The 72089-nt window shown below is 42.0% G+C and overlaps 3 protein-coding genes across 4 annotated transcripts in view; 1 reads left to right on the plus strand and 2 right to left on the minus strand.

Moving 5' to 3' along the window:
* LOC147865130 (zinc finger CCCH domain-containing protein 14-like) overlaps positions 1–2559 on the minus strand; it is a 3806-nt gene extending 1247 nt beyond the window's left edge. The window contains exons 1-2 of the mRNA XM_087317883.1: positions 2190–2559; positions 337–397 (exon numbers count right to left, since the gene is read on the minus strand). Of these exons, the coding sequence (XP_087174009.1) occupies positions 337–397; positions 2190–2502 (374 nt within the window). The 5' untranslated portion in view covers positions 2503–2559. The remainder of the gene's footprint in view (positions 1–336; positions 398–2189) is intronic.
* Positions 2560–19978: 17419 nt separating this feature from the next.
* LOC147865131 (choline-phosphate cytidylyltransferase 2-like) lies at positions 19979–33652 on the plus strand. The gene is made up of 8 exons (XM_087317884.1): positions 19979–20328; positions 21240–21353; positions 23064–23159; positions 23645–23687; positions 23766–23921; positions 24092–24172; positions 32813–32923; positions 33298–33652. Exons 1-8 carry the CDS (start codon positions 19994–19996, stop codon positions 33385–33387), a joined length of 1026 nt encoding a protein of 341 aa, XP_087174010.1. The 5' UTR covers positions 19979–19993; the 3' UTR covers positions 33388–33652.
* A 1798-nt stretch (positions 33653–35450) lies between these two features.
* LOC147865132 (chromatin remodeling protein EBS-like) lies at positions 35451–47376 on the minus strand. 2 transcript variants are annotated; one of them, XM_087317885.1, is made up of 5 exons: positions 47151–47376; positions 46411–46753; positions 44561–44629; positions 36646–36784; positions 35451–35626 (listed from the first exon to the last, which is right to left on the minus strand). In XM_087317885.1, the coding sequence occupies exons 1-5, from the start codon at positions 47221–47223 to the stop codon at positions 35600–35602; spliced, it is 651 nt and encodes a 216-aa protein (XP_087174011.1). In that variant the 5' UTR covers positions 47224–47376; the 3' UTR covers positions 35451–35599. The 2 variants fall into 2 exon arrangements, with proteins under 2 accessions (XP_087174011.1, XP_087174012.1); XM_087317886.1 differs by lacking the exon at positions 35451–35626 and adding an exon at positions 35637–35709 and having other exon boundaries at positions 47151–47375.
* Between the last annotated feature and the right edge of the window lie 24713 nt (positions 47377–72089).

Below are 72089 nucleotides of genomic sequence, written 5' to 3' on the forward strand. Positions count from 1 at the left end.
TAATACTCATACAAGCTTTTCTCATAAATGGAAATACAAGATCACGTTCCATGAAACCAGCACCATGATGACATAAATTTAACATGAACCTCCATTCATAATACTCATTCAAGCTTTTCTCATAAATGGAAATACGAGATCACATTTCATGAAACCAGCATTATAGTGACAACAAATTTAACATGAACCTGGATTCCCAAACTACACCTACTTGTATGCTCAGGTCGTCCGGTTACTTTAGTACAGAATGTCTATGTGAACATAACTACAGAATGTTCAATACTCTGCAGATTAAAATATATTTGATTCCTTTTGAATAGGTGAGAGAATTGAAACCTGAAAAACTTGAGGCAAGCCTTTGAATTGCTTCCTATATTTGTTGCAAACGACTCCCTCTCTGCTTCAACACATATTTTTAGGTCTTAGTACTTTCGAGTTGAAATGTTATGTTTGATTTTTAGACGAACTCATGATAATAAATGCCTCACCAAGTTACAGCCTGGAACACCTCAAAAACAAGGACTAATACATTTAGAAGCTGAGAAATAACGCATCCAAGTCCAAGTTGATAGAACTGTGAGATATCTTCTACATGCTAATGTTGCATTAAATAAGATTAATACTTTACTCCATGTTTTATTCTCATAAAGCTTATCTACTTTGTTGTATGTAAGAGCTCCTAAACATGTTAGTTGTTTGCTTTAAAAAACTAGAACAACTTACATGTTACTTCATTCTTATCAACTTTATCTCATTTGTAGAATCCATTAATAGATTAAATGTGAAGTTCTCCATATGCTCAATGTTTGTTTTACATATTTTGCATGACCTACATGTTATTTAACTCTCATTAATCTCATCTAGTATACGTCGAGTGAGAAACAATTATGTGAAACTCCCAACAACAGTTCCATTCACATCATTCCACTTCCTCTCTTAACATTTCAGAATTTTGAAGAACATACATCCAAATATAACGAATTCTTGGGAAGCAAATGAATAGAACCATCTGCGAAAACAGCCGTAGGCAATACAAAATGGTAAAACATTTTTCTGGAATTCAAATAGCTACTAAATTCTTTGCACAGGTATACCATTAAGTTTCTTGTGTTTCGTATTATATCTAGAGTCTCCGGAGACCTCATATTCCCTAATCTATGATCGAGTCAGATATCAATTGAGTGGATGAGACAGGTTACATCCATCATATTGAATATTTCCCAAGAACTTGAAAAGCTTGTCTACCAAGAACAGCTATGGGTAGTGTCATATTTAGATAGTTTGCTGGTAAAGCTCCCTAACAGAGAATGTATGTTTTAATACATCTTAAGGCAACATCTGGCTTGAGTTATAGATAAATAACTTGTTCCCAAGGCAATATAGTGTGTGTGTGCAGTGCATATTGATAGGACAAGTAACAAATGGAGAGTGTGATGTATATTCTCTCTTAATAGGGTAAGAAAGTAACAAAGACGGTATATTTTCCCACGTTTTCTTTCAGGTTAAGCAATAAATCTGCAATATTCAATTGTATTCCATTGAATATTCAACTTTGAACAAACTTCAAAAATTTGCGTGATATATATTGTTGCCTGCTGTTTACAAACGGCATTTTTTCCAGCGGATTGGTTGTCAAGGTATACACTAAACTACCGAATCTTCTCCCATAAAAAATTGAAAGAACTGAGACAAGTTGGCTTACCAAGACAACATCTGGATAGTCATATATATATAATACTTAAAGGTATGCTTTTAAATTATTGGTTACCAAGATTAACACGGGCAATCAGTAATGCAAGGCATGTTTTCCAAAGGTCTGACGCCAAGGTAAACCAGGTAAATAGCCAAAGGCAAGGTTTGGAAATACTGGTTTTCACAACAAAGCGCTGTTTTTTAGCGAAGAAAACAAGACAAGCATCTGCTTTAATCCAAACGTGACAAAGAAAAAATAAGAAATTGCACGAAGGTATACAGAAATAAAGCAATGGAGGATCCACGTTTCTGAAGCAAGAAAGTGAGATTTCCCTCCCGTACAGAATTCAGCGTCCTCATGCATGATTACGACAACAAAAGCAGATATAATATGAAAAAATGTGTACGAAGAAGGAGAAAAAGGAAGAAGAAAAAGAATATGGTGCTGGTGATGAATCAAATCAGAAAAGAAGAATCGCATTCGAAAGTGCGCATACCCGAGGCATCATGCTGAGCTGAAGGTTCGAGAGAACGTTCGCAGGACGAAGCAGAAACATTAATAGGTACAGAAACGATGGAGGAAGAAGATACAAGAGGATCAGAAGCAGAAACAGAAGAAGCGTCATGAATAACAACAGTTGTGGTAGTAGGAGGAGGAGGAGAGGGAGGAGTTGCTCCATTGGAGTAGCAGGCCTGATGATTCAAATGATGATGATCAGAATCAGTTCTCGATTTCTTGCAGAGCGGAGGCGGAGGATCTGTTGTAGAAGTGGTAGCGGTAGTAGTAGAAGAAGTAATCTGCGACTCCATAGCTAAAGTCTTGACGTATGAGAAGAGAAGAAGAAGAAAGCTGATGATCGGTGATGAAAAGAAAGAAGTATGTAGAGGAAAGAAAAGAACGAAGAAGGGAAGGGGGGGGGGGGGGGGGGTTAAGCCTCCTTAACATACTTAACTTACTACTCTATCTATCTATCTATCTATCTATCTATCTATCTAGTGGAGTCTCAAGGAGGGCCGAAAAGAATAACGTTTAAGCCCTACTACTACTACTACTACTACTTACTCTCAAGCACACACATACACATTGAGAGAAAGAGAGATAGAGACACAACGCACACAGAGAATGAAATGAATGAATGAAATTAATAATATATAGCCTTAGCCTTCTTTTGTCGTCATTGATGTTGTTGGGTGTGTTGTTGTCCATGTTTACTATATGTATGTATGCATTTACTAGTTAGAAGCAGTAGTAGTAGGTAGTATGTGAGCATTTGTATCTTCCCGACCGTGAAAGTGGCTCTTTGCATGTACATATAGTGTGTACATAATAGGGAGAAGGGAAGGGGGGGGGGGGGGGGGGGGGGGGGTCGGGTAACAAAGGAAAATGTGGGCCATGCTTCTTCTTTACTTACTTTGACTCTCCTAATTCATTGTTTTTGCTAGTACCCAGTTGTCTCCCATGTTTTCTAGCTAGAGAGAGAAAATTCTCATTTTTTAATTATGTTTAAGTTCTTGAGGTATTGGAGGCTATGGTTCAATTTGAATATGCGGAATGCCTTCACTTTCAATTCACACAAGTTGGGGTGAGGAAATATGTAATAAAGTTAAAAGGGACTTCTTTTGTGGCAATTGACAAGTGTTATGGAATCTCAACTATAAAGAGAGCCAATTGTACAAGGTGACATGTCATCATATTCATAATTTGAATGGATGTGTAGGGTGAGATTGGCTTTGTTGTACATGGTTTCCCAAAGCTCAACAATTTGTTTTAAGTTAGTCATGGTGATGTTGTTTCTTTTGTAATAAAAGGCATTATTTACACATGCACACAAATGTGGATTTTATCATTGTCTTTGGATGTGTGATATGTCCTATGAGACCCAAAAACATTATAGTTCACATATTACATGTGAAAGTGAGCAGTGGGTTTCGATTTTCAAGGACTTTACCAATGAAGGTTGCAATCAAGAGTGCACATTGTCATTGTGAGAAATTCGTGCAATGATTAGGTTTGGTCAAAGATGTGTGGAACACATAGTTGAATGTAATCAAAGATAGAACATTGTATCAAAGTGTGCATAGTCAACTATAATCACCACTTTTGTCCCAATGCCCCGTCTCACATCCTAGTGCACGTGAGCTAAGTCACACCGAAGCAATGGTCCGTATGATATATAATAATATGGGTTGTAACATATATTGATGTGTGCATTTTCTCTATTCGGCGAAGAATATGGTTTTGTAGTTAGATGCCACATATGTACAGTAATGTATGAAGCGTGAGCCTTCACATTTTTCCCATGTTTTGATACATTGGCATTGCAAAAAGGTCTCACTTAGGAATCTAGTGATGCGTCTTGAAACAAGTGTGTTGCATCCCATATTCCAAACCATTTATCCATATCTTGCGTTCAACTAGAAAACAATTTTTTGCTTATATGTGTCTTTTGGATCTTTTTGCTTGCTTCCCATGCAATTCTAAGAAGTCAATGTGAGGGACTTTTTTAAACCTTGTGTATGTATTCGACAACCCTTTCCATGGCCATGATCTCAATGGGAGGTGATCCCGTCTCAAGAAAGAAGTAGAATGGTGTATGGCCATGTTTCTTGATTTGGAAAAACTTTTGTAAGAAAATGCTTTTGGAAAGTTTCACACTCTTTCCAACTAGACTTACGGATGCTACCTCCTGTTGAGCGAGCAAGCTCAACATGATCCGGATCGGCTAAATAAGCCAAGAGCCGGATCAGTGTTCGGATCTGAGTGTAATCGGTAGATCGTTCGAGTCCTACGATCCTGGCCTAGTATGTTGGCATATTTTTAGGAGTTAGTGTCAGTCGCTTGGTACGAGCATTGAAGTACATGTCAGTACTTCTGTCAGTCCTTTAAGGACTTGTATAAAAGTGCTCACTGAGCACATTGTATGTAGAGAGTGTTCATTATTTTTTAATTGAGGTTTACTGTTCAGCTCTCTCTGTGTATTCTTGTCGCTTCCATTAAACCTGCACATATTTTCTGTTGATATCTGGTGAAGTCGGTTTTTTCTATGAGCTTCCGCACGTAACTCTTTTCATGGTATTAGAGGGCAAGGGTTGAAAATCCTCTGCTACCGACAGAAAGTGCTAAGTAGACAAGCATACCTAACATCCGGAAAAGAACATGCCGAAGAAAGAATGGACAGAGGCATGGCTAGCTCGTTACCAACGGAGAAGCTCGACTGAAATAACTATGCATCTTGGTCATACAAGATGTACCAGTACCTGCTCAGACACGGATACTGGAGCTATGCCGAGGGAGAGAATGAAGTAGTGTCGGAGCCGACACATAATGACTTCCCGGCATGGGAGCAAGGAGCGGGTAGAGTATTATATTGCCTCATGTCTTGTGTGCACGATTAGATGCTCGACTACATCAAGGATGCAAAAGCGCTGAAAGAAGCTTGGGAAAATCTGAAGAAGATTTTCGTGGCAAGCACCACAACCCAGAAGTTGCATCTCTGACAAGAGCTCAACAACATCAGACAACGGGATATGTCAGTTACCGACTATATCACCAAAATAAAGGAGATTTGCAACGCGCTGGGTCCATCAACGTGACGGTGGACGAAGATGAGATGGTCAAGGATGCAAAAGCGCCGAAAGAAGCCTGGGAAAAATTGAAGAAGATTTTCGTGGCAAGCACCACGGCCCGAAAGTTGCATCTCTAACAAGACCTCAACAACATCAGACAACAGGATATGTTAGTTACCGACTATATCACCAAAATAAAGGAGATTGTCAACGCGCTAGGTCCATCAACGTGATGGTGGACGAAGATGAGATGGTCCAGATCTGCCTAGGTGGTTTAGCGTAAAGGTATGGGCCTATCAAGATGGCAATTTGCACTTGAGAGAAGCCACCGTCCTTCTTTGACTTGCAATTGATGCTGATGGTCGAAGAAAACCATGCGAGTGGGTCAAGGACCACTCAATTGGATAGTCGGATGATGTACATAGAGGCGGATCGGCCCCATGGGTGTGGAGGACACGGTGGATCGGCACGCAACAGTGGCGGCTAACAAGAGCAAAATCGGAGGCACATATATAGTGCCGACAACAGTTCGAGCAGTTCCGGACCCTCCACGAGCAGGGGGAGTCAAGGTGGTGCTGAAAATCGGCAATCGAAAGCCGATATGAAATGCTGGTATTGTGGCAAGAAAGGCCACCGAGAAAACGAGTACCTGAAGAAACGCGCTGATTCAAATAAATCCAGATCTAGCAATGCCAAACAAGGGATTCAGAAGAGTTCACACTATGCAGAAGGATCAGAAGGATTCGGAACCGGAAAGACTGGAAAAGGGCTAGCTTTCGTGATGAAACACAAGGCGAACTTGATGAAGAAGATCACTTCCGAATCGGAGGAAGTGTGGTATGTTGACTCTGGGGCGTCAAACCATATGACGAGCCATGAGGAGTGGTTCTCGTACTTAGAGAAACCAGAGCAATCAGGAGTTGTCAAAATCGGAGACGACACCCCTCACCCGATCAAACATGTTGGAGAATTCCCCTTAAGTCATGTCGGACAAAACGGGAAGTTGATGAACGTATTACATGTTTTGACAATTACGAAGAACTTGGTGTCAGTCGGATAGATCGTCGACCAAGGGATGCAAGTACGATTCACACATCTTGGGTGCTTCACCAAGGAAGAAGGTGAGATCATCACACAAGGGCGTCGGGATGGGAGGATGTTTATCCTCAACACCAACGATGTCGATAGAATACGTGTGCGGAAGCATATGTGAAAGACACAGAGTACACGGTTCAGAAGTATGACAGGTCGGTAAAACGCATAAATCACAGAGAAGGAGAGGGAGAGAGAGAGAGAGAGAGAGAGAGAGAGCAGAACGAAAACTATATTAAAAAATAATTCTCTGTATGTTCTCTGTATATACTTTGTGCTCAGTGAGCACCTTTTATACTAGCCTTGATTATTGGGCTGACACAAGTACTTACAATACTTGATCGCTCATAAATGAGCATCCTACACTTACTCCCAAAATTATTCCCTACGAGGAATAATGTTCTAACGGCCTCTCGGTTTATACACCGCTACGGCCATATTGTGCGTACAGTTTTACGCACCCAGTCTATGCACATTGGGTTACCCACCCACGCATCCAATGTTGAACTTGTCTCTCAACAATCCTCAACACCAACAATGTCGACACCACTTTATTCACAAAAAGACAGAAGGTCGAGTCAGATATCGACTTATGGCATAAGCGGATCAGCCATGTCAATTATCAAAGGCTTCAAGACTTGCAGTCGAAACAGGTTGTATTCGGACTGCCGAAGTTTAGTGGCCAGAAGGCCCAAATTTGTGAAGCATGCTAGCTAGGGAACCAACACCGACTTCCATTCCCCAACGAGCGAAACCGGATCCGGAACAAGCTCATCATGATACATTCATATGTATGGGGACCGACACAGAATGTTAGTCTTGGTGGGAGTCGATATTTCTTCTCCTTCATCGATGACTACAACCGGCACACGTGGATCTATCTCATTGAGAAGAAAAGCGAGGTCTTCGACTATTTCTAGAACCTGCAATGTCTTGTCGAATGGGAAAGAGTATTTTTCCAGCCAATTCAACATCTATCTACAACAGAAGGGAATTCAACGAGAATTCAGTTGTAGGTATACGCCGGAACAAAATGGTGTAGCTGAGAGGAAGAACTTATCAAATGTAGAAGCGGCAAGGGCAATGCTGGAGGAGAAGAGCATGCCCAAGTTCTACTGGGCTGAAGCGGTCCGAACGGCCGTCTACATCTAAAATCGAATCGGTGAGAAGGTGTCAACACACGAGCTGTATTTCGGGCAGAAGCCGAATTTACGACACCCGAGGATATTCAATAGCATTGCCTATGTGCATGTGCCCGATGAGAAGAGGAGGAAGTTGGATCCAAAGTTGGAGAAATGCATACTGGTCGGCCACTCACATGAACAGAAGGGGTATAAGTGTTATAACCCCCAGACCAAACAAGTTCGAGTGAGCTGAGATGTCGAATTCAATGAGTCGGCATTATGGTACTCTTTACCAAATCCGACCCCCAACAACTCCGACCATTCGACTCCTGAGGATGAGGCCAGTGAGCCCGACATGATCCGTGCAGAAGAAGAAGAAGAAGAGTTCGGTACTCTAGACGAGAGTCTGATCTCATTTCGGCTGAGTGGGCCGAATGAGCGACTGAGTCGGAACGACCACCCGACGAGTAGTGGAGACTTGGTTGTGATGTCCTCATGCAAGAACCGAGGAGACGATGCCAAAATATGACACCGATAGAGACGAGTCAAATCAGAGCGAATCCGACTCCGGATAGAACGAAGACAGACCTCCAGAGACGAAGTCCAAGTCGGGCAAGAGGGCCCATAAATCAGCTAAGGAAAAGTTACGTCTATTGACCCGCCAAAAGAATTCCGTAAAATGGTAGGGGTATAATGAATACAAAGCGCATCACTATGCATACATGACGAAAGTGGTGGAAGTGCGTGCGCTGGAGAGCTACGCAAAAGTGGCAAAAGACGTGAATTGGCGTGCTACGATGGAGGAAGAAATGCGGGCACTCAATGCCAACGACACATGGGACCTGGTTGACCCTCCACAACACTGTAAACTGATCGGCTGCAATTGGGTATCCAAGGTAAAATATAATGCCGACGGCTTGATCAACCGGTACAAGGCCCAGTTAGTGGTGAAGGATATGCACAGACCCATGGAATCGACTATGAAGAGACCTTTGCTCCGGTAGTGAAGATGACGATGGTTTGTGTGGTGCTGGCAATTGTTGTGGCAAGGGGGTGGCATCTTCACCAAATGGACATGAGGAATGCGTTTCTTCAAGGCGACCTTGAAGAACAAGTCTATATGATCCAGCCCCCCTAATTGCAGTTGGAGATGAACAAGTCAGAAGGGTGCCGACTGAAGAAGTCACTTTATGGCCTAAAGCAAGCCCCACATGCTTGGAACTCAAAGATCACGCACCGGTTGCGTAAGAAGGGGTTTGCGGCCTCAAAGTTTGACCCTTCACTATTCATCTAGAAGGGTTCGAACGGTCCGATGTGCATTATGCTATATGTCGACGACTTGGTCGCCCGACCTCCCTGAAATTGGTCGAGTGAAGTCCCAACTGTCGGAAGCATTCGAAATGAAGGACCCGGGGGACCTTCTTTACTTCCTCGGGATCGAAGTGATCAACACCCCCGACGGCATATTGTTGTCACAATGACACTATGTATTGAATATGTTGTACAAATTTGGCCTTACCGAATGACGACCAGTCTCCACAACCTTGGACCGGAATCTCAAATTACGTCCCGACTCCGGACTGGCCTACAACGAGAAACGGTTCCGACAAATTGTCGGAAGCCTTATATATCTCACTATCACCCAACTGGACATCAACTATCCGTTCGAGAAGATTAGTCAGTTTATACAACGACCGACCATCAATCACCTTCACTGCACGCATCGACTATTGCGATATGTGAGTGGCACTAAGGGTCGGGGACTGTTATATCGCCACGGTATAACCGAAAAGTTCGTTGGTTATATAGATGCCGATTGGGCCGGTGACACTTCGAATTGTCGGTCAACATCCGGTTTCATGTTCTCTCTTGGTAGCGCGGTTGTTGCATGGAGCGGCAAGAAGCAACCAACAATGGCTTTGTCGAGCACTGAGGCCGAGTACCGTGGACCTACCGTCGTGACCTATGAGGCCATATGGCTTCGGCGGCTGCTGCAAGACCCCCGGATCGAAGTACCGACTCCGATCTAGATCTACTGCGACAACATTAGTAGTATGCAACTCGCCAAGAACCCTGTGTTCCATGCTCAGACGAAGCACATAGAAGTGCATTATCACTTTGTGTGCGAGCGGGTTATGAGAGGTGAAGTCAAACTCTAGCATGTTCGCATGGATCGGCAGGTGTCCAACATCTTCACCAAGCCACTCGGATCAGACAAGTTGCAACACTTTTCGAAGATGCTTGGGATACAACATCTCGACATGACGCACTTGAGGGGGAGAACCGGAACAAGAACCAGAGAAACAGGTAAAGGCAACGAAGAAGCATCCGGTAAAGAGGAGGAAAAGACCAAAACAAGGGAAGACAAGAAGAAAAAGGGAGCTGAGTCGACTGAAGAAGTTGGCACAAGAAAAAGTCGGAATGTGGGGCGATGGCGATAGAGTCAAGAAGGACAGAGCGGACTGGAAGAAGAAGGCCAAGACCCAGACATGGTCTGATGTGGTAAAGGGCCTAAAGACTGAGGATTAATTGGAGACAACCAATTCAGACAATAGCAAGAACGAATCAGAGGCAACTGATTCAGAGGAGCCGAAACAACTGAAGGCCAAACGGACGAGAAGGCAGCGGAAGTCGACGCGACACGGAGGAACCAATGGGTCGAGAAGCGCCAGAGTCATAGGAGGGAAGGAACTAAGATGGGCCTTATTGTTGGCAGGTGGCTGGAGTATGAAAGACAAGTGGGGGGGACGAGTAGGAAGCGAAAATTAAGTGATGAATATTAGTTATTAATGAGTTAGATTTATAATAGGAACGGACGGATCGGGACCGATTCGTAGCCTGCTGTTGGTATGGCACCGTTTTGTAATAAGAGCCGGATACCTATAAAAGGATCTGAAGAACACTTTATTAAAGGACAAAATTAATATAAGTAGAATTGTCTTTGAGATTATTGTGTATCTATGTACCTTCTGTTCTGTGCTTATTGTCTTATCTTACGCGTGTAATCAATCTGGGTGTGTTCATAATCCGGAACCGATCCAGAACCAGTAAAATAATGTGATATTTGTGTCGGAAGCATTCACCCCGTAACCACCCCTTTGGTGAAGTGATCCGGATGGACACCCTGTGTTAGTGGCTAGTCTAGCCTAGGATTAACATAGTTTTGGCGACCATGATTCCTGCAGAGCGCAGTGAACATCGGGGAATGGATGATTAGACCAACAAACGATCTAGTTGCCGAACGAGCCGAGAGACTGTAGAGGTGGGCGAGCGGTTGAGGAGATCCGGCAGGACTGGTCTTTTCCTAGAACGATTCGGTGGGTCGTGGAGGAGTCACTCCGGTTGCAGAACCAACAATATACTGACGAAGGCAGTAGCCTGAGCAGTTTACGACAGGCAGAATCGATACTGCAAACCCTCGCCACAGGTGCCGGAGAATCGGAAGCTTTTCCAACTTGGAGTCGGAATCGGACAATGAGCACATCGTGTAGTCAAATTATCGAAGCAATCACGACACCCCAATCACAACACCCCGGACAATCCGGAGGAAGATGGTTCGGAGCACACACCAACACCGGAAGCAGACACAACCTTACCCACACCAGCGGGCCACGAAACAAACCAAGACCACCAGTTGGAGAAAACAGCCGAGTGTGTATCAACATCACCACCGGATCTACAATTCGAGAAAACGAACGATCGCATACCGACGCCACTACCGAACCCGAAGGTGGAGAAAGAAAAGGTTCGGACACCGGCATCACCCCCAGTACTACCCTTCGACGATGACACCATGCCATACCCATACCTAAAGTACCGGGACGAACCGGACGCAGAGACGCACGTATATGCTTTTCTACAGACATGGGAAGCAAACCATATCTTGCAACGGTTGACAAAAGTAGAGGTCGAATGATCAAAGATAGCGGAATTCAAGATGACATTGGAGGGACTAGCAGCAAAGTGGCACAAAAAGCACCTCCCCAGGAGCTTCGCCACATTCGAAGCCTTGTAGGATAAATTCCTGCAGTTGTTTCACCGAAAGGTGGAGCAAAGAGAGCTAGTCTGCCAATTCTATACGGTTTACCAGGGACCCAATGAGACAATCTCACAATTCATGATCCGTTTCCAGACATTGCACAACGAGTTGACAAGGGCATCTCCGGAGGACGAGGCAAAAGCGATCTTCCTGGCCACACTCTGGGAACCGCTACGAACGATGTTGACGGTATTCGACTTCCGGACAAGCACCATTGATGAAGTGGTCAACCGGGTGCTAGATATGGATAGGGCCAAGAATAGCAATCACATGGCGATGCGAGCTCTACAACGAGCTCTATCCAGAGAAGAGGACTTGCAGTTTCGACAGGCAGTCCAATGTACAACGTGTCTCAACCCTGGTCACTCGACATTAGAATGCACGATGCAGACATACTGCATGTTGTGCCACTCCCGGTCCCACACCATGGACCGGTGTGAGTACAACCTGCTCAATCGGCAAGCGTCACTGGTCCGCCACATGGAGCACTAGAGCGAGTAACAACTGGAAGAGGAACGTTTCCAGAGGGAAGAACGATATCGACCAAAACAAAGGGACCGGTACGACGACAAAAGACTAGAGGACTACGACGGAAACCGCAACTACTGGCGAGGGAGAGACTACAATCAAGAGCGTTGTTATCGCGATTACTCCCCAGATTATGATCGAAAAAGAGAAGATAGAAGGTACTACCCAGAACGATGGGGGTACTCGGATCAGGATAGACAATGCCCAGTATGCCAAGGGCACCGGAACCACCACCGCCACACCCATAAAGGAAAGCATCGCCGAGAAGAATGTTGGGAACCAGCCAGAGAATACCAACGGGAGATGAATACAGGAACAACAGTCCCAACCCCGAAACTGGAGCAACGGAGGCCGGAAGAAACCAACCGAATGAATTCTAGTATTAAGCCGGGAATGATGGAAAAAGGAGAATCAAGTAATAACCGGAGGGTGTACTGCTACTACTATCGAAAGGAAGGACATTGCAGTAGCCAGTGCCTAGTCAAATCTATGGAGAAGTAGCTGGGGGTAAACATAGTGACCTCAGAAGTGATGAAGGTTCAACAAGTCACAACAAGATCCAAAGGAAAAGAGGACGAGTGGGAGACCCATGAGGCCATGAGGAAGCAAGCCACCGAATGGATACAAAAAGCAAATGAACGAAACATGGCCGAAGTGAAAGAACAGATCCAGCCTCTCGTGTTGTGAATATCCGTCACTATGTGCGGACCGTGAGGCGGAACCACCAGGGTTATGGACGGGAAGGAAATAGGGCTTACATGCACAACACAAGGAAGTCTTACACAAACAAGGCACGAGTATTTGAACGTGTTTGTGAAAAGGAGAGGTGCATGGGCATGCCCGAATCAACCCCTAGTCACAAGGCAAACGAATGCACATGAGGAAGGCTTACACACGGACACACAAGGAAAAGACTTACTTACACACACGAGAGACAGAGTTTCAAATGCCTTTGTGAAAAGGGAGGTGCATGGGCAAGCCCGAACACTCCCTTGTTACAAAACACGCGAACACACAAGCAAGGTTTATACACGGGAGACACAATTTTGAACGCCTTTGTGAAAGGAGAGGTGCATGGGCAAGCACGAACGCTCCCTTGCCAGAAGTCGCACGAACACACAAGCAAGGTTTACACACAGGAGACACAATTTCGAACGCCTTTGTGAAAGGAGAGGTGCATGGGCAAGCCCGAACACTCCCTTGCCACAAGTCATACGAACACACAAGCAAGATTTACACTAACACACAAGACATGTAAGTTTGAATGCCTTTGTGAAAGGAGAGGTGCATGGGCAAGCCCGAAACACTCCCTTGCCACAAGACACACAAACAAATAAGCACAAAGATGATAACATGTAAGACATGTAGGTTTGACTACCTTTGTGAAAGGAGAGGTGCATGGGCAAAGCCCGAAATGCTCCCTTGTCACAAGACACACAAACAAATAAACACAAATGACGATAACAAATAAGCACAATCAAGATTTACACATAAGTCAAGTAGATGAAAGAAAACATTAGTTTATATCAATATAATATATTCTTTTATAATATAAGAATTGTTAACGATTGCTTGCGGAAGCTTTAGAAAGAACAATACACAAAGAGAGACAGAGAGAGCGGACACACTATTCTTCAAAATTATATGAATACTCTGTGATTTGTGTCTACAACACGCTCATCAACGCTATTTATACAAGTCCACACAAGACTGTTAGAAGTACGGTGTACTTCAATGCTCACACGAGCATCTGACAATAACTACGAGACTATACTAGGCTTCCGGTTACGGATTGGATCCGGCATACCGGCTCCCCAGCTCACTGGTCCTTACTGCTTACCGGCTCGGTTGCTTACCGGCATACCAATTCATTTCGCTTATCAGCCGATCCGGCTCCGGTTGAGCTTGCCGCTCAACACTCCCCCTCAAGCTCAACCTAAGGTAGGGTCGTAGTGTCAACCTCTATGGCAGCTGGTTCTTCCAACCGACTTCTCCTAGCGTCGCTTCGCCTTGCTTGCACTCCTTGTCCGGTCCGGTCCCGTTTGCCACGACCCCCTTGGTTCTACGCGCCTCGACCTTCGGCATGTCTGCTCAATAGGCCCATCTCAGCTCCTTCGCTGCTATGACTCCGGCGCTTGCCAATCCGTCGGTTCCTCCGCGATGGCATCGACTTCCGCTGCGTCCGTGTCTCCTTGGCCTCTCGTTGATCCGACTCATCCGGATCCGTCTGTTGATCCGAATCGGCTGTCTCCGACTCGTTCCAGCTCTTGTTCGAATCAGTATCCTCCGATTCGATTTTCGGCTTCAGGCCTCTCACCACATCGGACCACATCCGGGTCTTGGCCTTCTCCGTGCTTCCCTTGGCTTCTTCAGCCGGTTCACCGAAGTCAAATTCTTCATTCGACTCCGCATCATGGCCATTACGATCGTGATGACCTCCGCATAGCATGCACTTCTCTTCCTGAGTGTACACTTCTTCTTCACAGCCGCTCACTCCGACCTGTTCGGATGTGCCGACTTCCTTCGTCGACTTGGCTTCATTTTTCTTCTTGTCTCCACCTCTACCGGTTCTTCTCTTACCTACGGGTTCAACAGTTTTTTTGCCTTTGCCCGTTTCGAGTAGTGTCTTTGCCCTTGCGTCTCCCCCTCAAGTGCGGCACGTCGAGATGCTGAACACCAAGCATTTCGGTAAAATGTTGCAACTTGTCCGACCCGAGCGGCTTGGTGAAGATGTCGGCAACTTGCCGATCCGTGTGAACATACCGTAGTTCAACTTCACCGCCCAGGACCTGCTCACGCACGAAGTGATAATGCACTTTTATGTGCTTTGTGTGAGCATGGAACACAGGGTTCTTGGCGAGCTGCATGCTCCTGAGGTTATCGCAGTAGATCAGGATTGGGGTCGGTACCTCGATCCGCAGGTCTTGCAGTAGTCGCCGAAGCCAAATGGCTTCGCAGGTGGCAACGGTCGCGCCCCGATATTCAGCCTCAGTGTTGGATAGAGCCACTGTTGGCTGCTTTTTGCTGCTCCACGCAACAACCGCGCTCCCAAGAGAAAACATAAAGCCGAATGTTGAGCGACGATCCGTTGCATCGCCAGCCCAGTCGGCATCCGTGTAGCCGACAAGCTCTTTGGTTATACCTTGCCGGTATAAGAGCCCCCGGTCCTTAATGCCGCTTACATACCTCAGTATTCGTTGCGCGCACCGAAGGTGCTCCACGGTCGGCTTTTGCATGAATTGGCTTACCACTCCGACCGGATAACTAATGTCGGGTCGGGTGATGGTCAAGTAGATCAGGCTTCCGACTATTTGTCGGAACCGTTTCTCATCGCAGGCTGGTCCGGAGTTGGGACGGATCTTCTGATTCCGGTCCAGGGGTGTGGAGACAAGTTGGCATTCCGTCATGCCAAATTTGTACAATATATTCCACACATAATGGCGTTGAGAAAGTAATATGCCGTCGGGGGTGCGGATCACCTCGATCCCCAAAAAATAATGAAGGTCCCCCAAGTCCTTCATATCAAATGCGTCCGACAACTGGGACTTAACGCGGTTGATTTTCGGAAGACCTGGGCCGGTGATGACTAAATCATCAACATAGAGTAAGATACATACCAGACCGTTTGAGCCTTGACGGATGAACAGGGAAGAGTCTGACTTAGAGGCAACAAACCCCATCTTTCGCAACCGGTGCGTGATCTTAGCATTCCACGCATGGGGGGCTTGCTTCAAGCCGTACAACAACTTCCTCAGCCGGTATACTGCCGACTTGTTCACCTCCGACTGAAATGTGGGGGGCTGAGTCATAAAAACTTCTTCTTCAAGATCTCCTTGAAGGAAGGCATTCTTCACATCCATCTGATGAAGATGCCACCCCCTTGCCGCAGCAACCGCTAGTACCACACAAACCGTCGTCATCTTCGCTACAGGAGTTCGTCGAGTTGTTTCTTCCTACCAGAGGTGGGCGTCTGCGTCATTGCTTGGCTTGGGGTGGGAGTGTTGCGATAGGGAAACAATATTGTCAAGTATTGCGCGATGATGGAGATCGTTTTCTTCCCCGCCTGGAGAGCGATTAGCCCAGCCCATAATGTCGCACCACGATCATCGTATATTGGCCGATCATCATCCCGAAACCAATGCATTTGCCGATTTCTATCATCTTGGTAGTCGTCATGTGGCTCTATCTACCTTACTCGAGCTTCAACTTTGTTCAGCTGATTATATTTGCATTGATCGATGGTATGTGCCTTTGAATGGAAAATTAGACGGTGTGTGCGTAATGTGCATTCAATTGTAGAATGCCCTAGATTCAAACATGTCGTGCATTGAATTGCCTATCGGAACCTTAATTCTTTGGGAGTTGGTAAGGACTTTTGTAATGATACCATAGACATAGTATTATTTGTTTGTGTTTTATCCATTATGAGTGCTTTGTCAATCACTTGCTCTAGTGATTGATCTTTAAAATCGAACATGGCTAACATTTTCCAAAGTGGCTCTCATAGTGCCAACAAGAAAGTACCTTTCACATCTTCTTCTGGAAGGGGTTGTGCTAACTGCCACCAAAGGTTTTGAAACCGAATAATGAATTGTGGAAGAGTCTCATGGGCTTCTTGATAAGCCTCATAGAAGGATTACGATAAGCCAAAGAATTAACAATGTTGTCTTCCCTATTGATACTGCATGATGTTCGAAGGTGGCCAAGAAAGCTCCCGCATCTTGGACCTCGTCATCTGCAAAAGCAAATTGAAAAGTCGTATTGGCTATAAAAAAACTTCCAACAATACGAACAGGATCTGTGTTCCCTCTAATACATAAAAAATCAACCCTCACTAGAGCGCCAAAATGATGAGGAGAGATAGAAAAAGGATAGAGAATAGAAGAGGAAGAGCAAAGAATACTTCAATATACCATTAGGAAAACAATACCATCTTCTTAGACTCTAAAAATAAATAACTATTTTAATCTCAATGACACTAGTTTTTCCTTCTTCTCTCTTTCTTCTACTAAGCGTCTTCTCACTTCTTCTAATCTTCTTATTCTTCCTTCTCCCCCAATTCCTAAGAATACCCTCCTATTTATAGGTTTTTAGTTGCATTATTCTTGCTTTTTTCTTTTCTTTTCTTTTTAAATATATATGAGGCGTTTTTTTATATCGTTATTTCTCCTTTGTCATCCCAAATTTGTCCTAAAAGACTTTTTTGGAGAGCTCTTTTTATCAACTTTTTTATGCATATTTTCTTTTGAAATTTGGATACCTAATGAAGAAGTTATGAGTTTTTTTTCTTTGCCTAAATCTTCATATCCACGGCTTGCTTTTTCTACCTTTTTCCCTGCTTCTTTCTTTCTCTTTCTTTTCTACTTTTTTCTACTTTTGAAAAACGCCTCTAACTTTATATGCAGTTAAGTTCCTTCTTCCATTAACACTTGATCCTTTCATATTGCTCTTTATTATTAGTCATCTTAGCATCCAACATATTTGTAACAGTCTTTTCTTACTAACAAATATTGACTTCACATATATTAACCTAGATTTTATTGAATGCAATCCTTTTAGTTCATTTTATTTCAATAAGCAACCTATCTCCATAAGATGCATATTTACACAAATATTTTTATTTTACACCTCTCACTAAATGTGAATGAACATCAATGTGTGCAAGCATTACAACAAAAACGAAGTGCACTAATAGTGCACTTTATGTTTTGTAGTGCTTGCACACATTGATTTTTTAATTTTTTTAATTTATTGTGAATGTGAATGAGTGAGTTTGAAAATGTGAACATGGAACATGAAGTGAGTTTGAAAATATGAATGTGTTATTGTGTCATTTCTTCTTGTGTTGGCTGATGATCCATAGAGAGTTAACTTTACTTGGAACATGAGTGACTTGCATATTAAATTGACAATCAAACATAGCCCAAATGCTAAGAGCTACTTTACTTCAACAAAAGTGGTAAGGGCTCGATGCTAATTAAAAGGATCATAGAGTAAAAGATCTACAATTGCAAAAGACGGGATTTCATCATGTTGTAACTTGTAAATGCGAAAACAATGATATAATAATTGTGGAAGCTAAGTGATCATATTAAGAGTTCTAGAAAAACAAATGTTCAATCTGGCAACTAAAGCAAGAAGTTCACTTGCATCAATCAAAGTTTGCAAATGTTTAGTTATATACTAGTTCACAAAGGTACGATCAACAACTGTTGGTTAAGTGTTTGATGATGACAAATTTACACCTTGCAAGTATAAAGCAAGTAAAGGATGAGAAGTACAAGTGGGTGCTAAGAGCTACAATTGCAAAAGACGAGAATTCATCATGTTGTAATTTGTACATGTGAAAACAATGATACAGTAATTGTGGAAGCTAAGTGACCATCATTTAGAAAAAGAAGTGAGCAAATCACAAGGATGCATGGGGCCCTATGATGACAACATTGTTAATTTTTTGGCTATAGGAACATGTCATCAAGAGACCATTCTTTGACTTGTATTTCCACAAATTAGCTAGTATTTGCTTCCAATATTGTTTTGAGCTACAAAATCACTTTCCAAGCAAAGTCATGGATATGTGTATTCAAGCTATTTTGAACTAGACAAGCATTAAATAAATAACTCTTTTGACTTTCTATAAAGACCTATTTGGTTGTATCATGTTGCCAAAATAGTTCAAGGGCATTTCACCTAAAATTCTCACATGCATTCTTGGCAAAGAAATCAATGATAGAAATTTTGATTGCACCATGCATAGGCCACATTGCAAATTTCCAATGCATCAACTTTTCATCTTTTCAAGTTCTCAACTTGCTTGATCTTTGGAAGGAATATTGCACATTAGAGGATATCCAAGATGGACAACAATCTTATTTGGAATGTCATCAATGAATTATGTAAAGAAGAATCTTAAGAGTTATAGAAAAACAAATGTTTAATCTAGCATCAATCAAAGTTTGCAAATGTTTAGTTATATACTAGGGCACGAAGGTACAATCCATAACATATGGTTAAAAGTGTTTGATGATGTCAAATTTACACCTTTTAGACTATTATGGCACCATGGACACATTTAATAATTAAGGTGTTGAATTCAATACCACTATTAGGGCCCCTAAAATGTAAATGAAGTGTAAAGTGACTACATACCCTAAACCAAATGTCGAAACCCAAAAAAAGAAAGAAGTTGAAGAAGAAGAAAACCAAAAAGAAAGAAGAAGATTGGAACTCGACACCTATAGGCTATCATATCCTAAGAATAACGAATAGACCCTTCACTTTAACTTATTAATATGCTATTTTATTACTTCAAGATTTGTGAACTTTTTGATATCAAGCTTTGAGCGAGCTCTTGGTGGTAGAGGTTGTGAGAGAGCCGGGCTCGTGGTGGCAAAGTCAGGCGACATATGTTGTCAACGTTTTATCCACATCGGACGGTGCAAATCGCACGCGCCCCTCGCCTGCCTACATGCTTTGCACCACCGTCCATGCCCGCGAATCGTGATTCCCTCGTTTGCCCTCTTTAGTGTTTGGTAGTATGTATGTATGTATGTATGTATGTATGTATGTATGTATGTAGTTAGACAGGAGCACATAAGCCCCAAGCTAAGCTAAGTAAGTGTCGACATACATACATACATATGTACATATATATACATACATTATTTTACATGTATGTATATGTATATGTATATGTATATGTATGTATACTGTTATACATATATTTCTAATAGGCTTTGGAGGACGACAATCGATCGGTGTTTTCCGTGGACGATTGATTCATAGTCAGTCTAATGATTAATCACTAACTCTACTCTCTGTCCTTCCTTCCCTTCCTTCCTTCCTTCCTGCAGAGTGAGTGAGTGAGTGAGTGTCTCGGGTTCCGATTCAGAGAGAGAGCTCCTCGCCATCCAGAGAAGCATATCCATTCCATTCCATTCCATTCAATTCCATGGCTCGCAAGCCTCGCAAGCGCTCCCTTTCTGCTCGTCTCCAAAGACAAGAAAACCATCTTCATCATCATCATCATCATCATCAGCATGTCTTCTCCATCGTCTGCACAGGAGAAGGCAATGGCAAGGATCAAGCCAAAGACGAATACGAATACGAAGCAATCGAAGAAGAGATAAGAAATGGAAAGCAGGAGGAGTTAGAGAAGGAAGACGGGGAAGAGGAGGATAACGAAAAGAAGAATTCTCTTGAAAGACCTGTTCGTGTGTATGCTGATGGAATCTACGATCTCTTTCACTTCGGCCACGCTAGTTCTCTTGAACAGGCCAAGAAACTGTGAGTTTTACCCTGATTTTCTCCTCCTCCTCCTCCTCCTTCGCTTCTCTTTTTCTGTTTTCCCTCTTCTCTTATTTATTTTTCAGACTTGAATCTTAGGCTGGTTGCTGATACATACTTCTTTTTAGAATTTTCTTTTTTGGGTTTTTTTTAAAACTTCCTACAGAGGGTTCCCTTAGGTGTATTCTCTTTCTTTTTGTGAATTTGATATCACATGTATTTTTTTCGAGTTCCTTCCAATCATATGCTCGAATTTTAATTTTTGGCTGTGACGTGTATTTTTCTTCCTTGAATATGTTAGCTTTCCATCAATTTTTCTGAACTTTCTTTCTTTTGCAGTTCAATTCTGGTTTGTTTGTTTTCCCTCAAACTGCTAAATTCTCTTCGATTTTTATTTTTATTTTTACCTTCTTTTATTTAAAAATTAATTTAGTTGTGGTTTGGTTAGAAATTGTTTTTCTTTGCCTTTTGTGCACAGCTTGAATTTTGGTCTGGTTATGAGGTGTTTTGATTCCCCAAAACATCTTAGTTTTGTCTCCTTCAAATTGTTTGTTTCTGTTGCTCATTTAAGACTATTCTTCCATAGTTTGAATTCAATTTTGTTACTTAGATGTGTTTCTTCCAGTGCCTTTTTGGGCTTCTTTCCCTCACAACTGAATGGTTTTGGTTATTTACAGATAGGTCTATTTTGTTTCTGAAAGTGTTGATCTCTCTTAGCCTCTTCCATTTTATTTGGGAATGTGGTCATTATGAGGCGCTTCCTTTCCTGAAATTGGTAGATTTTGTGGCGTTTTTGAGATCAGTTTTGCAGAGTTAAGCTTGGTTTGGTTATGAGGATCCATCTGTGGTGCATTAATGTATCCATTAGCTGTTTTATTATGGTCTGAATACATTCATATTAACTTTTACAGGTTCCCCAACACATTCCTTTTAGTTGGTTGCTGTAGTGATGCCATAACCCACAAGTACAAGGGCAAGACTGTGATGAATGAGACAGAGCGATATGAATCTTTACGACATTGCAAGTGAGTCAGAGTTATCTTTATTTTCATGCAAAACTTTTGTTCGATCATATTCTTTGATAAAATATGCGTAGATTTGATAAAATTTCATATAAGAAAAGATATTCATGCGTAGATTTGAAGAAATTTCATATAAGAAAGATATGTGTAGATTTGATGATATTGCATATAGAAAAGATGAACTTTTAATCCTTCTATTTACTCTCACAAGAACCTTGCGAATTGGAGAAAGATTGGCAGGAGCTCTTCTTGAATGAGATCAGATATAAATGAGAAACATGATATTTATGCGCTCAGCTGTATAGTCGCATTTTATCAATCTTAGGATTCATAAGAGCTTCTTCGAACTTTATGAGCTACATAATGAATGAGCTTTGGTGCAACCTGCTGGGTGCTGACCTTTGTTTGCATATTTCAATCTTATATAACTCAGAAGGTGGTATTTCAGTGTGAGAGTACTTTAATCCTATATAACTTCGGAGGGCGATGATCATTGTGAGAGTACTTTAATCCTATATAACTTCGGAGGAATTTTTTCAGGATTTGCTAATCATAATAGGCCAAGTTTGCACTATCTGCCATGTGATGAGTCACAGATGCTGATTCCTGGGTGGATACAAAATTAGGAAACATTTAAGTGATCCAAAGGTTTAAGGGTGGAAAAAATATGGAGGTAGAGGAAGCACTTTTTAATCATGCTACATGGGGTTTGAACCCCACACCTAACAACAATCAGATAACCACATAAGCATCTATGATTTTTGATGATTGATCTATTTGTTGGCTTAGAAGTCTTCTAATTGCATTCTTGTTTGTTGACTCAGAACTGACACTAAATTTGTTTTTTGATTCAAAACGCTGATTTTGAATATTCCCCTAAAAACTTTTCTTATTTGTGAGCTTCTTGCATGATTGGAGGTAGAAATAGATATGTAGTTTTGCAAGTAGAAAAGTTCGCCTTAGGCTACCATCAAATCAAATTCAATGCCCTTGCATGAGCAAAGTTAGCTGGATCCAAATAAAGAGGTTTAGATTTTGTAAACACATATTTCTATAACATTCCAAATATTCCAATGAGCAGGATTATGTACAAAGCAGACCAACTTTAAGCACCTTAAGTAGTTCCATGGGGCCAACTAAGTTCCATATTTAACTTTTATCTTTCAAAATATGATGTTTGATAGTCATAAAGCACTAGTTCCATTCATTTCTTGTTTTTTATTTGTTTAATGGCAGTTAATAAGACACTTTTAACTTTTGATATCAGATATCCACTTCCTTTTGTGTAGTAATAAATTGTTGAATAGACCGAACTGTTGTCATTGATCAGGTCCAGCTGTTAAAGTCTGCCAGCTTGTTAGCTTATGTTAATATCTTCAGAATATAAACTGCCAGATATGAGTTTCTAATCCATATATGTAGTTTAAAATGATCAATCTTAACATTCCTATATTGTGTCTATTTGAACTCAAATAAAGCTTGTAAGGTTGGTATATATCATTTTGGCATATTACTGAGGTTTCACAGCCTTCCATCTGTGCCTTTTACCAATGTTTTCAACAAATGCATACTTGGTGAAAGTATATTAACTGAAATGTTCTAGTTGTATCATTAAAACATAAAGTCGTAGCAATGTAATTTTCAGTGTATTTTGCATTGATTATTTTTCAAATTAATAAACTTATAGATCCTTTGTTTACTGTGTCTCAACAGATGGGTGGATGAAGTGATTCCAGATGCTCCGTGGGCGATAACACAAGAATTTTTGGACAAATATCAGATTGATTTCGTAGCACACGATTCCTTGCCGTGAGTGTCAGTTCTGTATAAGCTAATTTGGCTGTTTTTTAGATCTCTTATGTTAACTTAGCCCTGCCCAGTTTTGAATCTATAATATTGCCTTTATTCTTGGATTAATACACAAGAATTATTACCAAACTTGAAACTGATTTCCAATGGATGGTGTCACAAGTCTGTCTCTGTAAACCAAACAAGCTGGGTTGTGCATTGTTTATATTATTATTTTTATTCCAAGGGTGCACATGGAAAATCAGGTATTTGAATGTTTTCTAGAAAGGGTCAAGGTTGATGTAGATCTGAAGTAATCATTTCTTGTTTGGTCTAGATCCACCATCTTGTTCAATGATGCTATGGAGAATAATGTTTCATGTGTATCAACCTTGAACTTCTAGGAGTTGATGGCTGCTCATTTCCTGTTCTTTTGATACTGTCGTGTTGATTAAACAGTTCTAGGGTGATCTTTTTAAAACTGTAATTCTTCTTGCAACGTTCAGATATGCCGATGCTAGTGGTGCTGGAAAAGATGTTTACGAATTTGTAAGTTCAGGATTAGAATTTAATTAATTTTGCAGTTGGGTTTTATTTCAAAGAAAATTTCTAATGAATAGATGACAGGTTAAGTCTGTTGGTAAATTTAAAGAGACAAAGAGAACTGATGGGATCTCAACTTCTGATATAATTATGCGCATCGTGAAAGACTACAATGAATACGTAACTCGAAATCTAGCTCGGGGCTACTCTAGAAAAGATCTGGGTGTGAGTTATGTTAAGGTAAGTTGTATTTGCTTGATATAATGCTTTATGGTAAAAAGCTCACAAAAAATTGAGGAACACACATTACCTATCATTATTTACTTCGCCTCCCTATATGTAGAATCTAGATGGTTATTTTAGCATCCTCATTAGTCGTTCCTTGATTAGCTGAACTTGTGTTTCTTCAGGAGAAACAGCTACGAGTGAACATGGGCATCACAAAACTACGGCAGAAAGTTAAAGAACACCAAGCGATAGTAGGACAAAAGGTATGCCACACTTTTTCTTTTCTTTTCAAAGTTGAATATTGTACTTTTACCTTGGTTGATTAGTGAGCAAGTTCACGTGACATATCTGCATTAAGAAATGTATATATTAATAAAATTTTTCCCATATGCATCACTCAAATCAAATATGAATGGAAGGAAGAAACCAAAATGCTTGAGTTTTGATTATTTTCCTAACACCCATGGTCAATAGAAAAAGAGCATGATTCCTTAAATGGAACATATAATTGAGGAAAAAGGAAGAAATGCTATAGTTCATTAGATGGCACATATAATTGCTCTTTTGAGGGCTGATCAGGGTCATAGGTGTAGAAAAATCAGTAGATTAGGAAAAACGAGTTCGTGATTACAAAGATGTAGAATGGTTTATATAACCAATATGTACAGGTAGATGGAAACCAACAATCACCTAATTAGGTTCACATTATTCTAACTATGTTCACAGCAAAGCTTTCATAGGATACACATTAAGTGTAACAAACCCCTCTAAAGTTAAAAGGTATGAACTTGAATATCATCACTGTTCAGGTGTTGGAAGAATGCCTGATTCCGTGTGAAAATATTCAATCTTTTCTCTGGATAGAGCCTTTGTAAAATGTCTGCACCATTTTCAAGATTTGGTACATAGACCAACTTTATCTCTTTAACATGGAATTGCTCCTGTAATGATAATGCACCTCAATGTGTTTTGTACGTGCATGGAAGACAGAATTCCTTGCAATAGCCAAGGCACTTTGACTATCTGTAAATATACTAGTAGGAGATGGTTGCTAAAGTGACAAATCAGACAATAATCTCCTGAGCCAGACACACTCTACTGTAACACTGAATGCTGCTCTATATTTGGTTTCATAACTTGATGATGCCACTTTTGGTTGCTTCTTGCTGAGCTAGGAGACAGAATAATTGTGGATCATGAAACAATTGCCACTGTTTGAGGCATGAGTGTTGTTGTTTTGCCGACAGCCGACAGACAGAATAGGGCAAACGTTTTACTATTCAGATCGTTCTCTCAAGATGATTGTGGTTGGGGAGATGGGATGTGTCGACACTCACTCAGAACCTAATCACTTAGAACTCGAACATACGATCCTGATCGATTGCTAGTATAACATAATTGATGTAGCAGAGAATAAGTTTGAACATTCAACACAGTAAATAGATAGATAGAGAATAACATAATAGTCAACACAAGAATACTCCAACTACCAAAAATTATATTAAAACCAAAACAGAACGATAATGTTACAATGCTCTCGGTCCCTTTTTATAGGCGATCTAAGAGTTTTTTCCAAGATCATACACTTGCATGTTCGACAAGAACCTACAGTTATACAAAACTGTCCCATTTCTTAAATTACTATATTTTTGTACTCGGCAAAAATTACATTTAAAATCTGTCTTTTCATACTGTTGACTCCGACTCCGACTCCGCTATATTGACATAGGGAAAAGTTGTGGACAATAGTACAGCCACACAAGCTCATCCACAAAGAACAATCACAACTTTCTTTATCCCCATCACTCCTACTAATGCTACAAGTCAATCAAGGGATACACAAATGGCCTCTTGACAAGGACATAACAAAGGGGTTACAATAGTACAACCACACATGCTCATCCACAAAGAACAATTACAACTTTATTTTGCCCCATCACTCCGACTAATGCTACAAGTCAATCAAAGGATACACAAATGGCCTCCTAACCAGGACATAGCAAAGGGGTTACAATAGATTAGGCAATAACAATTTGTCGTGTATGTAGGCCCTGACCCCATGGATCATGACCGCAACATACTTGTCATCGACAAAGAAAGGCCATTATGTCCTGCCATCATAGGTGCTTCCGTCGCTTTGGAGACCTTTTCATTCTAGATCGACCTATGCTAGAGATCTTTCAAAGACAAAAGTTATCATATATCTAACTTGAAAATCTCACATGTGCCAAAAACCAAATTCTTTCATTTATTTTTATCTTGTTTACTTTTATATTTAGTGAGTAATATTTATTTTATTTTGATTTGTTCTCAAAGATGAGAAAACACTTAAGATATAATCTCCTATTTGGTCTTATAGGCCATTTTGGTCTCCTAAATGATGTTAATATATCGTTCTTTCTTTCTTTCATCATGGGAAGTTGCGGCATCATTGGTTTTAGAAGGAATGCTATTAGTATCTCGTCCTTGTTGGCCTTTGAACTTAGAAGAGGTAACAAAATCTTGATCACCGCTATTAAGAGCATCCCTTTTTGGTCGAGATTGAGATTCCTATAAGAGAAGGGGGATTAGCTCATTAAAGTTGAAGCTCTCTTCAACTCTTGTAAGAAGCCTTATGTAGTGCCAAAGCCTTTATATGAATCCGGAAAAGTTGTAAGAACTTTAGAAACTAATTGGTTATTTGAAATCACTTCATCAATGTTGAGTAATTGTTCCTTACAGACTTTGATCATTATCAAGAATGCATCCATGGAATCACCTTCTTGTATCTTGTCTCTTGAAGTTGCCGCTTGAGCATAGCAACTCTTGCTCTGTTCCTTTTAGCGTATAGATTCTTTAACACATCCCAAGCACTGTTATCCGTGGGACAGTAGGAACAAAGTATGAAAAGAACCGCGAAGGACAAAGTGTGAAAGGGATGCGTAGGACGAATGTGAAAAGACCAAAAGGAGCCAAACACTAGCAGCCGAAGGTAGAAGCCGATTGTCAGGAGGGAGTAGTTGGAACACACTGAGCTAGGAGGTAGCTATATAATCGAGAAGGAGCGAACACAGAAGGGGATTAAAATAGGAGGAAGCAGAGAAGATATTGAATAAGAATCCCCAAGAGCAGACTAAGCCTAGATCTGGATTAGAATAGAGTGAGTGAGTGTTACCGATTTTACTTGGTACTGTACTGTGTTGTAGTGTATGCAAGTATAATCGCATACATATATATTTTGTGGCCATAACGGTGCCCACCCGAGGCACATGCACTCGGCTACCGTCCCAACGTGCCGCCCAAGCAGAAGGCACTTCTGACTCAACCCTCACAGAGCAATCACCTTCAAATTGGTACCAACCCGTCTACTATGCCAACCAACGTCTCTCAGTTGCCGAAAGAAATTATTCGACCATGGAGAGAGAAGCGCTCGACATGATCTACAACATTACCAAGTTTCAGCTCTACTTTCTCGACCGAAAATTCACATTCCATGTCGATTACTCGGCCCTGTTATACTTGGTAACAAAACAATCGCTGACTGGAAGGTTGGCTAGATGGATGTGTAGGGATTTAGTCCCTTCTATTGATGAGAAAGATTGACTATGTAATTGACAATATCGTGGAAAGACATAAACACAACAAATGCATAGAATACACAATTTTACGTGGAAACCCTAAACGAGAAAAAAAATCACGGGAGAACAGATCTTCACTATACAGTGGATATAAAAGACGATGAGATTACAACACTCTCGCGTCGTAGAGTGTAATAGCCTCACAGGGCTCTTGATGTCTAAGCTCACACAGTTATGGCATCGCTCACTCACACTCACACACTCTCTCTCTACCCCCTGTATACAGAAATGGGATACATACCAAGATATAACAAAGGGGTTACGATTGATCGGGCAATGGCAATTTGCCGTGCATGTAGGCCCCGGCCCCATGGACCACGACCTCGACACCCTTGTCATCGACAAATAAAAGCCATTATCTCCCGCCATCGTAGGTGCTTCCCTCGCTTCGGAGACATTTCCATTCTGGATCGACCTATAATAGAGATCTTTCGGAGACAAAAGCTACAATATACCTAACTTGAGAATCTCGCATGTGCCAAAACCTAGATTCTCTCGTCTCTTTTCTTTTCATCTTATTTACTTTTATATTTACTGTGTAATATTTACTTTATTTTGATTTGTTCTCAAAGACGAGAAAACATTTAAGATGTAATCTCTTATTCGGTCTTATAGGCCATTTTGGCCTCTTAAAAGACGTTAATATATCTTTCTTACTTTCTTTCTACACTATCGCGCTCTACACTATTCTGTTCTACACATCACTCTCTTTGCCCTAAGTGTATTTATACTTATACACTGTATGGGCTATTTACAAATGTAGCCACTACTACTGTCATTACTATTATAGCGATAATAGTTAATCAGCTGACGGGGTTCGACTAGTCGACACCAGTGTCAACTGTCCAGTCGGCCTTATCTTCGACCATCTGGTCAGCCTGACTAGTCAGTCGTGTCTTTGACTTGGACTCTCCCACTGTCGACTCTCTATGTCTTCGACTGTCGGCTCTCGGCACGACCAGTCAGCTGCACCATAGGAGGGACATATTCCTAACAAACTCCCCCTTCATTCCTATGGGTGGAGTCGGTTAGTCCTGTCCTTTGTTGATAAACTTTGAGTTTGTCCATCGGTAGGTTCTTTGTCAGCATGTTGGAGATTCGTCTTTCTCCTCTTTCGGGAGAGTCGTCAGTATGGATCTTTACAAGGGTAAACTCTTCTTCTTCAACCTTCTCCTGCAACCAGTGATACCTCCTATGTGTATGTTTGGTCCGGGAGTGATACGCAACATTCTGTGAGAAAAGATGTTAATAGCAGCAGCGGAAGAGTTAGAACAAAATAGACACAACTAAGCTGTGAGAAGGCTGCTAGACAGCATTAGAAAAAATGGTTGCAAAGAGTAGAGACACAGTCAAAGAGTTGTACGTGTTTGTAAGTAGTAACAGAAAATAATCTGATTACAAAAGAGACTGGTATAAGCCTATTTATACAAAATTGGCAATGGTTGTTTGGTAGTTAAGAGACTCTTGTACTACCAAACGGGTACAATAAACTAGGAATAAAAAGGGAATATCTTGGAAAAAGCGGAAGAGGGAAAAAGGCTTTTAAAGTGTTGCAGATTCTAGAAAGAGAAGGCATTTAAAGAGTAGCAGATTCTAGAGAGACAAGAATCTAGGAAGAGAGAGAATGTAGTACAGAAAGAAAGAAAGAAGGATATATTAACGTCTTCTAAGGCCAAAATTGGCTCGGTTATGGTTAACACTTTGTAGCTTATTCTCTCTATGTTGTTTTAGCTGTAAGATATACCTACCTAGTCTCTTTACATCCGGGGTATCTAATAGTTTGGAGAGGGTGGGAGAGGGTCCTAATATGTCTTGGTATTCTACCCTTATCTCGGCATAGGTTGGACACTTGCATGTTAAGTGATACTCATCCTCTATCTCTATGTGACATAATCTACATAGCCTTTCCTCTCTAGGGACTCTATTAGCCCGACCATTCTCAATCTCAACTTGGTGAGATGATATCCTAAGTTGTCCAATGGCCACCCTTAGTGTATTTGATAAGAAGGTATCTAGATATCTTGGTCGTGTTATAAAACCTAACTTAGAGAAGTGTAAGAAGTGTTCCTTATGGTACAACATTGTAGATGGGAGTGGCTCTCGTGGAGTGATCCATTTATATCGAGTGTAAATTTGCCATATTTCTTGGTGTATCACTTTATTACGGTCTTCATGAGAGATTAGAGTTTGATTAGTCCCATGGTTGTACTTAAGGGTAGGTAGGTTATTAATGTCTATGTCGTTTGCAAGTAACCAACTCACCACAGTGCCATACCAAGAGCTAGTGTCTCCAGACGCATGTAGGGATCGGGATGCCTCAAAGGCTTGACAGGATTCCTATCTTGTGGTTGGCTATGTATCCGATGAATAAAAACTACAACTTGAAAAAGTGTTTCTACTAACATCGGGGGCAAACTGAACTCTCCTCTAATAATGTCATGTGGTACTATCGATTTGCTTTGGTTTTTAAAGATTGCTTAAAGTGTGCAGCACTTCATTAGAGCTTGTTTGGGGTGGACTCAAGTTTAGATCTTATTTGTATGTCTAAACCTAAGTAGTGATATAGTTTTAGGGGAATAGAAAAGCGAGGGCGAGGGCGTGGGTGGGGGGGGCTAGGGGAGTGTAGCTTGTTTAAGATATCAAAAGTATTTAAACCTAATCAAAGTTTTTAGAACATATTAAAGATCATTGGGATAACTTAAGTTATTAAACACCAATAGAGTATTATTAAAACACCAATATAGAGTATTATTAAAACGGGACCATACGTTTAGATGAAAGGGAGTTGTTTAAACACACGCTTAAACAAACACTTAAAAGAAAGATTATTATTAAAAAAAGAGAGATTGAAATTAAAAAATGATTATGGTTAAGAAGGGATTATGATGAAGGGGGAAGGGGTTGCTTAAACAAAGTACTTAAACGAATGTTTAAACAAATACTTAGATAAGAAAACACTTGAGCAAACACTTAAAGCAAGGTTATGATTAAAAGAGAAGGGAGGGATTATGATTAAAGAAAAGGGGTCATGGCGAAGAAGAGGATGATTATGATTAAGAGAGGAGAATACTTAAACAAATGTTGAAACAAAAAGTTAGACCAAAAAATGATTGAACAAGTACTTAAAAAAAGGGGTTAAACAAGTACTTAATAAAAAATGATTATTAAACAAGGTTGGTTGGGAGATAGGGACTCATACCACTCCTGGGCCCTTGAGTAGAAAGTTGCCACCAACAAGGGAAGTTTCACTATGTCCTTCACCTTCCTGATTGAAACCGCGTGATGCTTGAAGGATGCCAAAAAAGCTCTTGCATCCTGAACGCCATCACCTGCGAAGGCAAATTGAAAAGCCATATCCACATAATACTACGACACAATCAATCTTCCCAAGATGCGAAAAAGATCGGCCCTCCCTGGAGCGCCAAAAATGATAGAGAGATGATAGAAAGACGAGAGAAGGAAGATATATAGATCCAAAACCACAAAGATCTATTGATAATGAATAATCAGGATGGAAGGAAGAGAGAAAGAAGATACATAAATCCAAGTCTACAAAGATATATGGATAACAACACAACCACACTACATGAATAGGCAAGAAAAACACCACAAGAAGTAGACTCCGCCCTCACTACCTTACTCTTCTTCCTTTATATAAAAGTCTTCTCAACTAGATAACTTTCCCTTGCTTTCTTTTTTACGCTTTTTTACGCTTTTTTACGCTTTTTTACAAATAGCTCTCTTCATAAGCTTTCTAACCCATATTTGAACAGGATGTTTGACTTCCAAATGAATGAGTTATTAGCGTTCGTTGTAGACAGTGTTTTGGTGGCCCGCTTTTTTTTTTCTTTTACTTTTCTCCAACTTTCTTGCTTTTAGTTTGACTTATCCTCCAAACCTTAGCTCGTGTTCTTGGCCTCCGGATGTGAATGCTCCATACCTTATATTTTTGTAGTGTCCAATACCTTGAATTCTAAAATCACTTTCACACCTCTTTTCCATGCTGTTTTACTCTCTTGTCCTAGAAACAAGCGATACAAATGATTTTCAAATTTAGCCAAATACAATCTCTTCTTCTTCCTCACGAGGCGTTGGAAGGTTGCTCTCGCTTGGTTGTGTGTATAAATGCCCCGAGTTACATCACGCTGCAAGCATCTCCTTGTATCACGGCATTCCTCATCATACCAACTATTTTGTATTACTGTACCGAGTTTGGGGGGATTGGCCGTTGTGTGAGGGAAGGCATTTGTGGCTGCTTTATGCAATGATTTGGATAAACCTTGGGTAAGTTCTTCAAGGGGCGCGAAAGGATCCAAATCTAGCATGCCATTGTATACACCGCAACTATACACATCAATTGTCTCGTGAGTGAATAGATACGTAGCCAGCCCACTCTCCTTAGCATATACATCCTTTGTGCATCCATCCTTTACCTCAAATCGTAGATATGCATGATCAGCTGCCAAGCGAATAGGTCTTCCTGATATAGTGAACACTTTTATTTCAGGTATAAGAGATGGAGATCCCATTAGATAATCGACTGTGCTTGCACCCCCTTTTGGGTTCCAACATGTCAAAGCATCTGATCCAGGCCATTGTGACAAGCCATTATATAGAAGGAAAAAGATAAATAGAAATATCTTTTTTGTATGCCTATTAGGAAGAATACGGCATCTTCTTAGAAGTAAATGTTTTATTCTATTAGGAAGAATGGGATAGAAGAAGTAATCTACCATTTGTGGAAAATACAGGGATCATCTTAGATTAACTCTTAGGCACAACAAGATCACATAGAAGACTAAGGAAAAAACAGTAGATAAAGAAAACGAGCTTGTGATTGCGAAGATGTAGAACAGTTTATATAACAAATATCTACGTGTAGCTGGAAACTGAATAGTCATCTAACTAGGTTCACACTATTCTAAATGTTCAGACCAAATCTTTCATAGGATACATATTAAGTGTAACAATATGGTAAAGAATGATAATAACTAAGGTCCTGAGGGTGATTTGGAATTTTTCCTGTCTACCTAAAAATTATTGGCTGGTTTAAGCAGTTGGGATTCTTTTGGGCAAGCATATAGCTAGAACTTACATAATTATGTAATCCACCTAATATAGCCGAACTTGGATACAAGAAATTAACAGGAATCATGTCTGCAGACATTTTTGATTGTAACATACAATTATTGTTCTTTGTTTATGCTGTCACTCTCACTCAAAATAGCAGTAGTACTCAGATTTCTTTCCTTGAAGCATATTAATGTGAGCTTGTATGTATGGCAGCTCAATACTGTTGCAAAGACTGCAGGCATGCATCATAGTGAATGGGTGGAGAATGCAGATCGTTGGGTTAGTGGTTCCCTTGAGAAATTTGAAGAAAAGTGCCATGTGATGGTAATGCTTTATCACTCTTCGTATATAGTTATTTTAAACGAAGACTGCTTCATAAATAACTGGATAACACTATAAATGAAAGAGCATAAAAATAAGTGGATGAAAAACAGTGGTTTTTCGTACTGGGGGATAGAGCATCCCCAGAATGGATACTTAATGTTTTAGTATGACCTATGTATCACGCAGTGAGATTTGAAAGCGCCTATTTCGTGAGTGTTGAGTGAAAGTTGTAGAGTAACAAAATTAAAATGTAACGTATCTACCTCGTATACATATTATATTGATCAGGTTACTATTTGAGAAATTTCATGTGTATTGATTTGTTGCTTTTATTTATCAAGATTAGGAATGCGTCTTTTGGTTTCATAATGCAGGAAAGTGCAATTAGGTTGAGGATCCAAAACGGGTTCATTAGGAAGCAGCAACAAAAGAGGCGTCCTTCTACAAAGTTACTTGGGAAATAGTGAAACAGCTATCTAAGGTTCTAAGCATTTGTAAGCATTGTTCTTTTTCTGAATGAACCTTCCTGTATTTTAATCATTTCATTGAGGTGTATTGAGCCACTTGATACCAGTCTTCCTTCAAGATAGGTCATCAGTTCTCACTGAAATTAACGTCCCTTTCTTGCAGTTCCAGATATTTGAATTGTAAGTACATATACCTTCCTAAAATAGGAAAAAGGAGTTGCAACACATTATTATTTTATTTTTTCATATTTCCACTGTATATTCATCTTCAATGTCTGTTGCATTATTAAATATTACGTTAACAAATCTCATAGGAAATTTGCCTAAAAGGAATTCACTAATTGCTTTTAATTTCAGTGTTTAGAATTTAACATAGTTTTGTGAGCCATTTTTTACTGTAACAAGAATCACTTGATTGACTGGTACCCTGGCCATATTATAATTTGTATACTTTCTATCCTAAACTAAGATGAATGGGTCCTAAGTATAGAGCACTTTTAGAGCTCTCCATGGAATGATGACTAAAATATACTTGAAAAGCATATTATCATGTATGAGACTAGAACTTTGAAGATAGCAGATTATTTCAACTGTTGGTAGTACAAGTTGCAAATGTCACTTGATCAAACATAAGTTTGAAGCTTGTAAATTGTTCTCTAATTGGATTATACTATTTCAAATTGTGACATGGATCTTTAACCACTCATCATCAAACCTAAGACATTTTGTTACTCTATATCGAACTAGATACTAACAAGTCACATAATCCCTCAGTGGTTGTCAGACCTTTAGTTTAGGGATCTTTAACTAATCATCAAACTGAAGACATTTTGCTACTCTATATTGGACCAGATACTAACCAGCAACATAATCCCTGAGTAGTTGTGAGACCTTTAGTTTAGGAGTGTTATCCCACAAGAGGGGTGAAAAACACATGGCCACATGCCCAGTGACGTGGTTTAGACTGCCAAATGATTTGGCCTATAAGTAAAAACATGGACAACACTACATCCAACAAGTTAAACAAATAAATGAAGACATCTTTGCTCAGTCAATTAAAAAAGAAAATGTGCTTTGATGAGACTCCACCTTTGGCCCAAATTCATAAAAGCAAGCAGTTATATGACAGCAGTTGTTGCTATACTAAAATCCCCTTATATTTCTCCAAATAAAATGAGTCAGAATGATAAGATGGTGCCTTCCCTTAGTGCTCTCCTAGATGTTAAAACCAATAAAAAAGCAAGGTACATACAAGTTAATGCTAAATACTTTAATTGAATTTGAAAACCAATAAAAAAGTGAGGTACAACTTAATGCTAAAGTAATAATGCTCCTTTTTTGGCAAAAAAAGAGTATTATACATGATTGGGAGAATGTTTCTGTGTACACAAAAAAGTGAAACACAAGTAGCCAAATGCATAGAAAGCGAATGAATACCTGATAAAAAAACTTGATTAAGAACCCAGTTAAGTTGAACAATAAATAAATATATAAAGAGGATGCCAATTAAAAATGACAAAGCACCTAGCAATTCATAGTCATAAATATTAAACTTGAAAATTAAGAATGCTAAGATACAGTTCTCCAAAGATACTAATTTTCCGTTCTTGATTGCAAGCTGATAGGAGACTGCTGTAAATATGCCCTCCCTAGGTTTTAATACTGTCTGAATGTAGATGATTTTCTTTTTCCAAGGAGAAAATTCATGCAGTCACCTAAATCTCTGTGGGTTAGAAAGTTGTCGTCAAGAACTCCTTGGCCAGTTGCATCTGTGCTACTTCCTCTAACAAAAGAAACAAGCAGGAAGAGAAATCTATATAATACCAACCACAACTGCCAGCCAAGTAGAGATTTTTCATTCTTTTGAAATTCACATTCAAAAGGCTGGTCTCTTTTACATGAAAATGTTACAACCTACTTGAAGAGCATTTACCATTCTTCCACATCAGCTTTGAATTTTCATCAAACTTGAACGTTATCCCTTTTGTAGTTTTGCATCTGTGCTACTTCATCTAACAAAAGAAACAAGCAGGACAGGAAATCTATATAATACCAACACAGCCAGCCAAGTAGAGATTTTTCATTCTTTTGAAATTCACATTCAAAAGGGCGGTCTACACGTTCTTTTTTACATGAGAATGTTACAACCGACCTGAAGAGCATTTACCATTCTTCCACATCAGCTTCGAATTTTCATCAACTCTGAACGTTATCCATTTTGTAGTTTTGCTTCAGGCTGCCAAGGTAAAAGGACATTAGTTTTGAAACTTGCTTCCATTCCCAGGAAATTTGTGACTTCCAAATGTTAGCTGTGCATCACTGCCAGAAGCAAATTACAGTGAGAATAATGGCAAAAACAAAGCTAAGGAAATTGTTGTGCAATAAGGAGTGTATATCAGCAAGGAAAGAGCATACTCGGGCACTAAAAGAGAAGAGCACAGGGAATTGTGCTATAATATATGGTAAGCAAAGAAGTAAATGTGATTATTTCCATATTATTCATGGCTGCAGTTATAAATGGGGACAAAACAAGGGAACTTTGAAAGTATGACGTTTTTGCACTGGGCCATTCAACCGAAATGTTTCACTTTCAAAACTTGATTCATTTTAGACAAAAAATGTACTAATTTGTAACTACAAAACTTGCATTTAGGTTTAATTTTCAGCTTGCCTTTTCATTTTAACATAGTTATTCATCTGAGATACATTGGAGAACCTCAGAATTGAACGAGTCAGGAGGTACAGTGTCCTACATCATATACAATTAAATGGTCATGCATAGACCTTTAAGTTCAGACTATGCAAGCTAATGAAAATACAGCTTATAACTAGGCTATATATTACAGCCTCAAGCAAAGAGAGTCTATATGTGCAGGCTGCTGTGATTTTGAGTTTGGTATAATTCCGCAACAAAATTCAAAATGAATGATAATCAGGACTTGAACTCGCAACTTCAGAATTGGGGCAAATCGAACAGTTCAAATTGTGAAAATTGGGGGAATTGGCAAGTTTCTGGATTCTCTCATATTTATTGATGACTTTTGATACAATACTTGGGTATTACTAGGTGGTTGCCCACATTTTTATCCATATCACAAACCCATATGCATTTGCCATAAGTTGATAACTAAAAAAACTGTCACAGAAGGTTAAAGAAATACATTATACATTAAACAATCTTCCCTATATAGGAACCCCTTTACAAATATTTGGGAAAAATATAATGCAAGACAACTATCAAACAAAATTTCAAACCTTTGTTTCTACAGATGCATCTGGACCATTACTGGTAACTTGTTTATTTTTTTCTTCTTTGCTTGCACAGTCAGAACAAACAAATTCCTCCAACGTTTTTACTTGCTCTGGCGTAAGATTTACACAAGAAGGGTGAAACCTGCATTTTCATAGGCCCAGTAAGACATTATTGTTACAAGTACAACTTGTTTCACCTATGTTTCATATTTACTCATTATGTGAGCAAAGGACAAGTTCAGACAAACACAATTTGTTTCACCATCATGCTGCAAAATACAGCCATGCACAAAACATAGATGCATGTATACATACCATATCCCACCAACTACCCATGGAGGGGAGAGGATTAAGTCATCTTCTTTCATGTATTTATGTGTCTCATGTTTACTTTATATGATGGTTGTCTGCAGTGTGCACTGGTCTATATGTGTGCAGATATGCACAAAACATAGATGCATGTGTACAAACCATATCCAACCAACTATCCATAGAGGGGAGAGGATTAAGCCATCTTCTTTCATGTATTTGTGTGCCTCATGTTTACTTTATATGGTGGTTGTGTCTGCAGTGCGCACTGGTCTATATGTGCATTTATGTTAACTGGTCTGCATGCATGATTGCATATTTAGAGCATGTCTACATTGATTTTTTAATAAATAGAATATATAAGACATTTTGGTTCAATGTTTCACCACTATAACAAGAAAGGCTGGAATATGGTGTTTCGGGTGTTGACATATTTTGGTAGTGATGTGTGTGAACACACTTAGGACAGTGATGTGTGAACACACTTAGGATAATGATGTGTGTGAACACATTTAGGACAGTAATGTGTGAACACACTTAGGACAATGATGTGTGTGAACACACTTAGGACTACAGGGGCATTTTTTCCCTCTTTAGGAGGTTTTTTCCCCCTATCTAAAAATACTCTTACAACCCTAAAGTGGTGAAGCTTTTTGGGATTCAAAGTAAGAACCCAACAGTGGTATCAGAGCTACAAAGCGACATTTGAGCAGCAACACAACGGCTCTCATACGCAGTCCTTCTGTGCCATCTGTGGTGGTGTTTTTCTGCTGTTGAAAAAACAAATTTCTGCGTGTTTTCTTTCTCTGCGCAGTTTCAGTTGTGTTTTTTTTCTGCTTCCAAGTCAATTCAATCCTAGAAAAAAGCCTCCTTGAGTCTTCCAAGACATTCCTATAACCCTCAAAAATCAGATTTGCTTCCCTTTTCTCTTCACTTGTTCATCTTTCAAGTAAAAAAGGTAAGTTATTCCCTTCAACAGTCCATTTTTTACATCAAAACGTGTTTAGTCCATGGCCATGGCTGAGAGCAATGATGTATTTCGGATGCTTGCTGTTGAGGATAAACTAGATTGAACAAATTACCCTCTTTGGGCTTATATGATGCGCCATGTATTAGTAGCAAAGGGGTTGTGGAATGTGGTTCAAGGGGCTGAAAAACGTCCTGTTGTTGAGAACACATGCTGATTGTACTGATTCTGTCGAGGATGTTGATCATCTTGTTGATGCCCATGCTACAGTTTTTGTTGTACCAACTGCAGAGCAACTTCGTTGGGATGGCAGAGATGCTCAAGCACATGCTTTGATAGCTTTGTCTGTGAAGCGTGCCATTATTCCCCATATTCGCTCTTGCAAGACAGCAAAGGATGCTTGGGATACTCTTACCACTTTGTATCAAGCAAGAAATGAGGCTCATGTTGCTTATCCCTAAAAACAATTGGAGAGCGAGCACATGAATGAAGGGGATTCTATGGACAGTTTTCTTACAAAAATCAGATTTAAAGGAACAATTAATTTCTGTTGATGAAGTGATATCAGATAGTTCACTTGTGCTGACCGTTCTAAATGGTCTTCCTGATTCATATCAGAGTTTTGCTTCTACTCTTCGTTTAATGATGAAAGGCAATCCCAATGCCTTATCATTCGAGGAGCTAGTCTCTGTTTTGTTACAGGAAGATCAGTCTAGGCAAAATAGGTCTATTATGCATGTTGCAGATCAAGCTTTCCTAGCTAGTTAGAAGGGCAAAGGTAAATGGAACTCTTCTACTAGCAAGCAAAGATTTGCTAATAATTCACAAGTGAATGAAAAAAAACAAGAGCAGAAACAAAAACTATTTTGCAATATTGTAAAGGAATTGACCATATTATAAAGAACTGTCCAAATTTGGCTGCAAAAGAGGCAAAGAAAAAAGAGGTAGGACTCGTTGTTGCAGAAGTTTTTGCACCAAAAATAGTCTGCAAATCTTGTGCAGAATGAAGAATGGGCATTTACTACTGTTTGTAGTTTTGACCCATCTTCACTTGAACAATGTATGTCTGTTGCACAATCAGATGTTTGGTACTTCGACAGTGGGGCAACCAAACATATTACATCGCAACGCAATTTCTTCACTTCATTGGAGCCTGCCCCTACAGGGAATACTGTCACATGCACCAACAACTCATCTTATCCAGTTATGGGTGTTGGTAAGATCATTTTGACTATTGCTGATGGTAGTCCTTTCATCTTGTCAGATGCTTTGTTTGTGCCAGGGATCAAGAAAAATCTGTTGTCAATTTCAGCATTAGCCAAAGTTGGCTTGGTTGTTAAATTTGTTGATGACAGGTGTACAGTTCATGATCTATCCAATGGGGATGTTATTATTGCTTCTGGCATTTTATGTCGTGGGCTGTATAAGCTCATAGATTATGAACGATCTATAAATGATTCAGCCTGTGCAATACAAGATTCTCGGGCTATTTCAGATGCAAAGATTTGGCATGCACGCTTTGGTCATCTGAATTTTGCAAGTTTGCTTCGCTTGCAAAAATCTGAAATGGTGTCATCCTTGCCCAAACTTGAGGCACCTCGGAAGCATGTTTGTGAAGGCTGCATTTTGGGCAAAATGCACCGTTCATCCTTTCCAAAAGATGGTTCAGTTCAAGCTACGCAGAAATTGCAACTTGTTCATAGTGATGTCTGTGGTCCTATGCAGACACATTCTCTTGGGAACTATCTTTATTTTGTGACTTTCATTGATGACTTTTCTAGGCATGCATGGGTATATCCATTGAAGGCAAAGTCTGAAGTGTTTCTGTGCTTCAAACAATTTCTAGCTTTGGCTGAGAATTTGTCATCATGTAAAATGGGCACCCTCTGTTCTAATCGAGGGGGGGAGTATACATCTTCTGAGTTTAATGCATTTCTGGCTGAACGTGGGATAAAACACCAGTGTACAGTGCCATATACACCTCAACAAAATGGAGTTGTTGAAAGAAAGAACAGGTCACTCATGGAAATGGCGAGGTGTATGGTCAAAAGTCAGGCCTTACCACAGTTTCTGGCTTGAGGCTGTCATGTGTGCAGCATATGTACTTAACAAGTGTCCCACTAAAGCATTGCACTCTATCACTCCATATGAAGCTTGGCATGGCCAAAAGCCATCTGTTGCTCATCTACGTGTTTTTGGTTGTTTGGCATATGCATTAGTGCCTAAACAACAACGCAAAAAATTGGATGATAAAGCAGTGAAATGTATTTTTGTAGGATATAGTTCTGAAAGTAAAGGCTATCTATCGTCTGTATCATCCACAATCTAAACGCATTTTGGTTAGCCGTGATGTTGTTTTTGTGGAGGATGCAATTCAACCACTCTTTCATGTACGAAGGAGACATCAGTTAGCTCCAAAGATATGTATAACACTTTGTTGCCTCTGTTTACAAGTGGACAATTAAGTGTTGAACCACTTGAGGCACCTTCTCAGCCTTTGGAAGCTACTCATAATGATGCAGATCATTCCATTTCTGATGCAGATCAGTCTATTTCTGATGCAGACTTACATGATGCACTTATTAATGAGAGGGCTGATATAGAGGAGGCAAAGATTGTGCCTAGATGGCTGTTGCAGACTTTGCAAGACAGTAAATTGGATTTTCCTTTGCCATACCATACTTGTTCAAGTTATCATAGTGCTTCTTTTGCATCAGATTGTTATGCAATGGCTGCCTCTAGTCTTTGCAATGAGAGTGAGCCTGTTTCTTTTGATGAAGCACAAAATTCAGAAAATTGGATGGCTGCTATGCAATCAGAATATGAGGCTATTATGAAGACTGGTACATGGTCTTTATGTGACTTGCCTCCTGGCAAGAAGGCTATTGGCACTAAGTGGGTATATAAGCTAAAGCGTAAACCTGATGGAACAATTGACAGGTATAAAGCTAGGCTTGTTGCAAAAGGTTATGCCCAAGAAAAAGGCATCGATTTTGATGAGACCTTTGCTCCCACCTGCCGTATGACTACTGTTCGTAGCATCTGTGCAATTGCAACTCATCATGGTTGGAATGTACATCAGTTGGACATTAAAACAACATTTTTAAATGGTGATCTTCATGAGGAAGTGTATGTATCCTAGCCCCGTGGTTTTGTGCAAAAAGGGCATGAACACAAAGTGTGCAGGTTGCGAAAGGCATTATATGGCTTGAAGCAAGCACCGCGTTCGTGGTATGAAAAGATACATGCCTATTTGATTGCATTTGGGTTTGAGAATAGTCCAACTGAAAGCACCTTATATGTTAAGCGTGTTGATGATGTATTTCTGATCATGGTTGTGTATGTCGATGATATGTTGCTCACTGGTCCCAATGAGAAGCATATTGCTGACTTTAAGGCTGATTTGCATGCCTCCTTTGAGATGTCAGATTTGGGGCATTTCTATCATTATTTGGGCATTCAATTCATGCAAGTTGATGGTGGAATAGCTTTGTGTCAATCGAAATACATCGACACATTATTACAGCGTTTTGGCCTTGAAGACTGTAAACCTATTGCCATTCCCATGGAGACAGGTTTACGTTTGAGCCTTCATGATGCTGGAGATGCATTTGATGCTGTTCTCTATCAGCAAGCAGTTGGATGCTTGATTTACTTATGTATAACCTGACCTGATATTCAGTTTGCTGTCTCTCAGATGAGCAGGTTTATGCATTGCCCAGGAGTTAAGCATTGGCAGGCAGTTAAGCGCATCTTTCGCTACTTGAGTGGTACCCGGTCACTTGGGTTGTTTTATCCCAAGGGGGGATCCACTACCGCCAAACCTGCATGCTTTTTCTGACTCTGATTGGGCTGGTTGTTATGACACTCGTGTGTCCACAAGTGGTTTTTGCTTCATGCTTGGTAGCTCATGCATATCTTGGTTGAGCAAGAAGTAGCCTACTGTGGCCACTTCTAGTTGTGAGGCTGAGTATAGGGCAGCTTTCACAGCTACAGTTGAGTGTGTGTGGCTCAGACGCCTTTTAGCAGATTTGGGTGTTGGTCAGTCTTCTGCCACCACCATCTTCACTGACAGTCAAAGTGCAATGGCAGTTGTGAGGAACCCTGTGTTCCATGCTCGCACTAAGCACATTGAGGTGCATTATCACTATGTCAAGGAAAGGTTCTCCGCTGGAGAGATCAGTTTGGCTTATTTGCCCACGCAGGAGAACATTGTAGACCTCTTCACAAAGGCTCTGCCTAGGGAGAAGTTTGAAGCTTTCCGCAAAGCTTTAGGCCTAATCCCATTTGTGGATTCATCTCTATCCACATAGCTTGGCACTTGTTTAACCATGAGTGTCAGCTCCATGTTCACTGCATCACTCCCAAGGGGGATTTGTTGACATATTTTGGTAGTGATGTGTGTGCACTTAGGATAGTGATGTGTGTGAACACATTTAGGACAGTAATGTGTGAACACACTTAGGACAATGATGTGTGTGAACACACTTAGGACTACAGGAGCATTTTTTCCCTCTTTAGGAGGTTTTTTCCCCCTGTCTAAAAATACTCTTACAACCCTAAAGTGGTGAAGCTTTTTGGGATTCAAAGTAAGAACCCAACATCGGGAAGAAGTATTTCATCACCAGAACATCATTGCTGGTATGTGAACTTGTGTTGTGTGTATGCATCTCCTGTGAGCTTGTATGATGTGAGCGGATGTCTTTGCTTGTATGCGTCTTTTGTGACATTTCTCGATCTGCCATGACAGACCACAAGCCTAAAGAGGCTATTAAGAGCTTGAAAAGAAGAGCTCAAAGATTCCTCTCAGTGTTGGCATCAGTCATTACCCTTATCATCATTATTTATTATAATCTCTCTCATCTGTTTCTGTACCTCATTTTACCATCGTCATATACTAAGTAACTCCATCACCATACTCAAGCTCTTAAAACTATCAGTACCATGTTGCTAACCCGTCATCAGTAATTCTCTCGTTCCAGTTGATTAATGCTTTTTTTATTCCATCTCCAAGGTCAGTAATTTGAGTCTTTTGTCCCTCACATGTGCTCCCTTGATGCATCTTGCAAATTAATAGAGCTTCTAATCTATTGTGTTATATCTGGACTCTGTACACAACCTTAGATTCTAGTAATTACAGAACTTCCCCCCATCATACATGTGGGCCACTTTCATTGTCGCACAACCAAAGGACAAGCGCACATATATATTAATCCTTTTGTCTTTTATTAAGTGCAATTCCGAAACATCCGCTAAAGAGAGGCAAAAAGAAAGAAAGAAACATATATTAACGTCTTTTAAGAGCCTATAACACCAAACAAGAGATTACATCTTAAGTGTTGTCTCGTCTTTGAGAACAACAAATCAACAAATCCAAATAAAATAAATATTACTCCATAAATATAAAAGTAAATAAGATAAAAAGAGACAAGGGAAACTGATTTTCAGCAAATGTCAGATTCTCAAGTTAGATGTAACTTTTGTCTTTTCGAAAGATCTCTAGCATAGGTCGATTCTACTCCATGTTTCTACTCCACGAGAAAGTCGGACACAAGCAGCCTCCCGTAAAGAGAACCTAGGCCCTGTAAATGTTACTCCTAGGTATGTGTAGGAGCGTGTGTATTCCACCTTTTCCTCTCCCAAGAAGAATTCCGGTTGTGATCTTGTTACCCATGCTTCAGTGGTGTTAAACACCATCACTTTAGTTTATCCATGTTGATTGACAAACCTTTGTTCGTACAAAATAGTTTTAAGGCATTTAGATGTCTTTGTAGTCCCTCCGGAGAGTCAGAAATCAGCACAATATCATCAGCATATAGTAATATTTGTATAGCTATACCTGCTAGGCATGCTCCTGAACCCCCCAAATCACTCTATGTAATGTGATACCTCATCTATATAGAGACCGAAGAGAGTGGGTGATAGTGGGAATTCTTGCTTCATTCCAATTGTGCTAGCCACCGCCTCTAACAAACCCTTGGAAGACTGCACTTTTCCTGACACGGATTCATAGAGTGCATAGATTCCCCATTGCATATCTGCAGGAACACCAAGAGCTTCTAGACGCTAGCTACATAAGCCGAGCACGTGGCACAGTGGCTTTTCAGAAATCCACAAAGCAACAATAAATCCTCTTATTATGGGCTTGGTCCTCAATAAGGACCCGGAGGGTCAATATGTGATCCAAAGTTGTGAACCCCTTCCGAAAGCCTGCCTGTCCAACTGAACGGCAGCCATTTTGCTCTACCCATTTACTCAATTCTGATTCTAGAATCGAGCCATATAGTCTAGCCAAGTAATGGCCAATCATGATTCTCCTATAGCTGCTTGGCATCATGGGGTCTCCACTCTTGAGGATTGGCACAATAGTATGCCGAGTCCATCTAGTAGGGAAACCTTGACACATGGCTCTATTAAAGATGAAAGTAGAAAACAATAAATAGAAATTTCAAGTTTTACAACTAGAAATATGTGAGTGCAATCCTTCATTCCATTACGACACCAATTATAGAGTGCTTTTCATTTTTGGTGGACAAAGCTCCATGTTACTGTATTCATACCTGAATTTTCGAACATACAACATTCTCTAATAATAATAATATGACTATTAACCCTAACTAGAACCTTACCAGTCAGCCTTACCAGTCCTTGCATTCTTCACATTGCACCATTAAATCATCTGGATTATACGGCATCTCACATTTGCAATACCTACAATACCCAAGCAATTATATCAAAATCCTTGCATTTACAGTTCTCCGCTATAGAACTCTATACGTAGGAATCAAAAAGTGCCTTATGAAAAAGAATCCATATAAGCAGAATGCATAAAATACTATTACTCATACAGTATTGTCCCTCGTACAATTGGAGGTGAGACATTTTTCTAGCTATTTTTCAATAACATCTAAAACAACGCTCCCAAACACTAGAATTATGTTCTAAATATTGAATATAGATTTAAAGTAGTACAGATTCATGGTACACTACATTTTCTTAACTCATTGAAGCTAATATATCTGATCATGGTCATTACAAGCACATCGATGCTTACATATCTATAAGACTTCCTATAGATAGTTTCAAATACCCAAATATATAGAAAATCTTGATGCGTGTCTGAGCAAGAGAAGGAGACAACCTGAAATAATAAACTATGCAGTTGCGGGGATGACGGCTTATGCACTGAAGACAAAACTATATTAATCAACTGAACACAATGGGCCAAAGGTTTGAACAAAGGTAGTTAGAGTACTTATTGTGTCGACTGCTCTGTTTATTCTTTTATCTATTTACTGTGTCGAATGTTCGAATCTATTCTCTGCTACATATATTCACTAACAGTCGATCAGGATCTTGTGTTCTAAGCCTAGTATTAGGTTTTGCGTGATCAGTGTTTGCATAAGTTTTGAGTAAGTAACTAATTTCGACAACCATGAATTCTCTTGTTGTACACACCACAACAAAACAATTTTGCTGTGCAAAAGAATCACACAATTCTTGAGACGAACATGTGGAAGATTCATTGGGCAAAGGCAGCAGTCACAACTGCGTATCTCATCAACGGGTGGTGCATGACTGAGGGTTTCCATGTGACCCCCTTGTTACGGCAGTCCGAAACGCACCATACTAAAGTGCGAGGCCGTTCAGGCAGATACTACACCATCTCGTCATCGTTGACTGGGACGTTGATGGAGATGACTGATTCGCACAAATCTTTGATCTTGAGGGTATAGTCTGTTACAAACATATCCCTCTGCATAATATTATTCAATACCTGTAGGATTTGAAATTTTCAGTCCATGGTTGAAGCCGCAAAAGTCTTCTTCAAATTTTCCCATGCTTCCTTTGTGGCCTTCACGTATCGGATATAGCTTAACTTGTGATCTTGCAGAATTCTAACTCTCGAGAGTCAGAGTGTCCGAAAGCGTAGTGCGTGTGAGAGAGTGGAGAGTGAGCAAGAGAAGGAATCAAAGAAAACAACCATAAATAATAAAATACACAAGGGGGATGATAGCATATGCACTAAAGAGAAAACTATATTAATCAACTAAAAACCATCAACTGAACACAATGGGCCAAGTGGGTTTTATATACAAGTCCTCAAGGGATTGCCACATTAAATGTGGTTGGTGGGGCCTAGTCATAGTCATCCACTCGAGTACGATTCTGTCATAAGAATATCTAATATTCTTTGATCACATTTAAACTTGACAACTAACTAGATATCAAAATCTAGTTCTTCATGTCACTAGATTGTTCATACATCGTCCTTTTCTACATAAGCACATGTTCACACGAGTTGAGCTTGATTCTCTATACCCTTAAATAAGTAAATAGCACTTACAATAAATTATAATCTTGTGCTTATAATTCTATTTTAATATTCTAGAAACAATCACTAAATTGAAAGAAGGTACTTGCATTGCTATCATAAGTATTCAAGTTAATAAAAAGGAATTTATCACTGAGTTGAAAAAGAAATTGCTTACACTGCTACTCTATCAGGGGTAAATGCACCAGTGGATGCATGGTACTCAAACCGGCAGAAATAGTCCTCTGCCTCAACATTCTCAAGTATAGTATAGCTTTTGAATGAATGCACAGTACATTTTCCTTCAATGGTATCAGCACTCTGAATGTCAGTGTGGTCGGACAAGAAAACCTCTTTCACACCATGGAATTGTCGTCGTCCACCCATTGACTCTTCAGGTCGGTAGTACCAACGAACTTCTACTTTCGCATTGTTCCTCCCATCTGCCCACATTTTCTCCAACCTTGCCACATACGGTGGTTTGTTGGCCTCCTGGTTCCGCAATAGAACAGCATCCCCAACTACAAACCCAATCAGATTCAAAATATGTCAAAATAGTGGCCAGGACATGCCAAATGCCACCTGAAACATGAAAACACTCCCCCGAAATATGTCAAACACCACTCAAGACATTTCAAAGACCACCCAAAGCATGTCAGAGCGCATGTCTGACTTCCACAAAACAAAACCCCGAAAACATGTCAAAACACCACCCAAAACGCAAAACACTGCCCAAAATTCTAAAATATTAGTGCAAATTTGAGCATATTTTTTGGAATAGAACCTTCTGGAAGACGCTTTTCTAAAAAAAATGACAAGAGAACAGATACAAAAGCATACTTCAATTTATTTTAAGGTTTGCGGAGAATTCAAGGCAGAAAAAAGATAAATAGGGGTGGACAGGGAGGGAAATCTTACTTTTAACAACTTTTCCGGTTCCTTTGATGGTGTAGCTGTCGATATCTTTCTTCGGGTTTCTGGTCTTGGTCATAGCTCTATAGCTATGGCGGTGGAGAGAAAGATGAGAGAGAAGATGACAAAGAAAGAAGGAATTCGGCCTAATAAAGAACGAGGTAAAACGCGAGGTTTCTGGTTCACTGTGCTTTTCGATTATTCGACGACACTGAACAATGACTGTCACACAAGGAAGGAGTGAGATTGGGAAAAAAGAAGAATATTTTACCAAGAAACAAAGATGATGAGCAAGGAGAAGAAATGGAACCCATTAATGCATAAGGAGAATCAAAGCCTTCGAAATTGAGGAGCAAAATGGAGTTATGATATTTGCCGATAGGGGCCGTGGTTGAGATGTAGTTACTTGTTAGTGTCTATTTGTTCAGATAATTGTGTGGGTTAGGTCGATGTAACCATGTAGTTTTGAAGGGACTCAAACGAGATATATTTGATGTTTGTAGCAAAGATGTGTTAAAGATAAGGATTTGAACCCATGACCTCATGTTGATACCTTACCAAGATAATAAAGTAATGAAAATCTACCAAAACATAGTATTTTTTGATGAAGATAGATAGATAGATAGATAGATTTTGAATGTTCCTCAGAGACCTATGCGATGTATGAGGCAAGATACATAGATAGATAAATTTTTTTATCATCTTCGACGGTCAAATATGACCTATGGGACAAATTTATAACCTTTTCATGTAGTACATGTGAAAGTGAGGAGAAACTCATAATGTTCAAGAACTTTACTAATGAATGTCGCAATCCAGAGTGCGCACTCTGACTATGAGAGGAAATCATACAAGGTTTGGGTTTGGTCGAGAAAGTGTGTAAAGCATTTTATCAATGTGCGATACTCATACTCTCAAACTTGTATAGCGCAAACTATGCATGGTCAATTATTCTCATCAATTGTGCCCCAACGCACTATCTCACAACCTAGTGAGTTAAGCTAAGTCACATGGAAGCAATGGTTCAGAAGGCAAATAATGGGATGGGCTCTTAACATGTATTGATGTTTGTGGTTTCCCCATTCAACAAAGAACATGGTTTTGTAGTTTTTTGTAGATCGCTGCAACATATGTACTATTGGGCTAAAGATTGAGTGTAAGGCCGAAAAGAGCAGAAAGTGCGGCATAATCGAAATGCCGGAAGCAATTCCGAACCCTCCAGAAGCAGGGGGAGTCATAACGCCGCCGGAAGCCGGCAAGAGAAGGCCGCGACGGAATGTTGGTACTGTGGCAAGAAACGCCACAGGGAGAGCGAGTGTTGGAAGAAGAGAGCTGATTCGGACAAAGCCGAATCGAGTAGAAGAGACGCAGGAAGGCGTCAGAAATCGCACTATGCCGAAGGCTTCAAACGAGCCGGAAATGGATTGGGTCCAACCTTTGTAATGAAGCACAAGGCCAATTTGATGGCCGTGAACACCTCGACATCAAGCGAGGTGTAGTATGTTGATTCCAGAGCGTCAAATCATATGACGAGTCATGAGGAATGGTTCTCGTATTTGGAGAAACCGGAAAAGAAAGGAGTGGTCGAAACGGGAGACCACACTCCACATACCATCGAACATGTTGGAGAAGTTCCTCTCAGCCACGTCGGGCAGAAAGGGAAACTTATGAATGTGTTGCACGTCTCGACAATAACCAAGAACATGGTGTCGGTTGGTCAGATCGTCGATCAGGGGATGCAAGTTCGATTCACGCACCTCAGGTGCTACATCAAAGAGGAAGGCCAAGTTATTGCGCAAGGGCGCCGTGAAGGGAGGATGTTCATCCTCGACACCAATCAAGCCAAAACCGCGTTGTTCGCGAAAGGACAGAAGGTCGAGTCGGACATCGACCTGTGGCACAAGCGGTTCGGCCACGTTAACTTCCCATGGCTTCGTGAAATGCAGACGAAGAACATTGTTTTTGGTTTGCCGAAATTTCGGGGTCGTAATGGCCAAGTCTGCGAAGCTTGCCAACTAGGGAAGCAGCAGCGACTTCCGTTCCCAAACGAACGTAATCGGAGTCGAAATCTGCCCGACTTAATCCATTCGGATGTATGGGGACCGGCACAGAACGTGAGTCTCGATGGAAGCCGTTACTTCGTAACCTTCATCGATGACTTCACTCGGCACACCTGGGCATGCTTGATCGCGAAAAAGAGCGAAGTCTTCGTGTGGTTCTTGAAGGTGAAGAACCTTGTGGAAAGGGAAACTGGGCGTAAGATCAAGTGCCTACGGTCCGATGGCAGGAAGGAGTACTTCTCCGACCAGTTCACGAGTTATCTATAGAAGGAGGGAATTCTATTCGAATTCTCGTGTAGATATACGTCGGAGCAGAACGACGTATCCGAGTGGAAGAATTGGATAATCGAAGAAGCGGTCAGGGCAATGCTTGAAGAGAAGCATATGCCGTAAGGACAATTGTTTATTTGCAGAATCAAATTTCTACTAATGGAGGAGTGTTGCCACACGAGTTTTATTTCAGAAAGAAGCCGAACTTGGCATACTTGAGGATTTTCGGCAACATTGCGTATGTGCATGTGCCGAAGGAGAAGAGGAGGAAGTTCAATGCCAAAGCCGAGAAGTGTATCTTGGTCGGCTATTCAGACGAGCAGAAGGGGTATAAGTGCTATAAACCCCGAACAAAGGAAGTTCGCGTAAGCCGAGATGTCGTATTCGATGAGTCCGCTTCATGGTACTTGCATTCACCCCCAATACCTCATGACTCCATTCCGAATTCTGAAGAAGAGATCAGTGAGGCCGAGTTGCCTCCACGTGATGAGGAAATCGGAGCTCTAACACAAAGTCCGATCTCATTTCGGCTAAGCGGGCCAAATGAGGAGTGGGCTGAGATGGCCAACCAAATGAAGAGCCGGCGAGTAGTGGAGACTCAGCAGTGTTGTCCCCACGTAAAGAACCGAGGAGACGGTTTACGCGTTGTCGTGAAAAATCCGTCACTACGTGCAGATCGTGAGGCGGAACTGCCGGGGTCCTGGACCAGAAGGATTCGAAGTTTGCACTAGCTTTAACGAGAAAGGGTTTAAGATAGATTGAGGGAGATTGAGATTAAACCCTTGACTTTATATTTGAGAGACAAGATACATCACCATTAGGGTAACTTGTTATTATTATTATTATTATTAATTTCTTCCCCAATTTTTTCATTAGTCCCTACTTGTTTGATTCCTCCATTCTTTTATAAATGCCCCCATGTGTATGATGCATATGAGGGTACAAGGCATGCATGTAATGCATGAAATGCATGCGATGCATGTTTGCCATGTCACTCATCCAAGCTCTCATGTATGAGATTTTACATATCAAAACTATAATAAAAGTATAACTCTAAAGTCATGACTTAGCTTAGTGGTAAGTCATTTGTCTCTTATGGAGGAGGTGCAAGGTTCAATTCTTACTTACACCCCCATAAACACAAAATTTTACAAGGCTTTAGTCTTGTATTTACAAATGTTTAACTGCATATTACACCTTCAGTTGACCTTCGATGGAACAGTTAGACAATTTTGTTCGTTTCACACCGAAAGATCTTCAAGACACCGTGCATCGCGATCAACCTATTCGACCGACCCGACCGATCCGTCTGTCCAGTCCCATATGTCTATTACGGTTCCTGTTCCAACCATCTGGTCTAGTGTCGTCCGTCCATCCAGTCTGGTTTCGTCGTGCGGTCTGGTGTGATCCGAATTCGTCCAAAACACTATTTGAATAACTTGGACGCATCCATTCGTCCAAGTTATACAACACAAGCTTTTTGTGCTCCTAACACATAGATAAAATATATAAAGATATGGCTCTACTTATATACTCTTGAATCCTGATGTTGTCCTATCTATGTGGGATATCTTACAGTTTTGTTTTCCTCTTCTTCTCAAACTTTACACTCACATAACTTGACACTAAGTTGTTTGTTTCACATGTAGTAAAATGCATTCAGAAGCTCTTGAAGACATCCATCTTTTCGTACCAAGATATTCAACTAATATAAAATAGTATCTTCACTATTATTGTTTCATATTGTGTGTGAAGAACTACACTCGATTTTGTACATTCCATGCAAATTTCACACCGTTGTCGAAAATCTTCACGACAACGTAAAGAAAAAGGGAAGAAGAAAATGTCAAAATATGATTTCGGTAGTGCCGAGTTAGATTAGAGCGAAACTGACTTCGGGCCAATCGAGAAGGAACCTTCGCGGAAGGGGTCAAAATCAACCGAAAAGGTTGTGAAATCGGGTAATCACGAATTACGTTGATCCACCCGCTTGAAGAATCTCGTAAAGAGGTACGGGTACAATGAATACATGGCGCACCATTACGCGTACATGACACGAGTGGCGAAAGTGCGTGAGCCGAAGAGCTACCCAGAAGCAACGGAAAACGCAAACTAGTGTGCCACGATGGAGGAAGAGATGCGTGCATTATCAGACAACGAGACTTGGGACCTAGTTGACGCACCTAAAGGTGTTAAGCCGATTGGATGCAGATGGGTGTTTAAAGTGAAATACAACACCAACAACTCGATCAACCGATATAAGGCCCGTTTGGTTGCAAAAGGCTACGCGTAGAAGCACGATGTCAATTACGACAAGACCTTCACACCTTATGCGAAGATGACTACCGTGCAAGTTCTGCTAGCCGTAGTTGCGGCGAAGGGGTGGCATCTACATCAGATGGATGTAAAGAATGCGTTCCTACAAGGTGATCTTGAGGAACAAGTGTACATGGTACAACCCCCCGGATTTCTATCCGAATAGAACACTTCGGCAATCTACCGATTGAAGAAGGCATTATATGGCCTTAAGCAACCCCGCGAGCTTGGAACACAAAGATTTTGCAACGGTTGCGTAGAATGGGGTTTACAACGTCCAAATCAGACTCCTCGTTGTTTGTTCGGCAAGGTCGACATGGACCGTTTTGTCTTTTACTTTATGTTGATGATTTAGTCTTTGCCAATGCTGGCTTGGAAGAAATCGACCGTGTAAAGTCTCAGCTTGCGGCATCGTTCGAAATGAAGGATCTTGGAGATCTTCATTACTTCCTCAGGATCGAAGTGATCCGTTCCCCTGAAGGCATCTTGATCAGTTAGTGTTATTATGCGCTAAATATGCTCTTCAAGTTCAGGATGGCAGATTGTAAGCCCATCTCGACCCCTCTGGATAGAAACATAAAGCTTCGCCAAGATTCGGGAAATGCGTGCGACCCGACACGGTTTCAATAGATTGTCGGAAGCCTCATCTACTTGACGATCACTCGGTCGGACCTCAACTATCCGGTCAGAATGATCAGTCAATTTATGTTGCAGCCCACGACCAAACACCTTCAGTGCACGCAAAGGATATTACGATATGTCAGCGGCACTAAAGACATGTCGTTGTTGTATCATGCAGACGTAGCCGAGCAGTTAGTTGACTACACGGATGCCGATTGGGCCGGAAATGCCCACAATCGTAGATCCACATCCGGATATGCATTCTCATTGGGAAGTGTGGCGATTGCATGGAGCAGTAAGGAGCAGCCGACAGTAGCACTGTCGAGCACTGAGGGCGAATATCAAGGGGCGACTGTCGCTACGTGCGAAGTCATTTGGCTGAAACGGTTATTACGAGATTTGCACGTAGAGGTGTCCTATCCAATGACGATCTACTGCAACAACCTCAACATCATCCACCTTGCGAAAAACCCTATATTCCACACTCGAACCAAGCACATTGAGGTGCACTACCATTTTGTCTGTGAGTGTGTCCATTCTGGTGAAGTCGAATTGGCGTATGTTCCAACGGGTTCGGCAAATTACTGACATCTTCACCAAGCCCCTTGGTTTCGACAAGTTACGACATTTCTCGGTTGATCTGGGTTTGCGGCACCTCAACACACCAAACTTGAGGGGGAGACAAGAACAGGAACAGGAGTGTGAAAGGAGTGGTAGTAACCACGATGTTGAATCGGATGAAGAATTCGATTTCGGATCAGCTGAAGAAGCCGAAGAAGAAAACAAGGGTCATAATCGCAAGGAAGAGCCGAAGACAGCCAAACAAAGGGGAAACAAAGCCAAGAAAGGCATAAAGGCCAAGACTAAGACATGGTCGGATGTAGTTAAGGGCCTGAAGACAGAAGACGAATTGGAGACAACCAATTTGTGTGAAAGCGGGAATGAATCGAAAATGTTCGATTCGGATACGCCAAATCAACTGAGGGCCAAGCGGAGAAAAGGGTAGTGAAAGTGGCACCAACACCGCGATAGCAAGGGAGTTGAGAAAGGTCGCATGAGCAGACAAGCCGACCAGAAGGGTCGAAGCGCGCGGAATTGAACAGGTCGAGGAGCGCGAGCGAGGCATGAAGCCAGGAGAGGCCGGAGCAAAAATCTGGAAAACCATATGGAACCTCAAGTTGAGCTTGAGGGGGAATGTTGAGAGACAAGCTCAACATTGGGAGCGTAAACGGGTACGTAACCCAGTACGTAAACTGGGTGCGTAAAACCGTGAGCAAAATATGGTCGTAGTGGTATGTAAACCTAGAGGGCGTTAGAATGTTATTCCTCGTAAGGAATAATTTTGGGGGTAAGAGTAGGATGCTCATTTATGAGTAGTCAGGTACTGTAAGTACTTGTGTCAGCCCGATAGTCAGGGCTTGTATAAAAGGTGCTCTCTAAGCACTAAGTATGTACATAGAATTATTTTTGAATATAGTTATGTTTTCTGCCCTCTCTCTTCTTCTTCTTTTTCGTAAATCAATGTTTGTTATTAAAACAAAATGATAATACACCCCTTGCTATCTTCACTACTTCATAAATAGTGATAGTGCAAGGGAAACCCTCTCAAGTGTTGTAAAACTAGATGACATAAGTCTATCTCCTCTTGGGACAAGATCCCCATACAACATAGTTGTGAAAGTTGCCAAATCAATTTCCCTTTCGTCCTATGGATTTGTTGTGTTATCCCATGAAGTCCATCAAACAAGAACTCATTTCTCATGGTCCAATTAAACCACATCCCCCAATATCTAAGGTAATAAAAAACCACCTTATATGATGGTGTGGGCATAACTTTATCCTCATCCATAAAAACCCATTTATAAGGTGACAAAATATTCCCTATTATCTATGCCCAAATTTTTGACATAATCGCCCAAATGGCCTTAGCAACCGAACATGTAATGAACCTATGTCTGACATCTTCTTCAAACATCGTACAGAAAAAACATGTCCCATTTGAAATATGTCTTTGTTTTATGGCCATCGCCAAAGGCAACCCACCAACTATGGCACACCAAAGAAACACCTTTGCACGGAATGGAAGATGAGACTGCCACCTTGCATCTAAAACTCTACGCCACCACTTTACATTTCTAGTAATGCTCCATGTATCCAACACCTTATTTTCTAACCAAGCTCTCTCTCTCTCTCTCTCTCTCTCTCTCACACTGTCTCTCCCTCTCCTTCTTTGTGATTTCTGTGTTTTATCGAACTGTCGTAATTCCGAACCGTGTACTCACTGTCTTACGCATAAGCTTCCGCACACGTATTCTTTTACATCAACCATGTCATGACTAAGTCAACTATCAGGTCGACTATCACTCCCCCTCAAGCTTGGCAAGGCATAGGTCGAAAGACCAAGCTCGGTCGCAAATTGTTGAAGCTTGTCAGTCCCCAAGGCTTTCATGAAGATGTCGGTTGTTTGAAGATTGGTGCTGATGTGCTGAAGGTCGACATCCCTTGCAAGGACATGTTCTTGGATGAAGTGGTAGTGCACCTCAATGTGCTTTGTCCAAGCATGAAAGACAGGGTTTTGAGCAAGATGGATACTGTTGAGATTGTCGCAGTAGAGCAAGATTGGATCGTTGATGGAGACGTCCAAATCCTTATCCTTTTGAGCCATATGGCTTCACATGCAGCCACTGCCACGCCCCTGTATTCGGCCTCTATGCTCGAAAGAGCGACAGTCGGTTGTTATTTACTGCTCCATGATATTGCTCCGCTGCCGAGGGAGAAAATAAATCCGGAGGTTGATTGTTTATCAGCCTTATAGCTGGCCCAATCGGCATATGTGTACCCTTCGAGTTAAATTGGCGTAGCCAATTTGTAGAGAATGTCATAGTCCATTGTTCCACTCACATATCGTAACACTCGCTTAACACAATCCAAATGAATATCTCGTGGAGTTTGCATGAATTGAATAAGGAGGCCTACCTGATAGTTGAGGCCGGGTCGAGGTGATAGTGAGGTAGATAAGACTACCAACAAGTTGTCAATAGTGTGTCGGCTCACACTCTATGGTGTTGGAGTTGGCATCCAGTTTGAGGTTTCAGTCAAGATAGGTTGCCACAGATTTGCACTCAGTCATCCCGAACTTGTATAACAAGTTGAGGACGTAGTGCCATTGGGAGATCATAATGCCAACTGGAGTCCAAATTACTTCAATACCTAGGCTGTAATGAAGCTCTTTCATTTCTGTCATCTCAAATTTGTCGGAGAGGAGGGACTTGACCTTGTTGATGTCAACTAGATGCTCCTTGCCAATGACCGAATCATCCATGTAGAGGATTGTTAATAATTTGGTAATTAACTAGGGTTAATTCGTCACTAATTATGTGAGTAGTTAAGCAGCGGAACGTTATGTGATATGTGTGTGTATGTGAGTGAGAGGAAGAGAGAGAGATAGATACACTTATGAACAATAATATAAATGGGGGATGATTAACGAGAGTGTATATTAAAAAGCATCATCCAATACAAAAATACCCACAATGAGGTATATATACATCTCATGTGCAAATGTGCACATGTGTGAGTAGAATATAGGTACAAAGGTGTAAGTCCTATATTAAATGAACATGGGAGTGGAGGATCTACAATGTATCCCACTCAAGTACAAAATTCTATTTGAGGCTTTAAGGTCAACACACTAACTAGATTCTATCTAGGTAACTACTAAGTTATTTGTGTTGACTAACTAACTAAATCTAGTTGAGCTTGATATCTCAACAAGGATGAAAAAAATCGGGCTTCTGGAATCGCTTCTTGTTGGCCACCTTGGACGGCCAAGTGGGAAAGGTCACGAAGTTGAAAAGATAAAAGGATGATTACGGCAAGTGAAGAAAACGGATGGGGGCGTAGCGTAGTGAAGAGGAAGTAACAACCGTAGCTTAGGGCCAACCAGAGTGTAGTTAAGGAAAGTAATGGTTCACGCGCTGAGCGTAATCGTCCATGACCTTGTATATAAAGGGCATGGAAGACTTGTAAAGAGCTAGTGATAATTTTGTATTCAACATCTGAAATATAGTTTTTGATTGCTTCACTCTCTGTGTTCTCGTAGCTATTCGATCTATTCGTGTCGAGTTTATCTTCTCTGTGTTGAGCCATATACGCTGTGTGTGCTAGTGTGTAAGGAGTCGGTTGTGGCCGTCTTCTTAGTCTTCATGGTTAAATCAACACTTACAAGTCTAGGTTATAGTCAACTGTATCACGATTACTACTTACTCTCCTATTCTTGAACCATGACTCCCTTGAAGTTGAACCCCGAAGAACTGGGGATTCGACGCAGTGTGTCACCTTAACCAATAACACTTTTGGCACACCCAGAGATTTGTGACAAGCACAACTGAACATTAGGGAATGGATGTTGTCTAGTCGTAGAGGCAACAAAGAAGCCAATCGCAGAGCTAAACCCCAGACTCGGGCAAAATCCCGAAAGGCGGCGGAACTTGCCATGGAAAAGCCACGCCTCGACACACGCGTACCGGATCTCGATGAAAGCGTGTTCGAGTCCTCGCTCACCGAGCAGAGCACGAGTGGTCAGGAGGTTCTTCTCCCCACTGCACCCGGTTATTAAAAGCACTAGTAGCACTTGTGAGACAAACCTCCCACCACTTCCGACTGAACCCGCCTACGACAACTTTAGACGATATACGTGCACAACCATGGCCTTCTCTTATCCTTATTACAATGGTGAACTCGATGCCGAGGCTCACGCACAATCTTTTCTTAACGTCTAGAATGCAAACCATGCGGCTACCAGAGGTCGATGCCAACGTCTCTAAGATCGCGGAGTTCGGGCTTACTCTCGATGGACAAGCAATGCGGTGGCATTTGCAGCTCGATCTCTCGACTTTCACGACGTTCGATCAGCTTTGCATTGCATTCCTTCGACTGTTTCATTGGAGTATCCCGCAACACAAAATCATTGGTCAATTCTACTCTATCCGGTAGTTCAACCAGGAATTATTCGCCGATTTCGTCATCCGGTTCTAGAACTTACGAAGCTAGCTCACGCGGGCACCCACCGAGGATGAGGCTAAGGAAACTTTCCTCGCCGCTTTGTGCCATCCGCTGCAACACGCGGGCTGACTACCATATTTGCCATTCTCGGGCACATACAATCAACCAATGCGAGTACAACCTTTTAAATCGACCCTTGATGCCGGTTCGGCGTATCGAACCACAAAGTAACAATTGGTAGCCCAACAATCGATTTTGACAGGACGAGCGTTATCGAAACGCGGACTGGAATCGGCGTAATGACGAAAATGACCGAGATAGTTGAGATGATGATCAATATTGGGACGATGATGATCAAGAGGAAGATGACTATCGTCCGAACGACCGGTTTAACAACCACGGGGGGTGACACTACGAGAATTGACGCTCCACGAATAACCGAGGTTGGCAAGCCGAAACATGATGTACGAAAGGGATAGACAACCATGTTGTCGTGAAGATCCGTCACTATGCGCGGATCGTGAGGCGGAACCGTCGGGGTTCTGGACCGGAAGGATTCAAAGTCGGTACAAGCTTTTCGCGCAAGCTTTAGCAAGAAAGTACTTAAGATAGATTGGGAAAGAGAGAAGTTGAGATTCAACGATTGAGAGAGATTGATTGAACTTTTATCTTTAGATTTAAGAAACAAGTTACACAATCAGTTTGATAACGAATTTCTTCTTCTTAATTTCATCACAAAAAAGAAACGTTTTTTCTCCTCCCCCTTCCTTCTTTTATAGATGCTCTCATGCATATGATGCATGTGAGGGTACAAGACATGCATAAAATGCATGCTTGCCATTTGGCGCTTATGTATTACATGTGGTGCATGATAACCATGTCACTCATTTTAGCTCTCATGTATGAGAATTTACACATAAAAGTACAATGATAGAAATATAAATTCAACTAAATGGCATGGCTTAATGGTAAGCCAATTGACTCCTAACTCGGAGGTGCAAGGTTCGAATCCTTACTTGCCCTCCTTGTATATGTATATATGTATATATATTTATATATTTATTTATATAGTCGCCGGACTCCGGTTCGTCGGATGCCGTCGGTTACCGGTGCCTCGCCGGATGCCGTCGTCTCACCAGCGCCGGATGCCACCGCCTCGCCGTCGCCGGATTGCCGTCGGATGTCGGTGTCTCACTGGCGCCGGATGCCACCGACTCCATCGCCGGTCCGGTTTTGGTTGGCCAAAACCCTTTACGAGTAGCTAGCCCACCTCCACTCTTAGTTCAAGTTACCTTGAACTCTCTATGCTCCACACATAGACACAAAGATAATATCTTTTGCTCTACCTTATATTTGATGAGAGCCGTATTTGTCGTGCCTATGTGGGATATCTCACAATTTTCTCTTTTCCTTTCACAAACTTTATACCCTCATTTCTTGACATTTAGTTGTCCGTTTCACGTGTAATAAAGTGCATTCGAAACCTCCATCATTTTGTACTTAGATATTAAATTTATTTAAAATGTTATCTTCACAATTATTGTATTATGTGATTCATACTCGATTTTGTACGTTTTATGGGATTTTCACACTATTACCGAAAATCTTCACGACAACGTAACCATTCGTCCCGCGACAATAGTTCGGAGGACGACCGACGTCATCCCTAGAATAAAAATCATTGTGATTACCTCAGGAAGCCCCAGAATACGCGATAACATCAGTATCAACAACGACCTCGGGATGAGCCTGTGCCACCACCTGAGCTCGTCGCTCCACCCACAACAAAAAAAGGTGAGTCCATTCTACATTGTTTTATCTGTCAACAGCCAGGGCATTACGCGACTTAGTGTCCACGACACGATAAGGGCAACAGACCGGTGGTGAATACGATCACGACAGAAGTACAACAGGTGACCACTTGTAGCCAGTCAAAGGCAAGCGAGTGGGAAGTACAAGATGACATAAGAAAAGAGGCGAAAGCCTATCTAGAAAAGCCAATGAGGCCAACATTGATCGCATGCGTTAGGATGCGTTAGGACGCGGCAGTCGAGGCATCATTGTCCCATACGAAGGACACTATGACGGGTGAGGATCTGGTTGTCACAGACACACCAATTGTGGACTCGAACAAAGCACAGATGACTGGGTTATGAGCGACGAGCTACGAACTTGGAACTCGAAGTGACGAGGCTAGAAACTCGGGAAGTTGGGAGCGATGAGACGAGGAACTTAAGATGTTGGGAACAATACAAGAGCATAAAATAGAGATGTAAATGAAGGAGAGAAGATGGGGTTAAACGAGAATACTAGATTGATGTGTCAATGACTAGTGTGGAATCCCTTCTTCTCTCCTTGATTTACATCTTTGTTTTATGATCTTGTATTGTTCCCAACATCTTAAGTTCCTCGTCTCATCGCTCCCAACATCATGAGTTTCTAGCCTCGTCACTTTGAGTTCCAAGTTCGTAGCCTGTCGCTCATAACCCAATCATCTGTGCTTTGTCCGAGTCCACAATTGGTGTGTCTGTGACAGTTTGAATCCCTTGAAAAGGACCAAGAAGGTTACAAGTATTTATACTGTGAGTCGAAGTACATGCAGTAGAATATTTTGGAGAATATTTGGGAGAATATTGTAGAACCCTCTAGAACCTTCTAGTTCTAGAACTTTCTATAAACTCCTAGAACTTCAAATAGATAATCTACTAATAATCTACTAAGATATAGATAACATGACCATATATTTGGATGTGTCGGAACACAACACCTAACTATATATGTCAAGAGGTGAAGAGTTCAAATTTTGACATGATTGTTGACATGTCTGTGACATTATCAAAAGCGTGGTGTAGGGGTGAGCTAAAAGAGAAAACCAAAGTACGTTGAGGAGTGAGTGACCATGAGCAATCCTCACTAGAAATTAGAGCACGTTTGAACGTGAGCGACCATATGTGGTCCTCACCGGAGACTAGAACACCAACGGGTGTGAGAGACCATGTACGGTCCTCATCGGAGACTGGAACACCAATGTGAATGTGAGCGACAATGTACGGTCCTCACCAGGAATTGGAACACCAACGGGCATGAGCAACCATGTAAGGTGTCGTGTTGATCTTGGCGTACGAGAGCAAATGAAAAGAAAATTGCGTATCTGGGAAGTAAGCACCGGGCTTCTTGTCAAAGAAAGAGGAGAAACAGAAATAACTTGTATTGATATTTGATGATGATTACAAAATATTTCTTGTAAAATAATATAGCTTGTTCCTCCTATTACAATAATATTCCTCATCTCCTGTTCTCCCCCTCACTCTTTTCCCTTTCCCTCTTTAAATAGGTGTCCCCATGCATATGATGCATGTGAGGGTACAAAACATGCATGTAGTGCATGGAATGCATGTGATGCATGATAGACATCCCACACATTTGAGCTTTCATGTATGAAAATATACATGGCATAAGTACAACATTAAAATACAAATTTTAAAGAACAATTGACCTAGCCTTACGGTATGTGCCTTGTGTTTGGTATGTGAGGTTGTGGGTTCAAGTCTCTCGAATGTTTTTCAATACAATATTTTAGTTTATTTTTCTATTGTGAAGCAAACCCTTCACGACACCTAAACCCCCTTGACGCTCCTATTCATTGAGGTCTCACACTTTATATAACCTTTTACAAAGATTTGAATAAGCTCATATAAATTGGTAGAAGTTATTTTCTCATCGTGGCATGGAAACGTCACGACATCCTCCCCCTCTAGACCTGCGCATCCTCTAGCATGCACCAACAAATGTCTCCTTCTTCAGCTTCATGGATGTCATCTTCGTTGAGGAAGTTAGTGCTTTGATCTTCCCTTCTCTTGAATAGCTTAATTCGCTTTCCTGCAATTGGTAACTTTAAAGCAACTCCATCTATTTCAATTAGGAAATACGTTGCATTTTTATTCACTTGTCTAATGATATATGGCCCGAACCATCTTTTAGCAAATTTGCGACAAGTACTATGTTGGTTATCCAAGATGCTATCATAAACTATGACCCAATCACCTTGGATCTTTCTTGGTCGAAGGCGATGGGTTTTATCAAATCTTTCTTTGTTCCGTAGTCGACATTGTTTCATCCTTTCCGTAGCTATTTGAACATCTTCATCCCTTCTTTCTAGCTGTCTTATTCTAAGAGCAAGCAAATATTCTCGACTCATTTCATCTGCCCATGGCAAGGAAACCTAGGAAAATACTGTTTTCTCTACTGGCATAATTGGCTTTTGACCAAGTATCAATTTTGATGTCATAAAGCCAGTTACGGAACTGCGAGTAGTGCGGTCAGCCCATAGTGCATATGGTAACAGATGAGGCCACTTAGCTATCTTGCCATCACAAGATTTCACCAAAGCTTTTACTATAGGGCTATGTCCACGCCCAGCCTTCCCATTAGCTTCAGGGTTATATGCCGTAGTTAAGGATAGTCGAATTCCCATTCTTGAAAAAAATTGTTCAGCTTCGTTAGAATCTAGTTTTCCTCTGTCTGCAAAAATCTTCCCAATGCACCCATACCTACATATCACATCTTCAAGAAGGAACTTACAAACAACTGAAGTGGTTTTTTGGCGTAGGGCTCGACCTTCCACTTGATTTGTCAAATCTTCTCTTGCCAATACAAGATATCTCATTTGCTAAACCCCCACAGGCATCATTACAATATCCACAACCCATTTATAATGTAGAGATAAAGAATAAATAGGTTGCAACCCATCACAATGCCAAATATTCGAATACATTTGGTAGTTCTCACATGATTGTACATAATCTGCAACATCATTGTACACTCCAACCCACCAAAACTTCTCTTTTAATTTCGAGTAGGTGGCCCAAACTCCACGATGACCTGCCCATAAAGTATCATGAAATTCAAATATTAGTTTTTGTTGCTCTTCCCTTCTTCCAACCACTCTTTGCGGAATCCATTTCACAACTTTTGGATGTCTCCAAAGATATCCCTCATGAAGAAAAAATTTATAAGCTTTCTTTCTTATTTTATGAAATAGCTCCCTTGACCATGTTCCATCTTTCTCATGAGTACTCAAGTATTTTCCAATTTGTAACATCTCCCCCTCGTACTCAGATTCACGAAGAATAACATGAACACCCAAATCACATGACCCCTTCAAGTTACAATTTATGGAAAAGAAATCAAAACTCTTATCTTCTTCATTAGTCATTCCATAATATTTCTACCTTTAAACCTCGCTCTTGAGAGCATATCGGCAACTAGGTTATCCGTTCCTACAATGTGCTTGATTTCAGGACATAGTGATTTTATGTAAGCTATCCATCTAAGCATAGCTATATAAGATGTTTCACAACTTGAAATCATTTCTAACAATGGACGACAATCTATTTCAACCACAACTTCAGCACCAATTAAGTATTCATGATCTGTTTTAATAGTTGTTAACATACCCCATAACTCTCTTTTAATCTGTGGGTAATCTCTTTGGCGTTCTGTTAAGATTTTTGTACCAAATCGAACTACGTATCTCAACCCATCCTTCTCTTCTTGGCTAACAACCCAACTGATCCTGATTGGACTTGTATCCACAGTAACAATGATGGGGTGTTCACTATCATACCTAGCGTTCCGTAAAACAGGGGCATTCAACAACATTTCCTTTAGTTGGCGAATTGCATCTGTATGTAAATTAGTCCAAAGGAAACTTGAATTCTTCTTAAGCAACCCATAAAGCGGATCAACCACATGTGCGAAATGTGGAATCCAAATTCGGTAAAACACACAAGCACCCAAAAACCTACGCACTTTTGTTAGAGATTTACAATCATTTTGAATTGTATTTACCTTAATTGGGGATGGCTTTCTTCCGTAGGGCCCACACATATGCCCTACAATCAGAACTTCGGGAACCCCAAACATAGATTTTTGACCTGAAAAGGTAAGATGAACCTCTTCTAACCTTGAAAGGATTCTTTCACAAGCATCAATGTGGTCTGCAACAAACTTTCTACATCCGTTCGCCATGAGTTTTTCATCCTTCTTATTCATCGAGCATCCTTTAATTGGAACATCATCTAGAAAAGGCATAGTTATTTTAGGCACAAAATCTCTTAAAATTTTATTCATAGCATTCACCATATGTGCCACTGAATTTGTAGCACCTTGAGGCAATGTACACATTCGCATCAATCCAATTGGTGTTCTTATAGTAGTTATATCACGACTATCAATAGCAAGCTGAAATTGATCATATCCTGAATACAAATCACACATAGAATATATAGCTCTTCCTGCGAAAGCTTCTGCAAAGGCATCTACAATCGGTCTGTTGAGATACAAGCTCAACATTGGCCGAATCGGCTGTGCAAGCCGAGAACCGGATCGGTTGGGACCGATTAGTTAGGTTGGACTGGTGTGTAAAACGGATGCGTAAACCGGTACGCAAACCGGTGCGTAACGAGAGGCCATATCAGTGCGTAAACCGAAAGGCCATTAGAGAAATATTCCTCGTAAGGAATAATTTTGGGAGTGAGTGTCGAGGCTCATTTATGAGCAGTCAAATACTGTCAATACTTGTGTCAACCCGACTGTCAGGGCTTGTATAAAAGTGCTCACTGAGCATATCCTATGTACAGAGAGTTAGTATTTCTTGAATTGAGTTTTTGTGTGTGTTCTCTCTCTGTCTCTCCCGCGTACTGTGTATACTCAAGCTCTCCATTAAACCTGCGTGTTTTCTATGTGTTTGGTTTTCTATTGCTTCCGCACATAATCTTTTACATGGTATCAGAGCGCGAGGGTTGAGAACCTCTGCAGTCGACATAGCTTGAAAAGAAAAACCAACCAAGAAGAACAGGTAAAACCGATGGATAAAGGCATGGCTAGCTCGCTTCCGACGGAGAAGCTCGACGGAAACAACTACGCATCTTGGTCCTACAAGATGCACCAGTACCTGCTCGGACACGGTTACTGGAGCTATGTTGATGGAGCAAATGACACAGCACCCGATTCGACACACAAAGACTTCCCGGCTTGGGAACAGTCGGTGAGCAGAGTATTGTACTGCTTCGCGTCTTGTGTGGGCGAATAGCTCCGGAGCTATATTCGGGATGCGAAAACGCCAAAGGATGCTTGGGGAAATCTGAAGAAGATCTTCGCCGCAAGCACCACAGCCAGGAACCTTCAACTCCGATAGGAGTTGAGCAATTTATGACAGCGCGACTTGTCAGTGGCTGATTACACCTCGAAGATCAAAGATATATGTGACTCTCTATCCTCTATTGATGTGAACGTCGAGGAAGGCGAGATGGTGCAAATCGGTCTTGGGGAACTGGTGTCGAAGTTCAGAGTGTTCCGAACTGCTGTGTGCACACGGGAGAATACGCTGTTGTTTTTCGACTTACAGTCGATGCTCCTTATAGAGGAGAACCACGCGGGTGCGTCGATGAGCACGCATGCCGACAACAAGATGCTGTACACAAAGGGAGATAGGCCCCGTGGTCGTGGCGGATGAGGCGACCCGGTGTGCAATGGAGGCGGCCGACGGGATCAAGGAAGAAGACACCAGAGCGATGCCGACAGCAATTCCAGACCCTTCGGAAACAGGCGGAGTCGAGGCGACGAGAATCGGCAAGGGAAATCTGCCACGGAATGTTGGTAATGTGGCAAGAAAGGCCATAGGGAGAGCGAGTGCTGGAAAAAGCGTGCCGATTTGGAGAGAACCGGGTCTGGATCAGGTTCCGGACAGACCGATAAGGGTAATCGGTAGCGATCGCACTACGCTGAAGGATCCGGAAAAGGGTCAGCCTTCGTGAAAAGACACGAAGCGAACTCGATGAAGAAGTCCACTCCGAAATCAGACGAGGTGTGGTACGTCAACTCCGGCGCGTCAAACCACATGACGTGCCACGAGGAGTGGTTCTCATACCTTGAGAAACCGACGCAACCGGGAGTAGTCGCAACCGGAAACGACACTCCGCACCTGATTGCGAATGTTGGTGAAGTTCCCTTGAGCCATGTCGGGCAGAAAGGGAAACTCATGAATGTGTTACACGTCCCGACAATCACAAAGAACTTGGTGTCGGTCGGGCAGATTGTCGACCAGGGGATGCAGGTTCAGTTTACGCATCTCGGGTGCTTCATCGAGGAAGAAGGCTGAGTTATTGCGCAAGGGCGCAGAGACGAGAGGATGTATATCCTCGACTCTAGCAACAATGGCACCGCAATGTTCACGAAAGGACAAAAAGTTGAGTCGGATATCGACTTATGGCATAAGCGGATAGGCCACGTCAACTATCAACGGCTTTAGGACCTGCAATCGAAACAGGTGGTGTTCGGATTGCCCAAATTTAGTGGCCAGAAGGCACAAATTTGTGAAGCATGCCAGCTAGGGAAGAAACACTGACTTCCCTTCCCTAACGAGCGTAATCGGAGCCAGAACAAGCTCGACTTGATACATTCCGATGTATGGGGGCCGACACAGAACGTTAGTCTTGGCGGGAGTCGATATTTCGTCTCTTTCATCGACGACTATACGCGGCACACGTGGATCTACCTCATCGAGAAGAAGAGTGAAGTCTTTGATTGTTTTCGGGACCTCAAAGGGTTTGTGGAAACGGAAACAAGACAAAAGATCAAGTGCTTGCGGTCAGATGGCAAAAAAGAGTATTTTTCCGGTTAGTTCAACGGGTATCTACAACAGATGGGAATTCGGCATGAATTCAGTTGCAGATACACGCCGGAGCAAAACGGCATGGCCGAGAGGAGGAATCGGTCAATTGTAGAAGTAGCATGGGCAATGCTAGAGGAAAAGAGCTTGCCCAACTTCTATTGGGCCGAGGCGGTACGAACAATGATATGTTAGGAAACAGGTCCCTCCGGACGGGATGACCTGGTGAGAACCAGATGACAAGTACCCGGCAAGAGCTGGATGATGAAGACCTGGTGAGAACCGGATGATGAGTGCTCGGCAAGCGCCGGATGAAGGAGTACCCGGAAACGGAAGACCCGGTGAGAACCGGATGATGAGGGCCCAGCAAGCGCCGGATGATGCAGGCCCGGTGAGGAGTGCTCACCGGATGGAGGGACATATTCGTAAATATGTTTTCTGAAAGTCCATCGGGGCTATATTTGTAAATAGCCGAAAAGTCATATTAGTATAAATATGACTTAGGGCAAACTTAGAGATGTGGTTGTCATTCTTGTTGGTGCTAGATCAGAGAGCGCGTAACAGTGTACAGAGAGAGAGAGAGAGAGAGAGAGAGAGGAAGAGGTCGTTGCCTCTGTTGTAACCGCCGCCTATGGCGAAGATCGTGAGCACGAGGTCGTTGCCTCCATAAGCTCACTGTTGTAATCATTGTGATATAGTGATAGTTTGGAGTTTGTGAACTCCCGTGGTTTTTCCCTCTTAGGGTTTTCCACGTTAAACATCCTGTGTACTCTTCTCTCCTTTGTGTCGTGCGTTCATTATCCGTTTTCTGTGTTTGATTTTAGACTCGGTTGTGGCCGAGCGTTGTTCATCAGAGCATGTAGTTCCTGTCAAAGTGGTATCAGAGCGAAACGACACAGAAGATGGACGAATCGTTGGGCGGCATGTTCAAGCTCACCGGCTCCAACTATTCAGTGTGGAAGTCGAAGATGAGGGACATGCTCGTGGTTAAAGGTCTTTGGTTGCCGGTTCAGTTCGGGGACAAGAGACCGGACAAAATCGACGCCACGATATGGGAGGTGATGCACATGAAGACAACGGTGTACATACGGTGCTTCATCAACATGAGCCTATACAACAACTTCAATGAAGAGAGCAAGGCTCATGAGCTCTGGGAGAAGATCAACATTATGTTTCAGAACAAAAATGCTGTTAACCAGGTTTCGGTATTCCAGAAGCTAGTAAGACTCCGGTACCAAGATGGCTCCAGCATGGTGGAGCATATGAATGCCTTCCAGGGGATGATACACCAGGCAACATCATTGGAAGTACCTCTCGCCGACGAGGTACTAGCGCTACTCCTACTCGATTCCCTCCCGGATAGCTGGGAGACGTTGGTTGTCAGTTTGGGCAACGCCGGGCCGGAAGGGAAACGGTTATCCCTAGCAAGAGTAAAGTCGAGCTTGCTAGATGAGGAGGCGCGTCAGAAAGATAAGGATATGAGCTCCGACTCCAAAGCACTCCTTACCGAATCGGAACGTGGAAGACAAAGGAACCATAGTCTCCAGAACCGGGAGAAGTCGGGGACACGGTCAAAGTCAAGGGGGAGGCCTACTTGCTTCTATTGCGGCAAGCCGGGACACTTCTAGAAGAACTGTCGGCATTTCCGAAAAGATAAGGAAACCGACGGTACCAATTCGAAGCGGACACCGAACCGGAACGGTAAAGACCGGAGGGGGCCGGACCGGAAGGGAATGACGGCAATCACGGCAAGTGAAGAAGAGTTGATGCTCATCACCGAGGAGAGTGAGCTAAACCTTGCCGGCGACAAGACGACTTGAGTGGTCGACTCCGGAGCGTCGTTCCACCTTACCCCGAACCGGAAATGCTTCTCATCCTACTCAGCCGGTGATCACGGCTGTGTCCGGATGGGGAATGAAGGTACATGCCGAATTGTTGGCATAGGAGACGTGTGGTTGACAACGCCAACCAGATGCAAGCTTCTACTGAAGGATGTCAGACACGTTTTGGAGGTTCGACTAAACCTGATATCAGCCGGTCGGCTAGATGATGAAGGCTACACGGGTAGCATCCAGAACGGTGTTATGAAGTTCAACAAAGGGAGCCTGATTGTGGCTCGGGCCCTGAAGGTCAACACACTGTACCTGATGAATTCCCGGTTATGTCTGGAAGAAGTGAACGTGGCATCCGACACTGCCGGTGAGCTGTGGCACAAGAGGCTGTGTCACATGAGCGAGAAGGGGATGAAGAGGCTTGCAGACGACAACCTCATTCCAGTGAAGAACGTGCACTTGGAGAAGTGCACTGATTGTCTGGCCGGAAACAAAACTGGACCTCCTTCCGATCGAGGCCACCGATGAGACGTAATGCGCCACTGGAGTTGGTGCACACGGATGTGTGTCAAGTGGACATGAAGTCACATGCAGGATCGCAATACTTTGTGACGTTCATAGATGACCACAGCTGGAAGTTGTGGGCCACATTGTTGAAGACGAAGGATTAGGTGTTATCCGTCTTCAAAGAGCTCCATGCGAGAGTGGAAAGAGAAACTGGCCTGAAGCTGAAGGCGGTTCGAGCAGATAACGGAGGGGAATACCGGGGGCAGTTCGAGGAGTACTGTCGCTCGAAGGGAATCCGGCTCGAATTTACTGTGCCGAAGACGCCGGAACTAAACGGGCTGGTCGAGAGGATGAACCAGACCATAATGGAGAGGGTTTGGAGTATGCTGGCACATGCAAAACTACCCAAGAAGTTTTGGGCTGAGGCACTGTCGACGGTGACATATGTGATAAACAGATCACCCTTTAGTACCCTTGGACTGAGACACGCCATAAGGAGTCTGGACCGGTAAGGAAGTGTCGTACCGACATTTGAAGGTATTCGGGTGTCTTGCGTACGTGCATGTAGCTAAGGACTGGAGAGGAAAACTAGATCCGAAGACTCAGCCATGCATATTCCTCGGTTACGGCGACGATGAGTTCGGCTACCGAGTGTGGGACCTGGTCGACAAGAAGGTATTCCGGAGTCGAGATATTATCTTCATGGAGGACAAGATGCTCGCCGACTGGGAGTCGGAGAAGAAGATAATGAACTTTGAGTCGACCGGTAAGGATCGATTCTACGATGAGCAGACCCAACCGGCAAGAGACAGGTTAACACTCGAGGAACCAGCCGGTTACGGTGAGGATACCGAACTGGCAGAAGAAGAAGTAGAGGAAGCTGAAACCGGAACTGGCCAAGACCCTGAATCGGATTCGGATGAAGAGGAAATGGAGGAGCCGGTTACCGAAGCCCAAAGACAGAGATATCCTCTCAGAGAGAGAAGTGCCCCCCAGAGATTTCCGGATGCAGAGCATGTGCTGCTAACCGATGAGGGGGAGCCAGAAAGCTTCGAAGAAGCGAAGGATGACACCCACAACCGAAAATGGTTGAGTGCCATGCAGGATGAGATGGATTCCCTGCATGAGAACCATACGTACGAATTGGTGGAGTTGCCGAAAGGAAAGCGGGCACTTCGAAACAAGTGGGTGTACAAGTTGAAACCGGGAGATGCCGGCAACCCCCCGAGATACAAAGCCAAGATCGTGGTGAAGGGGTTCCAACAGAAGAAGGGCGTGGACTTTGATGAGATATTTGCCCCGGTAGTAAAGATGACCTCCATCCGAACGGTGCTGAGTATAGCGGCAAGCATGGACCTCGAGGTAGAGCAGTTGGACGTGAAGACGACATTCCTTCACGGTGACCTCGAAGAGGAGATCTACATGCAGCAACCGGAAGGATTCGTGGAGAAAGGGAAGGAGCACTTGATTTGCCGGTTGAAGAAGAGCCTCTACGGGTTGAAGCAGGCCGCCCAACAATGGTACCGGAAGTTCGACTCCTTCATGACCGATCAAGGGTACCATAAGACGCAGGCCGATCACTACGTGTTTGTGAAGAAGTTTGAAGGAGGCGACTTCCTGATACTCCTTCTGTACGTGGACGACATGTTGATCGTCGGACGAGACCAAGCCAAAATACGGATGCTGAAGAAGGCTCTCAACCGGACCTTCTCAATGAAAGACTTGGGTTCGGCAAGACAGATGTTGGGGATGCATATTATCCGGGACCGGTCAATGAAGCAATTGTGGCTGTCACAGGAGAAGTACGTGACAAAGGTGCTTCAACGATTCAACATGTCAGATGCGAAACCAGTCGGATCGACACTTCCGGCAAACTGCAGGTTATCTGGTAAGCAAAGCCCGAAGACGAAAGCAAAGAAGGCGGATATGATGAAGGTTCCATATGCCTCTGCTGTCGGGAGCTTAATGTACGCAATGGTGTGTACTCGACTAGATATTGGATACGTAGTCGGAGTGGTGAGCCGGTTCATGAGCAATCCTGGAAAGGAGCACTGGAACGCGGTCAAATGGATACTCCGGTACTTGAAGGGGACTTCGAATATGTGTCTCCGATTCGGCTCCGGAAAACCTCAACTTGACGGTTTTACCGATTCGGACATGTCGGCTGATGTGGATACCAACCGGTCTACATCCGGGTATGTTATGACATATGCAGGGGGAGCTGTTTCGTGGCAGTCGAGGCTGCAGAAGACGGTTGCGTTGTCAACCATGGAGGCGGAGTACATGGCGCCTGTGGAAGCCAGCAAGGAAATATTATGGATGAAGGACTTCATCGGAGAGCTCAGTATCCGGCAAGATGAATACCGGCTCTATTGCGACAGTCAAAGTGCCATCCACCTTGCTAAGAATGCGGCCTACCATTCCCGGACAAAGCATATCTAGCGGTATCACTAGATCCGGGAAAGAGTGGATGACCAGGAGTTCGCGCTGACGAAGATCCACACGGCCGAGAATGGGTCAGATATGGTGGCCAAAGTACTGATACTCGACAAGCTGGAAGCATGCCGAAAGCGAATCAGACTAGTAAGACATCCCATGCCGGAGTGAAGGGGGAGTTTGTTAGGAAACAGGTCCCTCCAGACAGGATGACTCGATGAGAACCGGATCATGAGTACCCGACAAGAGCTGGATGATGAAGACCCGGTGAGAACCGGATGATGAATGCCCGGCAAGCGCCGGATGAAGGAGTACCCGGAAATGGAAGATCTGGTGAGAACCGGATGATGAGGGCCCGACAAGCGCCGGATGATGCAGGCCCGGTGAGTAGTGCTCACCGGATGGAGGGACATATTCGTAAATATGTTTTCTGAGAGTCCATTGGGGCTATATTTGTAAATAGCCGAAAAGTCATATTAGTATAAATATGACTTAGGGCAAACTTAGAGATGTGGTTGTCATTCTTGTTGGCACTAGATCTGAGAGCGCGTAACAATGTACAGAGAGAGAGAGAGAGAGGAAGAGGTCGTTGCCTCTGTTGTAACCGCCACTTGTGGCGAAGATCGTGAGCACGAGGTCGTTGCCTCCGTGAGCTCACTGTTGTAATCATTGTGATATAGTGATAGTTTGGAGTCTGTGAACTCTCGTGGTTTTTCCCTCTTAGGGTTTTCCATGTTAAACATCCTGTGTACTCTTCTCTCCTTTGTGCCCGAGCGTTGTTCATCGGAGCGTGTAGTTCCTATCACGATATACATCCAGAATCAGATCGGAGAAAAAGTGTTGGCGTATGAGCTGTATTTCGGAAGGAAGCCGAATCTGCGACACTTGAGAGTTTTCGGCAGTATTGCATATGTGCATGTGCCGAAGGAGAAAAGGAGGAAGTTGGACGCGAAAGCCGAGAAGTGTATCTTGGTTGGCTACTTGGACGAGCAAAAGTGTTATAAGTGCTATAACCCTCGCACCAAACAAGCGCGCATGAGTCACGACGTTGTGTTTGACGAGTCCGCGTCCTGGTACTTGCTTTCGACTCCGGACCTCATCTCCAATCCGAGTTTTGACGATGAGGTCAGTGAGGCCGAGATGCCTCAAGATGTGCCTGAAATCGGGACTAGTGAAGAGAGTCTGATTTCGTTTCGGTTAAGCGGACCAAATGGACGATTGAGTCGGT

Source organism: Azolla caroliniana, unplaced genomic scaffold (assembly GCF_043228905.1).
Source record: "Azolla caroliniana isolate FFs.n. ecotype wild unplaced genomic scaffold, voAzoCaro1.0.p SCAF_4, whole genome shotgun sequence".
Taxonomy (NCBI): Eukaryota; Viridiplantae; Streptophyta; class Polypodiopsida; order Salviniales; family Salviniaceae; genus Azolla; species Azolla caroliniana.

What these genes read in the sequence shown, in the direction of transcription:
- LOC147865131 (XM_087317884.1), top strand. Translation starts at nt 19,994, where the DNA reads ATGGCTCGCAAGCCTCGCAAGCGCTCCCTTTCTGCTCGTCTCCAAAGA. An exon ending in TGGGTGTGAGTTATGTTAAG is followed by an intron (nt 23,922 to 24,091) that starts GTAAGTTGTATT and finishes GTGTTTCTTCAG; the next exon opens with GAGAAACAGCTACGAGTGAA. An exon ending in AAGCGATAGTAGGACAAAAG is followed by an intron (nt 24,173 to 32,812) that starts GTATGCCACACT and finishes TATGTATGGCAG; the next exon opens with CTCAATACTGTTGCAAAGAC.
- LOC147865132 (XM_087317885.1), bottom strand. Translation starts at nt 47,223, where the DNA reads ATGACCAAGACCAGAAACCCGAAGAAAGATATCGACAGCTACACCATC. An exon ending in AACCGGAAAAGTTGTTAAAA is followed by an intron (nt 46,754 to 47,150) that starts GTAAGATTTCCC and finishes TTGGGTTTGTAG; the next exon opens with TTGGGGATGCTGTTCTATTG. An exon ending in ACCCCTGATAGAGTAGCAGT is followed by an intron (nt 44,630 to 46,410) that starts GTAAGCAATTTC and finishes TGGGTATTGTAG; the next exon opens with GTATTGCAAATGTGAGATGC.